Source organism: Camelus bactrianus, chromosome 10, assembly GCF_048773025.1.
Source record: "Camelus bactrianus isolate YW-2024 breed Bactrian camel chromosome 10, ASM4877302v1, whole genome shotgun sequence".
Taxonomy (NCBI): domain Eukaryota; kingdom Metazoa; phylum Chordata; class Mammalia; order Artiodactyla; family Camelidae; genus Camelus; species Camelus bactrianus.
The window spans coordinates 11,327,410-11,390,363 of record NC_133548.1 but is presented as its reverse complement, the minus strand read 5'-3'; the positions used below and the strand labels follow the sequence as shown (position 1 = coordinate 11,390,363).

At 35.8% G+C, this 62,954-nt stretch overlaps 4 protein-coding genes and 2 pseudogenes across 4 annotated transcripts; 1 reads left to right on the top strand and 5 right to left on the bottom strand.

The window, feature by feature from the left end:
• Window positions 1-6,851: 6,851 nt before the first annotated feature.
• Window positions 6,852-14,631, bottom strand: LOC105071020 (olfactory receptor 5B2-like; annotated as a pseudogene).
• Window positions 14,632-15,650: 1,019 nt separating this feature from the next.
• LOC105071009 (olfactory receptor 5B2-like) lies at window positions 15,651-16,598 on the top strand. The gene has a single exon (XM_010957600.2). The coding sequence runs from the start codon at window positions 15,651-15,653 to the stop codon at window positions 16,596-16,598; it is 948 nt and encodes a 315-aa protein (XP_010955902.2).
• Window positions 16,599-22,135: 5,537 nt separating this feature from the next.
• On the bottom strand, window positions 22,136-23,089 carry LOC105070999 (olfactory receptor 5B2-like; annotated as a pseudogene).
• A 12,206-nt stretch (window positions 23,090-35,295) lies between these two features.
• Window positions 35,296-36,243, bottom strand: LOC105070970 (olfactory receptor 5B12-like). The gene has a single exon (XM_010957541.2). It carries the CDS (start codon window positions 36,238-36,240, stop codon window positions 35,296-35,298), a length of 945 nt encoding a protein of 314 aa, XP_010955843.1. The 5' UTR covers window positions 36,241-36,243.
• A 12,374-nt stretch (window positions 36,244-48,617) lies between these two features.
• LOC105070990 (olfactory receptor 5B12-like) lies at window positions 48,618-51,724 on the bottom strand. Its single transcript, XM_010957579.3, is given in 3 exon segments — window positions 48,618-49,038; window positions 49,040-49,556; window positions 51,715-51,724. Coding segments are annotated over 3 exon segments (948 nt in total).
• A 9,832-nt stretch (window positions 51,725-61,556) lies between these two features.
• LOC141578939 (olfactory receptor 5B12-like) lies at window positions 61,557-62,510 on the bottom strand. The gene has a single exon (XM_074373013.1). It carries the CDS (start codon window positions 62,508-62,510, stop codon window positions 61,557-61,559), a length of 954 nt encoding a protein of 317 aa, XP_074229114.1.
• Between the last annotated feature and the right edge of the window lie 444 nt (window positions 62,511-62,954).

Genomic DNA, 62,954 nt, shown 5'->3' with positions numbered 1-62,954 from the left:
ATCATTTAATCAAACATACTATTTACAAATATTGACAACAAAAAACTGCAGGCTGAGATTTAGGGATAATAACAGGTACAAATTTTGAGATGCTATCTTTAGGGCAAGACTTCTGCAAGAAGAATCTATTAAAGGTTGTATTGATTATTTCACCCAACTGTATTTATGAAATAACCTACCGGATTTTCCAGATCCATCTGGAAATGGATAAATATCTGATCAAACCTGATAAAAGTCTTCAACATACAACCCCTTAATGTCAGAACTATTCAGCCCTAAGCTCTCTTTCCCTCACACTCCACATGTAGTCCATGAGCACATCCTGTTATCTCTACCTGCAAAATATATCTTAAAATCATGTATTTGTCACCGCCTTTGGTATAACCATTTCATGCCAACTCATCATTTAGGTCATACCTGGTAAGAACTGAGGCCCAGAATGAGACACTGGCAAAGTTAGGGAAAGGAAATCTGAGTTAAGATGCAGACATGGAAGCTGAGAGATGGTGAGGGCTAAGGAGTAGGATGCTAAAGGATGTTGAAGTTTTATCTTTTCAATTTGATAGTAAGTGTGTCCTAGAGGCCAGTCTTTTTTAACCACAACAACAATAATATCAGAAACATAATGGGTAGCCTCATTGCCCTCCATGCAAAGCACTACTGTTCTAGTCCATAGAGATTTGAACCTTTAAAGTCTGTGTAATATAAACAATATGTTATATTGCCTTGATTTTTTTCTGTATGACCCAATGTTCTCAGTAAGCAACTGAGCACATACTAGATAATAATTAAGAAGACTAAATGATTAAATAATTCCATAAGTCAATCTGAAGTAATAAAAAGTATTTGATTTTGGGGCCAGACACCATATTTGAATTTCAGCTTTTTCATTTAATAGTTCGAACATGATTTTAGAATTCTCTAATGGTTTCTTTTTTCAATATGGCAAAGTGAAGGTAATAACTACTTTACAATTATTGTGGAAGCTTTGCTGTGCTTGTGTGTTTACATATTCATTGCCTACTGGATTGGAACTTGGAAGAGCTCTCATTGACTTATCATTATATCCATGTGTCTAACACAGTGTGTGGCATGTACCACAGAGTCAATTACGTTCTGTTGGATGACTGAGCTAGTGAAGAAATGATTGCTATCACTTTATAAAAGTAGCTCTGTAGAGACTAATTCCCAATGAGAGATTGAGCAATATCTTCAATGACAGGCTTTGTGACTCCAAGTGGAGAATATAAGGGGGATGATTTTCATGCATTTCATTGATATTTTCATGAGACTATATGCTTCATTAATATATTCTTACCCAACATATTCTGTCTTTTATTCAATACAGTAAATGCCAATAGCTTTCTTAAAGTTCCCCTGAGAATATACAGTTGACCCTTGAACAACACAAGTTTGAACTGCACAGGTTCCATTATATACAGACATTTTTTTTTCACTAAATACATACTACAGTATTATGTCATCCATTGTTGATTGAATTTGTGGATGTGGAACCACAGATACAGAGAGCTGACTGTAAACCTATATGCAGATTTAACCTTCACATTGTTAAAAGGGCAACCTTACTCAGTGAAATATATTTAAATCACAAGATAAATACAGAGAACAGATGGGTAAGGTTGTTAGAGGTGGGGGAATGGAAGGTGGGTGAAGAGGGTCAGAAGGTACAAACTTCAGTTACAAAATAAGTCATGGGGGTGTAACTTACAGCATGGTGACAATAGATAATAATACTGTATTGCATATTTGAAAGTTGCTAAGAGAGTGATGTTAAAAGCCCTAAACACAAGAAAAAAATGTTTTATAACTATGTATGGTGACAGATGTTAACTAGTTATGTTCTGGTGATCATTTTACAATATATACAAATATCAAAACATTATGTTTTACACCTGAAACTAATATAATGTAATTTATCATTATACCTCAATGAAAGAAATCACAAAAGGGATATATGTGTATTTATTAGAATATTATCAAGAAGAATATTCCATGAAATGCCTTTTTGATAAATACTGATTTAAACTTGTTATATTCATCAAGCCTCCAACAAATAATCCCACCATGAATTTGTTTGGAATAAATAATGTTTTGGGGAATGAATTTACCACAAATTGTCCTAGAACAGTATTTTACAAAAGGTAGGTTATGACTATATAGATGGTGAAATCAAATTGTGAGTCAGGATCAACATTTAAAAAAAAAAAACGAAATGTAATGAAATACTTTGCACTGCTCTTATTAGTGATAATTGTTACTGCGTGTAGCATCTACAATGTAAGATGTTCTTCTAAGTGTTTTGCATATATTAGTTCATTGAAGATAGAAAAGCATAGAAAGTAAAGGTGCATTGCAAAAGAAAAAGAAGCAGGGCTCCGTGAAAGTTTTGTTTCTGCTATATGGGTGTGTGTGCGTGTGTAGACAGGTGGGTGGGTGTGCTGGGTGCCAGTATAAATCATATTTTTTTCTGTGGATCTCTTGCTCAAAAAAGTCTGAAATCTTTGATCTAGAGCCTCTGACAATCCTGTGCAAAGTTACACATAAGAATATGCTTTAGTAACACAGGATCATGCACTTCATATTATGTTCAACAACCAGCTCAACAAACAGTTCATCCAGTAATTTATTCATTCACTAATTTATTCATTTATTCACTCATTGCCTCAATAAACCTTTATTGAGTACCCACCATTTTCTAAGTACTCTCCTAAGCACAGAGATTTAATATAATAAGGAAAATAACATCCTCTATTATTTGAGAAAAATTATCATTTCCTAATTAATGAAGGTTGTTACAAGATCTGGACTCTGGCTAAACAGCATGAAAGCATGAAACTTGGAATATTAAACTCTGAAAAATCCGTGGGGAGATGTTGCCCTTGTAGCTGTACACAGCACATCTTGTCATACTGCTGAGCTAGAAATTCACCTTGCTCATCAAGGAATGTGATGCAACTTTACTTACGGTCTTTAAATTGCTAGTCCCACTCAGTAAAGAAAAGGTCCTATTGAAGTGTTTTCTTAATGTCTGCTCACAAAGACTGAAGCTCTCTAAAGGCAGGGAAATACAAGGAAAAGGTAATTATTAGGTGAAGATTATAAAATACTCTTGCATCTGTCACATGGAATGCTGCTGTGAGGACAATGAGAACATGTTTGCATACACCCTACTAAGTGCTGAGCGGAAACAAGAAAGGATCGTCATACTCACCATGGACATTTTAGCTTGGGGTTTTATTCCTGATCATTGTCTCAGGTCCAGAGTAATATGCCAGTGAAATAAAGTCACTTAGTAAAATAAGTAACCCTTTGCATTAAGAACAATAAAGGAATGCAAAAGGGCCACTGACACATAGACTAGTCCCTCTAAAATGATGTGAAACAGAATCATGTTGGGATGTCAGAGGCCAATCAATGGGAACCAGACAGATTCATAAATAGGGGAAGTTGTCAGCAGACTAGGTACCCAAGGGAATAACCAGTCTCTCATTCCAGTCACCTAGAGGAGAAGCAATTAAACTCTCTGCAGAGAACCTACCTTCATTTGTGAAGGCATAACACTGATGTACCTATATCACTTAGCATTATTTCTTCTCCATGGTGCAGACATCTTCAGAAGAGATTTGGCATTAACTTTCTTGATGGCAATCAGACAGAATCATGGAAAGGGCAATGGAAACTATGCGGGGACATTAAGTAAATTCTGTTGTCACACAGCAATATGATGTCCTAAAGTCATATTAAGAAGGTTACAGGTCATGTAACTCCTCTGTACTTTGGGTCCCTCATTTATAAACAGGAGATGATGATGGTTCCTATATCCTATGGATGTTATATGGAGCATATACATTAATATTTATAAAGTTCTTAAAACAGTGTCTGGTATATAGTAAACCCTTATCAAGCACTATAAATAATGACAGAATCTTAATTTTTGTGAAAGAGCCTCTATTCATTTCTGAAAGTTTCAAATCTCTCTAAAAGAAATTATTTATCCCGTAGGGGCCTTAGAAGTCACCGTGAGTTAATATCAAAGACCCGGCCGTGTAGTTGTGGGGTTGGGGTGTGCATTAATAATTAACAAACTGAGAAATAAGACAAAGGAGAATCAAAATATGAGCTGCTTAAGCTGACAAAGAAAATTGGAAAACAAAGATTAGTCTGTAGCATATTCAGTTTGCCCAGTGAGTTACAGCCAAAGCTGAACAACCCTGGGACTCACTATAAAATTTCTAGATGTATTTCTATGTGGAAACACTGACATGACCACCAGGAGCTTGCATCTGATATTTTTCTGGAAATATTTTACTCTGACTCTTCCTATTTTTGATAATTCCCCACTATGTGCATTTCGGTTCATAATGTACATTTTGTTTACAATGTTTACTCTTTGATCAAAAACATACTTTTGAACAGATGAAGACACTGCTTCAGGAAGTAAAGTATATTGACAAGGAAGTCACTGTGCCAAGAAGATCTAAGAGGGTTAAATTGGGTTATTGTGGATCCTAAATAATTAAAACACTAACCCTAGAGACATTATTGTCTTATCTGTGTCTGAGGAATTCCTGGAGAGTGACCAAAAGTATGGAAGATGACTGTCCCAGGGAAGATGGAGACTGCAGTGAGGTGGGAAGCACAGGTGGAAAAGATGTTCTGGACTCTCTTGCCTAAGCACATACTCAAAATGGCGATAATTATGAACAGGTAGAAAATCAAGGTCAAACAGGAAAACAAGAAAGATGTTGAAGCTCGCCACAAAGAAAGAAAGAGCTAAGTTACTGATAAGTTTATGTGAGCAAGAAAGAGCCATGATTGCTTGCTCCCTCAGAAAAAGTGATGGACCATATTGGACAGACGGAAGGAGAGGTAAGTTGAAATCAATATGGATGGAGGCATTCGGGAAATCCCACAGACCTAGCTGTCAGTGGTGGCCACGTGACCAAAAAATGTATTGTCATAATAGTGGTATAGCACAGAGGTTACACACTATTGCATAGCTGTCACAGGACAGTGAAGCCATATCAGGATCAAATTAAATGCATAATGATCATGCTTTACACTAAGATATGGAATGCACGTCACCTTTATTACTGACAGATATTTTCTAGTTTATATTCTATACGGACATTGTGAATCGTTTCAGCTAGATGTATAAGCAATATGCATGAAGTAATTTTCCAAATTAAATCAGAGAGTAAACTTTTATATAATCTCATATTAACGTATTTTATGACTTACCAAACAGAATTTGTTTGCTGTTTACTTGCCACTTTACAAGACATCATTTCTGAAGAAAATACATGAGCTGATTTGAGATTACCCAGTTGACAGAATGTCTAGGAAATCACTGTGCCAAATGTGGGGCATGCAAGCACTAAGAATATAAACTATTCCAGCAAAGCAGAAAATAAACTGTAACACTGGAAATGTTCTAGAAGCATATTTAGAAGGTTACTATAGGTAATAAACTATATTATGAGCCTCAATGGCTCAAAGATTTAACATATGCTACAAATGGACTCAAAATTTATTTGTACATTTAATAATTGTTTATTGAGAGTTGATTATGAAACACATACTCATTTAGATGCTGAGGATCATGAGATGAAAAATACAAAGTCACTGCTCTTATGGAGTTTACATTCTACTTAGGAAAAAGAGTTAACAAACTAGTGGACAGATAAATATACAAGGGTGAGTGTTGATAAAGACTATAAAGAATAATGAAGGGTGAGGAGCTGTTTTTTTGGGGAGGAGAGAGGGACTATTTTATAAAGACGGTCAGGGAAGGTCTCTGTGGTAGGGTAACATTTAAAGACATCCTGACTGTCGAAGTAGGGGAAGATTCCATTCAGAGGGAACAGGAAGTACAAGGGAACTGCGGTGGACATGTATGTGGAGTTGCCAAGAAATAGTGTCAATGGAGTGGGGGAGGAAATTAGGGGAGTAAAAAGAGATGACTTAACTCAACTAAAGTAGGAACAAACGAGAAGCATTAACCATTTCAAAGCATCTGCAGACTGGAAAACATCCAACATTATCGATATTCTCAGTGCATTTTGTAAACATCATGAAAGTTTGTGGTCATATACGAATAATTGAAAACGCTTTTATTTCTCCCCATTTTTCTCGTATTGCAGTTCTTTTGTCCTTTTGAAAAATTGTAATTTGGACATTCAGTTCTACAAAATGATTCAATCAAGACAGAAACATAACTCCACTTGAATGTGATATTTATGTGTCTTTCAATAAAATGTGCCCCAAAAGCACATACTTTCATTTAGCATTATTATATAACTTTTTCTCCAGTTAAGACTCCGAGAACAGAAATTCAACTAAAGAAATAAATAAGATTAGACATAAGTTTATATTCTATAACCTTAAAATTATTTTAAATTATTGTATTATAAACTACCTACAGTACGAATTTACCTCGACCATGTATAAGTGACCATGTATTCATATAGAGCACATGTATGTACTTCTGTTCGTGAGCTTGTTTTTTCCACAGAATACATGTCTCTTTGTACTGGCATGTGGTAGAGAAAATGCCTATGTAACAAGTAAATGAGTCAAAAGCCATTAGTAAGGTTTTTAAGAAGCAAAACCCAAAATGTCTTATGATTTACTTGAGCCATATTAGCTCAAGTATTACATTTCTGGACATAATTTAATTTTAATAGACAACATATTTTTGAGTGGTAAGGGTATAATTATAGGAATTAAATGTACTTTAGGGCTAAAAATATGAACTGAGAGAAATGAAACTAGATTATTGTGTATCGTGCAACATTAAAATCATTAAAATCCCAATCATAGATAGAATTTCACCTCTCCCAAGACCTTCTTAAATGCATTTTTGACCTCTTTCTTCCACAAGGTTCAACATGAGGATAACCATAGCATACATAGAATAAAGATGCCATTAAGTCTGTGTCTGTAGAATGACTGGAGCTAGGTTATAAGTACATAAAGATGACTGTCCCATAGAAGAGGGAGACTACAAGTGGACAGAGCTTTTTGGTACCCCCTTAGTTGAATGCATCTTCAAAATGATGATAAATATGAAAAGGTAGGAAATCAATATAACCAGAAGATGAACAAAGACATTAAAGCTTGAAATTAAAACAAGAACCATCTCACTAATGTGTTTATCAGAGCAAGAGAGAGCCAGGACACCTGGAATATCACAGAAAAAGTAATAGACCATGTTGGACTTACAGAAAGACAGACTGTGTCTCCAACATGGATGGAGGCATCCAAGAAACCACATACAAAGGAGCCTAGAGCCAGATGTGCACAGACACTTGTCATCATGGTGGTGGTGGACTATAACGGTTTACACACTGCTGCATGGTGGTCATAGGCCATTAAGGCCAAGAGATAGTTTTCCACAACAGCAAAGGCTGCAAAAAAGAACATCTGAGCAGTACATGCATTGTAAGAGATGACCTCATCTCCTCTAAGGAACCCAGACATCACTTTAGGTGTGACAGCTGCAGAGTAACCAAAGTCCACCAAAGACAGAGTAATGATGAAAAAATACACTGGAGTGTGGAGACAAGAATCCAACAGGATTAACGTGATCATCTCCAGGTTACCAAAAACACTGATGAGATAAATAAGGGCAAACACAATAAAGAGGGGAATCTGAAGGTGTGGGGTGTTGGTTAGACCCACTGGTAATGCATGAGAACCTCAGTGCCTTCATGTCATTGCCAACCCTTAGTATCATCTATACCAGAGCTGAGTGTTCCTGGCAGAATGAAGCATCTGAGTGAAGGTACTTAGGCTGTGAGAAAGATACATTGTTTAAGGAACTAAGAGAAGTCCATCGGGTCCACAAAACATTTGGTAAAACTATTGGAAAAGTCCAAGTCTCAGCTGCCTAAAGCTGTGACATTGAGGAAAGTTAGTAGAAAAATCAAAATTTTTGAAGGATATCTAGAGAATAATATGTGGGCTTTGAAAAATTCTGATACTTTCCTGGGTATTGAGAAGGCTAAGCACATGTTTAAAATTGCCCAGAAAAGAACAGAGCAGATGCCAATTACTCATTCTTGGATGGTCTTGAGGACCTACACAAACAGAGAACAAGAGCCAAAGCAGATTTTTCAACTGCCAGACTTTGAGTATCATCCCCAACCTACATGTAGAACCTCTCATCAAAATGGATCTAAGGAAAACTCTGACAAATGGTTGGCCAGTAATACAGTGACAACCCCTAAGAAGACAGGCTTATAAATAAAAACATCTATAAATAAACAAACAAACAAACAAATAAATAAAGTTTATTGAAAAAAATTAAATCGACTGGGCAGAGACTTCAGTGCCCATAAGAGCAAGTGAAACAGACTTTAAAATGAGTACTACAGTCAGCTCACTAAACAAACAAACAACAAATATTGAACAACTCCTGGCTAGCCAGAATTCAGTTTCTACACTATACTGTCTAAAGTGTCCATTTATTTAACAAAAAAAAAATTGTGAGGCATGGAAATTAAGAGGAAAATGTGTCCCCCAAAAGTGAAACAGCCATCAATAAAAACTCTCTGAGGGTGTCCATATATTTTCAAAGAACTGAAGGAAACAATATGTAAATGAAGGGAAATATAACAATAACTCATCTAATAGAGAATATAAACAAAGATATTAAAGTTATAAAAAAGAAATAATTAGAAATTCTGGACTCATCATTTAACTTTATCAAAATTCAAACATTTTCTATGTTAAAAGACACCATTAATAAAATAAAAAATCACACCACAAATTGAGACAAAATGTGTATAAACCAAATATCTGATGAAAATATTATTTTGAGAATATGGAAATTTTTACAACACAGTAATGAGAAGACAAACATCTCAATTAAAAAGTGGGGAAAGATGTGAAGAGAGTTTACCAATAAATTTATATGAGTGCCTAAAAACCATGTGTGAAGAGGTAGAAATGATCAAAAATCATAAAAATTGAAATGACAATGAGATACCATTTCAGACACACCTGGATGACTATAATTGAATAAATTGATAATAACAGATATTCATACCCATGCAGTGAAGTGAGAATCCTCATACATTATCGGTAATTTTTGAATTTTGGATTGCTTGAGGCAGAAGAATTGAGCTAAACTCTTTTAAAAGGTAGAATAAAATCCCCTGAACTCTCTTTATACAAAGGAAACAACTGCTGGAAGAGGGAACTCTGTTTCAAAACAAGGATAATCTCACTCACAAGACATAATTCTATTTTGAAGGTAATGGAGTGAAATGTTAGAGGGCTGGACTGGAGAATTCTGAATTTTGAGGAGACAAAGACTCAGTAGAGTTCCAATCTAAACTCCTGGGAGAAGACAACTTAAATTTCCAGCTAATCACTATACAGACTCAATTATCAGTGTGTCTAGGGGATAACTTTATCGTCTCCATCCCATCCAGATGTGGCTCCTTCTGATCCAACAGCTCATGAACTGAAAAGAAAACTTAGCTCATCCCCCATACATATCCAATGTATAATGTTGAAACAGAAAGATAGTAAGGGTAAAAAGCCTCTTTCTTAAAGTAGAATAATGGAAGATATGTGAGTCAATCCTGAAATTTTGCTGAGTTAGCATTACAAAGACACACACACACACACACACACACACACACACACACACACAAAACCTTGAGAATGATAGATAATTGCTCATTAGATCTTGATCTGTCTCTTAGTTAAGAACATTTTTCATTCTTTTTCTTAGCATCTGGTTCAATCTTCTGGATATTGCTTTCTTAATTCATTATTTTTTATAATGACTTCAGAAGTAGTGGTTAAGTGTCTCTTCTCCTTGAGGAATATCATTTTGTGGCTCACTTCCATCTGTGCAATTTGGAAGTCAAAGACTTCTAAATGAAGGCATAGCTTTTTAAGCAATGCAATCCTTTCAAAAATATGGAGGTTTCTTACCATTTTCTCTCATATTCTAGTAATCACATGCCAATTTTTTTTCCTAGCTATAACTCTCTAGCCTGCTTCATTTATTTTCTTCCATAATCCCAACCTTACTGTTTCAACCTGATAGTGGCTGTGCAAGTTATACACTGCTGGTAACACATTATTATATTATAGCTTTGAAAAACAACTAGTTTTATTTGTTTATGTGACATTCAAAATTGGAATCTGAAACAAAATAAAAGGACATTAGTGGAAAAAACTAATGAGCTTTGACTAAATCTCTGACTTTTTAGTTAACAGCAAAGTACCTATGTTGAGTTACATTTGGGAAAATGTACCACAATAATGTAAGATTAAAAAAAAAAAGAAAAACAACCTTAGCTATAAGCTTCTTGAGCAAACTGCGTGAGTGCTATATAGAAATTCCCAATCTTTGAAATTTTTGTGTCAATCTTAAATAACTCCAACATTGAAAGTTATTAAAAATAATTTTAGTGGTAAGGCCTTTACATAGTACCATAAAGAGTTCAACAGACTTTCTTTCCATTGAAACAATAATATAAATGATGAAAATTATATTTTAAAAAACAATCATTTGTAGGGGGAGGGTAAAGTTCAGTGGTAGAATGTATGTTTAGAATGCATGAGGTCCTGGATTCAATCTCCAGTACTTTCATTTGAAAAAAAAAATTAATTACCTCCCTACCACCCCAAAAAACATTTGAAGTTCCTTGAACTTGTCCTAATTTGCATCCCCATGTTCACTGCAGCACTATTTACAATAGCCAAGATATGAAAGACATCTAAGTGTCCATTAATAGATGAATGGATAAAGAAGAAGTATATTCCACACACAGTGGAATATTACTCAGCCACAAAAATGAAAATTTGCCATTTGTGATAACATGGATGGACTTAGAGGGGATTATACTAAGTGAAATAAGTCAGGTGGAGAAAGACAGATACTTTATGATTTTACATATACATGGAATCAGAAAAAAACAAAACAAATAAACAAAAACCAGAAACAAAGTCATAAATATAGAGAACAAACAAGTGGTTGCTGGAGACGAGGTGGTAGGGAGATTGGCAAAATAGGTGAAGGGAATTAAAAGGCACCACCTCCAATTATAAAATAAATAACCTATGGGGATGTAATAAACAGAATAACTAATATAGTCAGTAATATTATAATAACTTTAAATTGAGAGAGATGGTGACTAAACTTATTGTGGTGATCATCTTTAATGTACATAAATATCAAATCACTATATTATACATCTGAATCTAACATAACATTCTATGTCAGTTATACTCCAATTAAAAAAAAAAAGCTGAGGGAGTTCATCAACGGTAGACCTGCGTGGAGGGAGTTCATCAACGGTAGACCTGCGTGACAAGAAATGCAAAGGCAGTCCTTCAAGTAAAAATAAAAGGATGTTAGACAGCAGTGCAAAAGCATATGAAAATATAAAGCTCACTGGCAAAGGTAAATATATAGACAAATACAGAATCCTACAATACTGTAATTGAGGTGTGTAAATCACTTGGAATTCTAGTATAGCATATAAAAGACAAGCAGATAAAAATGATTATAACTATAATACTATATTACTGGATACAAAATTTTAAAAGATATACTTTATGATATCAATAGCATAAAGAGGGGGGAGGTATAAGGGAATAGAACTTTATATGTGACAGAAGTTGAAAATAGATTACTATAACTATAAGACGTTTTATGTAAGCCCCATGATAATCACAAAGAAAGTACCAGTAGGAGATACACAAAAGAAAATGAGAAAGGAATCAAAGCCTATCACTGCAAAAATCAACGAAGCACAAAAGAAGTCATCAAGAGAGTGAAAGAGGGAAAAAAAAGCGTACAAGACAGAAAACAACAAAATGAAAATAGCAAGACCCTCTGTGATGGTTAATTGCATGTGTCAGCTTGAGTAGGTCAGGGGATGCCCTGCTATGTAGTTAAACAGTATTTCTGAGAGTGTGAAGATGTTTGTAGAAAAGATTGGCATTTGAATTAGTGAACTAAGTAAAGCAGATAACCCTTCTCAAGGTGGGCAAGCATGAAACAAAAAGGTAAAGGAAAGTGGAATTCACTCTCTGCTTAACTGCTTGAGCTTAAAGACTTTCATCATCTCCTGCCCTTGGCACAAAAAAGCTTGGGGTTTTTGTTTCGATGATAGAACTCTACTATATTGTGATTGTAGTAGTGGTTATATGACCAGATCAATTTGACCAAATTCTTGGAATCAATCATACACTAAAAATTATGGCTTGTTAATTATTTGTAAATTATGCTTAATTAGAAAATTGGAAAAAAGAAGAAAAAACAAGCAATGCAAAAAGCACATGTACACCCTCAACATATCCAGCTAGATCCCATGGACAATTTAATTACTTCTCAACTAAAAACGTGGAATGAGAACTGTGAATGCCCTCCTGGGGAAAAACCTCAGAGAATTCCATGTTTCTCTAAATTCCCTCCTGGTTCCCATGAATTAGCCTCTGAAATCCCAATACGACTGAACTTGACATCATTTTAGGGGGACCAGACTTGGCCATCATTTATTCATGTGATTGTTAGTAGTTGTAAGTACCTGTAGGCTTTCCCCGCCACCCACCTATTCTGAGGACTTGCTATGAGCCTGCAATCATGGCCAGAGAAAACTTCTCAAGATAAAAATTATTTTGATTAACTTTAAATGTGAAAACCTCCCAGTAAGGTGTTTTACACAGCTTCCCTAATTTGCTAATCATAGGCACAATTTTGTGAAATACATGGAAGAGGTTATTGTATTACTTATTTCTCTAATAAGAAGACAAGTGACTCTTTCAAAGGCATAGTAAAAACCAGTAGTGGATTCAGGATTTGTACCTGGGTTTCTAACTTTATGTTGGACTCTTTCCTCCATCTTTACCTGTCTGAGAGGTCTGGCCATCTTTTGACCAGTACCTGATGAAGAATATCTCTAACAGTATTCATTATTCCACAACTAAATGTCTGAGTTCAGACTCGTTATTCAGGATTGACTTTGTTTCCAGCAGCAAGGTAAGCTTCTAAATTTCATATACATCTTTAGTGAGAAGCATAATTCATGCAAAATCTATGGGGCAGCTATGTCTACTATGATTATCTGAGCACAGAAATAAAGGTTTTGAACATTTTTTTTCTAAAATAGTAAGTTGAGACTGAGGTTTAAATGTTAAAACTTCCATCAGTAGGGAATTTAGTGCTACTTATGGAATATCATCATACTGCTTTCCTAGAAAATATTAGCAAAATAGAAAAAAAAAGGATAGGCGATTCTGTTATTAACTCTTAATTTCATCTTAATATTTCTTCACTGGGGGCAAAAAAAAAAAAAAAACCCGCAGAAAAGAAGTTTTAAAAAAACCAGAAGAGAGGAGAAAAACCCTTATTTATTTAAATCATAGAAATGTTGTAATCAAAGTAGCAAGATCCTATGTCCACTGTAATCTTTTCCCCATAATCTCATCCTTGCTATTACTAGCATTTTTACAAATGATAATAGTAAAGTGGCTAAAAGCACAGGCTTTTGGTTTGGTCACAGCTGGGTTTGAATCCTAAATCCTGAATCAACCTCATACTGAGTAACTTTACAGCTTTATATAGCTTCTCAAATCCTCAGTTCTCTTAATGGTAAAATGGGAATAATAATACTGTCTGCCTTAAAACATTACTGAAGTTTCAATGAAAACATACGTGTATTTATATACTTATATATACATATATAAACACATGAATAAATATATAAGCACACACATGCATAAATACAATTGTAGATGCATATAGCTCCTAATATGATTTGATAAACATACTGCATTCTACAGGTGGTTATGATTGCCAAAGCTTGGCAAACATAATGATTTTAGGGATGAGGCTTGTAAAATGAAGATGTGAAAGAACTGGAAGAATGATAGCAGAGAATAATGATTGTCAATTGATAGACATCCTTCTAAAGGCATAAAACTAAAATAAAGAAATTTAAAACACTCTTCATAGACAAGAACATTATTCAAGATAAACAGCAAGGTCCTTCTGTATAGCACAGGGAACTATATCCAATTGCTTGTAGTAACCTGTAATGAAAAAGAATATGAAAAAGAATATGCGTGTGTATATATATATACAGTTATATATATATATATATATATATAACTGAATCACTATGCTGTACTCCAGAAACTAACACAACATTGTAAAGCAACTATACTTTACTAAACATTTTTAAAATTAAAAAAAAATGTAACCGTGGAACTCACCACCAAAACAGACCTGCAAGCTAAAGGCAGTCAACAAACTAGGAACTGTCAACCCTTGATCTCTGTGGTCCAAGTATGAGATGATTGTAATGAGAAAAAAGTTGAGTTTAAGGAAGGAGACTCTCTCAACTCGTCCTAAAATTTGGATTTTAAGAAAGAAAATAAGCAAATGAATGACTGGCATAGAATGACTAAAACAGCCACTCATGCTGGAAAAGACTGACAGACTGAGAAACATCAGAGAACACAAAAAATTTCAGCAGACCGAGTGTGTGAAGAAAAGAAAGTCGAAGAGAGTGGCTACAAGAGTTCAAAACTCATTCATAATTGAATTTCTGAACTTCCTCACCCACCTTTCTCGATCATAGAGGCTATCGTTCCACCCTAATAATAGTATCATAATTAACACTTACCAGATGATGCTAAGCACCCAGCATTTTACTCATGGTTCTTAAAGCATTATTTCACTTAATTCTCACAATAACACCTTAAGGTTGATTTCATTACAATCTTCCTTTTGTACATGGAGAAAATCAGAATCAAGTACTTATGTTAGAACCAGTGACTCTTGGGTAGTAAATGGTAGGACTGATACGAACCTCATTCCAGAGTCTAGGCTTTATATCCAGTCTGTCATTTTCCCTCAGAATCACCTCTGCTGGTGGTACATGTCCCTCCTGCTTTAGTTACCACACTAGATCTTCTGTGCATCTACGTCTCAGCTACTTAACTGTGAAACCCCAAACACTGAGTTTAGATCAGTGGAGACAGTGAATAATCATAATTCAGTTAAATTCAATTTTATTTAAATTTAGTTAAGACCAGTAGACCAAAGAACTTCCTGGGTACAAACTTGGCTTTGACAGTAAAATTTTGTAAACTGAAATACATTATTTAACCTCTGTGTTTCATAAGTTAAATGGAGGTAGCACTAGTCAACCTTAAAAGGTTAACGAGAAAAACAAATCGATATACATGTAGAGTGAATAAGGCAGCTCCTGGCACAAAAGCAACATAGATGTGTAAGCATTTACTAAGCTCACGGAATGGAAATGGCACTTGTCATCTGGATCAAGAGATTACTTTGTCCACATTCTAGTTAACAAGTTTATAAAATTTAGACAGAAGATGAGCTATGAAGATCCTTTAATTTCAACAATATAACATATATCTCTATAATGTATGCATTAAATTTTGTTGTCAAACCCTTATTTGTCTGAATAATATTGAAGTTAGAATTATTACATAATGAAATAATGTACTTCTATCTATCTATCATCTAGGTATCTATCTGTGTCTATTTCTCCACATTTCATTTTTGTTTATCACTCTGTTCCTTTATTTCTTATTACTATAGAGTACCTTGTGATTTCCAAACAACATCCATGGAGAACAATACAGAGGTGACTCAGTTCATCCTCCTTGGACTAACCAACGCTCCAGAACTGCAGGTCCCCCTGTTTATCACGTTTACTGTCATTTACCTCATCAATGTGATTGGAAACCTGGGGATGATCATTTTGATTCTCATGGACTCTTATCTCCACATCCCCATGTACTTTTTCCTTAGTAACCTGTCTCTGGTGGACTTCTGTTACTCCTCAACGGTCACTCCAAAGGTGATGGCGGGGCTCCTCCTAAGAGACAAGGTCATCTCCTACAATGCGTGCGCTGCTCAAATGTTCTTTTTTGTAGCCCTGGCTACTGTGGAAAATTTCCTCTTGGCCTCAATGGCTTATGACCGCTTTGCAGCTGTGTGTAAACCCCTACATTACACCACCACCATGACAACAAGTATGTGTGCTTGTCTGGCCACAGGCTCCTACATCTGTGGTTTCCTAAATGCCTCGGTCCACATTAGGAACACATTCAGTCTCTCTTTCTGTATGTCCAACCTAGTCCATCACTTTTTCTGCGATGTTCCAGCAGTCATGGCTCTCTCTTGCTCTGATAGGTATATTAGTGAGCTGATTCTTCTTGTTGTGGCAAGTTTCAACATCTTCTTCGCTCTCCTGGTTATCTTGACTTCCTACCTGTTCATATTTATAGCCATCTTGAGGATGCGCTCATCTCAGGGACACCAAAAGGCTTTGTCCACCTGTTCTTCCCACCTCGTTACAGTCTCCGTCTTCTATGGGACAATCATCTTTATGTACTTACAGCCCAACTCCAGTCATTCCACGGACACAGACAAAATCGCATCTGTGTTCTATACAATGGTCATCCCCATGCTGAACCCCCTGGTGTATAGTTTAAGAAACAAGGAGGTGAAAAATGCATTCAGGAAGGTAGTTGAGAAGACAAAATTGTCACTTCACCATTTGAAGTTGTAGGATCCAAAATGACCTAGTTTCATTTCTCCCAGATTTTTAACATGATAAGGCCCACCCTGCACCAAAATTAATGAGATAATGCCATTTCTCTTTCAAAAGTCTATCTTTTTTCAAGAGAAAAAAAATATGATGTCCAAATGTGTGATATCTGAATGAGGATGTCCAAAGGGGACTTCAAGTTTTTTAGTGCCTTGCTTGTAATAAACCTTATTTATTATATTTAAGTTATTCATATGTTCATATTTACTCTACCATATGGAAATGCAAGGATATATGTAAAACATTGGAAACACAAGCCCAGGAGTAGAAGCATGTGTAAGAATCTCATTAAATACACACACACACTCACACACACACACACACACACAGCAGTTAGAAATCTGTCAAAGTAGTTGGAAAGAGTATGGCTAATTTTTAATAAAAAGTTAAAATAATTTATGTTCAGAATATAAATGTATGTCTGACATTGTTTCTCTAGTTGAAAAATTATTTCAAGAATCCAAACTGAAGAAAAACGTGATATGGATTTTTAAAATAAAGATATATGTTTTTGTTAGCAGATTTTATTCAGAGCTACACATGTACAACATTTGAAAGGAATGAATAGTTCTGTGTTCAGTAAATCATTTGGTAGAAATGGTATGGACATAGGATAATTTTGAAAAACAAGAAGGCCAGAGTACAAGAAAGGATGATTGATTAATAATAAGAAAACTTTCTGATTTTTCTGTATATGATGACCTTTCTCTTACATTTTGAAAAAGGTACACTGAGTAATAACAATTTTATATGTTTTTCCTCTCTGGAAACACCATGACATGGCTAATGCCACTTACTTGAGGATACTTCGGTTTTAGATGAGCTACATCATGACTTACCACTCCGCTACTTTTTCACTCCACTTTGTTCACACTGATTTCTTGCTATTCCTGGACAACTCCAAGTGTGTTTCTTCCACAAGGTCTTTGTACTTGTTGTTACCAATGTTCAGAAAGCTCCCTCGCTTCCATCAGGTCTTTGCCCAAATGTTATCGTATCATAGTCACACACACCCTCACGGACACCATTCCTTCCTTTTTTTTTTTTTTTGATGTATAGTTGATTGATGATATTATCTAAGCTTATAATTGTTGCTTATTTATTTTATACATAGTGGTTTGTGTTTCTTAATCCCATACCCGTGTTTCCCCCTCCTCTCTTTTCTCTCCCCACTAGTAACCATTAGTTTGTTCTCTTTATCTGTGAGTCTGTTCCTGTTTTGTTATATATCTTCACTTGCTTTTTTTATTTAGATTCCACATATAAATGATAATGTAGAGTATTTGTCTTCATCTGTCTGAGTTATTTCACTAAGCATAATACTCTATAGATCCATCCATGTTACCGAAAATGGCAGTATTTCATTCTTTTTATGGCTAATATTCCATTGTGTATGTGTGTGTGTGTGTGTGTGTGTATACACCACACCTTCTTAAGCCAACCTTCTGTTGATGGGCACTTGGGTTGCTTCCATGTCTTCGCTCTTGTAAATAGTGCTGCTGTGAACATGGAGCACATGTATATTTTCCAATTAGTGTTGCAGCAGTGTGTAAACCCATTTGTTTATTTCTGCTTTGATTTCTATTGCTGTGGTAGACTTCTCTAGAATATTGCTAAGATTTTTGTCAGAGAATGTTTTGCTTGTGTTTTCTTCTAGGAGGTTTATGGTGTCTTGTCTTATGTTTAAGTCTTTAAGCCATTTTGAGTTTATTTTTGTGTATGGTGTGAGGGAGTGTTCTAACTTCATGGAGCTGTCTAACTTTCCCAACACCTCTTGCTGAAGAGGCTGTCTTTTCCCCATTGTATATTCTTGCTTCCTTTGTCAAAGGTTAATTGGCTGTAAGTTTGTGGGTTTATTTTAGGGTTTTCTATTTTGTTCCATTGATCCATATGTCTGTTTTGTGCCAATACAGCACTGCTTTGATTATTGTAGCTTTGTAGCATTATCTGAAGTCTGGAAAGGTTATTCCTCCAGCTTTGTTCTTTTTCTTCAGTATTGCTTTGGTGATTCTGAGTCTTTTGTGATATCATATAAATTTTAGGATTATTTGTTCTAGCTCTGTGAAAAATGTCTTGGGTAATTTTATAGGGATTGCATTAAATCTGTAGATTGCTTTGGGTAGTATAGCCATTTTAACAATGTTAATTATATATATATATATATATATATATATATATATATTTATATTATTATATAAATTATATTTATATATATATAAATATAAAATTATATATGTTCCATTACATGTGTGTGTGTGTGTGTGTGTGTGTGTGTGTGTGTGTGTGTGTAATACTAGTCATCCCTAAAAAAGAATAAAATAATGTCATCTGCAGCCATGTGGATAAGTCTACAGATCGCCATACTAAGTGAAGTAAGCCAGAAAGAGAAAGACAAATACCATATGATATCACTTACATGTGGAATCTTTAAAAATGACACAAGTGAACTTATTTTCTAAACCTAAACAGACTTACAGACAGAAAACAAAATTGTGGTTATCAGTGGGGACAGGGGGAGGTGGAGGATATGCTGGGAGTCTGGGATTTGTAGGCACTAACTAGGTACTAATATATATAAAATACATAAGTGACAAAGTCCTACTGTATAGCACAAAGAACTATATTCACTACCTCATAATAGCTTATAATAAAAGAGAATATGAAAAAGAATATATATATATGTATAACTGAATCACTATGCAATACATCAGAAATTAACACAACATTGTAAACTGACTATACTTCAAGAAAATAATTTGAAGAAAAGAGTTCCCTTCTATGAAAGAGAAGAATGGAGATACACTGGTCAGCTTTGAAATCTTGCTGACTTAGCATTTTGAAGGCACCTCAGTCTTGGTGATGGAAGATAGTCCTTTATTCAGAGCCTGATTTTTCTCTCTGGGGAAAACTCCGTTTTCCATTATTTTCCTTAGTCCCTGGTCTACCTATGTGTTACCAATGTATAGGATACTGGAACAGAAAAAGGATATTAGAGGAAAAACTAGTGAAATCAGAATAAAGTATGGGATTCAGTTAGCAGCAACATGTGACTATGGGATTCTTTGTATTGACACAAGTACCAAGGCAATATAAGACAATAACACCAGGGTAAACCGGGAAAGGAGTATGTGGGAACTCATTATTTTTGCACCTTTTCTGTAAATCTAAAAATAATCTAAAAGCTTTTATTAAAAAAATATTAAATGGCTCTAGAAGAACATATATCACTATCATCATAGACTTATAGCCAGAAGGGAATGCTTGTATTACAGCACTCTGCCCACACTATGTCCACATGACCATCTTAGCACATCCATCCAAGAGCAGTCTAACAAATACTGAGAGTATGAACGCCTCTAAGTATATAGAGGCAGAAAAGGGAACATCAGTGCAAATTCTTATCGACAGCTTTATTATGGAATTGAGCTCCCTTGAGGATCAAAATAAAATATATAAACATTACTCTACCTGGATATTAAATTTAGATTGTTTATTATTGACAAGTATTATTATGTTTACATTATATATGGTATTTAGAATCACAGGAATTAACTGCATTACCAGTGTGTGTGAAGTAGTTTTCCAAACTGAGCAGAATTATGCTTTAAAATAGTTTCATACTTTATGAAATAAAATCTATTTGATGGGCTACTCATCAATGAGAAACCATTCCTAAGGAATGATTGCAAAATTTTCAGATAACTATTGTGTCTATAAATGGGGATTGAAAGCACTGAGTGAGAATGTATTCAAAAATATTTCAGCAAAACAAAACACCATTCATGCCTCTTGAAATGCTAATTCTACATACAAGGTTTATTTTATGAAAGATGAATTATAAATATCCATGATTCAAATATTTAGTGTATTTATATGATTGAACTAAAAGCTTTATTCATTTATTTAACAAATATTTATTTAAATCTCTTATGATCCAGAATTATGAACAAAGTGGATAAATCTACTGCTCACATGCAGTTTATGTTCTTATTTGAATATATATAATAAATAGGTAAACAAATATAAAAATTAAGAAGTATGAAGCAGGGTGAGAAGAAAATGTCAGTAAGGAACATATATTTTATAAAGGTGACCATGGAATACTTCTATGATGGGATAGGATAATAATTCTATGATAGAGAAACAAAAAGAGTAAGGAAACATTCCAGGCAGAGGGAACAGCAAGTGCAAAGGCCCTGAGACATGCTTGGACATGTCAAGGAAGAGCAAGAAAGTCAGTATAAACAAAGTGGGATGAATGAGTGAGAATGTGATAGGGATTTTGTAGCTCAACTAAATTATCAACGAATGAGTAGCATTAACCATTTAACACCATTACCAACTAAAAATCAGCACTTGTCATCTGCCTCTACAAGGATTAAATCAGGAACCACTGCAGCTGCTGACCGCCAACACACCCTGAAAGGAGCTCTGGGAAAACTGGTGGAACAGGCCTTCAGAGAGTTAGATATTTTCAGGAGAAGATTTTATGCACCCAAATTCTTGCATCTCCTCCTATCTGGACAAGCACTAAAATCACTGAGAGTGATATCTGCTCCTTGTGACTAGCAGCAAGCCTCTGCCTAAACTTGTTCTTGCTTGCATGTAACTGTCTTCACTAAAATCATGTAATACTGACGTTCCCTCCTACTTCTTTGGAGCAGTTGCTCAGAGCTGTTGAAAATGCTGTCTCCCAGGCAATAGTCCTCATTTTGTGCTAAATAAAACTTAACGCACACTCTCATATTGTGCTTTTTTTTTAAGTTGACAATATTTATAGAAAGAAAATTTTATCATATTTTTATTATCAGTGCATTTTTTTTATAAAATGTGAAGTACTGATAGTCATATTTTGATAAATCAGAAAACGCCTTTATTATCTCACTTCTTTTGTGTACTCTTACTCTGCTTTTTTTTCCTTTTTGAAAATTATCCTGTGAATGTGTTTATATCAAGTAACTCAGGAAAGACAGAAATATCAATTCATTTAAAAATTATATTTATGTAGCTGTGGAAAAATTGTGCCTAAAAAGTACTTAGATTTATTAAAAAAAAAAACTTGTATTACTTTTTTTTCTGAGTTTAGGACTAATAACAGATTTTTCATTAAAGAAATAAATAAGCTTAGACATAAAAAATACATATATATCCTTATAGCCAATTGATTATTTTACATTCATTTTTCCCCCCCAAACCAGCCATACTCCATTTATTTCTTTAACAAATTTCCTACTTCTGTTTGTATGTGCAAGCATGGGACACGAGCATGCACTTCTAACCCTAGGCTTGTGTATGCTCCTGTTTTGCATGTATATTGTCATTAACATGTGGTAGAAAGATGCATGCTAACTAACATTGTGTTCAGTTTCTATGAGACCTCTGAGATTGTATAATGGGGGGAGTATTACCTCAAGAAAGTAGGTGGGCCTTAACTTGTGAGTCACTGAGCAAAGAATGTCATACAGAGATGAAACTAACTTATTGTGGAAGCTACATTATTAAAAGGTTAATCTTAGAGACAATTTTGCCTTCTCAACAACCTTCTTGTATGCACTTTTGACCTCCTTGTTCCTCAGGCTGTAGACCATGGGGTTCACCATGGGAATGACCATGGTATAGAACACGGATGCCATTTTGTCTGTGTCCATGGAATGGCTTGAGCTGGGCTGTAAGTACATGAAGATGACTGTCCCATAGAAGATGGAGACGGCAGTGAGGTGGGAAGCACAGGTGGACAAAGCCTTGTGGAGTCCTCGACCTGAATCTATTTTCAGAATGGTGATAAATATGAACAGGTAGGAAATAAAGAGAACCATGAGAGCAAAAACCACATGGAAGGTACTGATATAAATAAGATCCAACTCACTGATATGTTTATCCTAGCAAGAAAGACTCATGACAGCTGGAGCGTCACAGAAAAAGTGATGGACCACATTGGACCTACAGAAAGAGAGCCTGAAGGTATCTCCAACATTTACAGAGGCGTTCAGAACACCACAAGTGTAGGAGCCTACGGCAAGACAAGCACACATATTTTTCGTCATGGTGGTGGTGTAATGTAGGGGTTTACACACTGCTGCGTAGCGGTCATATGCCATTGATGCCAAGAGGTAACTTTCTGCAGTGGCAAAGACTGCAAAAAAGAATATCTGAGCAGCACATGCATTGTAGGAGATGACCCTATTTCCTGTAAGGAATCCCATCATCACATTGGGTGTGATTGCTGAGGAGTAACCAAAGTCCACCAGAGAGAAATTACTAAGGAAAAAGTACATAGGAGTGTGAAGATGAGAGTCCAACAGTATCAACATGATCATCCCCAGATTTCCAGCTAGAGTGATGAGGTAGATGAGGGTAAATATTATAAAGAGTGGGATCTGCAGTTCTGGAGCATCAGTAAGTCCTAGAAGGATGAACTCAGTCACCTCTGTATTGTTCTCCATGGACGTCATTTAGGAATCACAAGATGCCCTGTGGCAATCAGAAGGAAGGAACAGAGTATTAAGTGGAAAGAGGGTACAGTAAAATTGGAATGTATAAATCCTCTGTGGATTATTTCAATTACAACGATAATTTGTTCTCCAGACCTAAAGCACACACATAACAAAAAATTGATAAATAAATTATCTGTAGTGTTATATATAGTGGAAATTGAGGGATTTCCTGGATTACTCACTTAATTTTGTATGTGAGAAACTGAGGTGCAGAAAGAGGTAATGACTTGTCCACAGTCACACATCTGGTGTGACTCCATCTTCCAAATCATATCTACTGAGCCTAGAAATAGTTTACCCCTGTATAGAGCTCATATTCCAGGATCTGTGTATCTCAGATTCAATCCTGTTATCTGTAGTAGTTAGGTTCTGTAAAGTCACAGCAAACAGTGAATTCCTGATGCTTACTTTCTAGCAAAAATACACAAACAGGTTCCTACAAGCCTCCGGTCACATCGTCATCAACCAATCAATCCAAAATCTTGTTTATGAGTATTTCTCTTTAAAGACACCCTTTTTAATACATATTGTTGATTCATTGAACTCATGGCCAACAGCACTATAACTCATGCCTGAATGAAGCTAATGTAACACATATTTTCTCCTTAAGGCATATCACAGCTTTCCTGAGCTCAGGAACATTGGATGGCACTTCAGAACTTACACTCAAGGGCTGTTTAAATAGGAAAATCACTGGCAAAAAGCAAAAAATATGAAAAACTGACACTATATAGACTGCATAAAAGACACAATTACAGTTTGAGAACTGAAGCAAGAAGGCAGATCAATTGCCTTGTTCAACCTCAGCTGGAAATGTACGCATCAGGCAATGCATACTTTTCACCACTCTTCACCTATCCCTAAATGATCATAAGAGCACTGTGAATATTTACTTTAGGACTACAAATAAATTTTAGATATATGAAAATTTGCAAATATGAAATCTGTGAATATGAGAATTGACTCTCTATATATTCATTTAATTCTCTCAACAGTGCCATGAGATTAATTAGTCATTGCCCTCATTTATTTTATGAGATAACAGACTCAAAATGGTTGAGCAATTAGTTCTAATTTACACAAGTACTAACTGGCAAAATCAAGCTTTGTTCCTGGGCAGCCTACTTCCCAATTCCAGTGATGTTAACTAAAATTTGAATTGAATTGAATTAATTCAATTCACATTTAAAAATTAAGTTCACTGGGGCAAGCTTAATATTAACTATTAGGAGTAGTGAGATGACTAGTATATATCCTTAGATTTGGGACTTACAAGGGAGTAACAGAGGCATCTATGTGAAGTAGATGCAGTGAGCTAACCAGCAAAGGCAATTCTGAAGAGAAAGTAATGCATTGAGTGTTAGAACTCAAGCTCTGGGAAGAGATAAATATGTACTCTGAAAGTACCCTACCATTTACTATCTGGGAGACACTATCCAAACCAAAGGTTTCTGAGCCTCCTATTTTTCATCTCTAAAGACAGAGGTGTTCCATGAAGGGGCAATTGTAAGAGTTAATAAAATAACACGTGAAAAAATGGTAAGTACAAGCCTGCTGAATATTAGCTCTAAATATTAGGGTGAAATGATGGATTCTACCTTGGTTTGGTAAAGGTGGGAAGCAATATCCAGGTCCTTAGGTTATGGATTAGTTTGAAGTGTGATAGTCTCACTCCTTGATTCATCTTTCCTCACACACTATGTCCATTCTGATCTTCTGATCCCTCCAGTGGGTCTCACTCTGTCTTTCCTTTGACTGTATCATTGGATGTACCAGCCATGTGCTCAATTTCTTCCTTGAGATCCATATTTTACCTCAGGTTGAAACAATTTTCTTTTGCTTTAAACTTTTCTCATGACTGTCACCCATAAGCTGGATCACAAAAATCTAGGGTTGAAATTTTATGCCCCTGGGTTTTACTTTAGCTTTCAGATCTACTTCTTTGGTGCGCTCCATGTTGTAATTTTGTTTGTTTGTTTGAACTTGAAGCTGATGTCACAGCTTCCATTAATTGGTAACCACTCTTCTTCCCCTTCACAACTTCACCTCTCATGCCTAGTAACTAAAGACGTTTGTATTTGCTCACCCTTGACAAACATAACTTTTCTTAGCATATACTATTGTCTATAATCTCTACTAAAGAGCATTTCATATATATAAGTATGTGTATATATTTCATTTTATCTTCCTGACTGTAAGTTAGGTAGTATAATATTTACACTAGGCTTATGAAGATAAGCATTTATAAAAATAACTTATGAGTTGACAAGAATAACTTTATAAGTTATATTGTCCTATATCTTTATCCTGCAATGTTATAAGGTACAGAGTATTATTATCCACATTTTTTTTTGTAAGGAAACTAAGGATTTGAGAGGTTAGGTGACTTCATAAAAGTCCACATCTAGCAAGAAATATACTCAAGATTCAAATCCAGGTCAGACAGATTTTAAAGCCTATGTCCTTAGCCACCACTCTTTTAGCTTTTCTAGGTGTGTTAGTGATATATGAATGATATTACCAAACCAGAGCATAATCTGTCCTATGATTTGAGGAGTTTATTTTATTTTATTTTGTTGTTGCTGTTGTTTGTTCTCATCCTCTTTAGGAAAGCAACATGATGTTTAAGTATCACAAAACTCCCCATCAATGCACATTTTTAGCATTTAGTGACCAGTTCCACACTGACAAAAATATTGAAAACATCCATTACTTTGTGAAAATATCTTGTAGTAGACATAGCATTCCTACTGTTTTGACATGAATTACACATCTCGCTATAAATGTCTAGGGAAATATAGACGCTTACCTTGCTCCTTGACAAAAAGGGAGAGGCAACCATGAGTTGTGAGTCTGGTACCAGAAAATCAAAATCCTACAGGATAAGCTCTCCCAAGGACTGGTAAGAGGATTTTAAGGTCTCTGAGGCACGAAAATATGGAGGAAAGATCATCAACACGATGCTAGGAAGCCTCGGTTCCAGTCCTGCATCTCCCATGTATTCTTTATGACCCCTTGGAAGAGTCGTTTTCCTCTGTCAAGCTCAGTTTAGTTGTGAAACTAAAATTTAAAAATTACCTCTCCTATACACCTCACAGAATTTTGTCTGTGAATAGCAAACTGAAAGAAGATCTATAAAACAATTTGGTAAAGTGGTTATCATTTTATCTGAATCAGTATAATTCTTATCTTGGAGTATTTTCCTTGGCTGTGGCTGCAGGCTCTAAGCAAATCCTGTTTGGAGGAAAATCGGCATGTGACCTAGGAAATATTAGCAGTCAGATGAATAAACAAATGAACAAAAGGGGTTCTGCACACAGACTGGTCCCTCTAAGATGATGTTAAATGGAGTAATCTGAAGACTTCAAAGTCTAATGAACAGGAGCCAGGAGGAAGTTATAGGGACACACAGTTGTCAGAGGAATAGGCCCACTATGAGAACATCCACGACTCTTCATCTCATTTATTTAGTGAAGAAGTAATTAAACTGTCTGTGGGGAGTTGAAATGCCTGTTAACTGCACAGCCCATTTGCGTTACTTGACTTTTTTTTTCATTTTCTAATTAAGATGTAATTTACATATAGTTATATCCACACTTTTTAATGTATAGTTCTAACAGTTTACACAAATGTATGTGGCCATATAACCACCACCACATCATGATATAAATCAGTGCTATCAACCCGTCAAATTTCCTCTTCTCTTTTGTAATTGACCCCTCCTTCCACCTCCTCACAACCACTGATCTGTCTGCAGTTCTTATAGTTTGGGCTTCCTTAGAATGTCATAAAAAATAATTATACAGTAGGTTGTCTTTTGAGTCTGGCTTCTTTCCCTTAGCATAATGCACTTGAAATTTATGGAGTTGTGTAGTTGTTCTGTAATTGGTTCCTGTTTACTGCTGAGAGGTATTCTGTGTATCCAGTGTAGAATGTTTATCAAGTCTACAATTGAGAGAAAATTGGATTGTTTCCAGTTTTTAGCTAATACAAATGAAGCTTCTGTAGACATTCACATTCAGAATTTTATGAGAGCATATGTTTATATTTCGCTTGGGTAAATTGTTAGGAATGAGATTTCTGGGTCATATGATACTGTCAACCTGTTTTCCAAAATGGTGCACTATTTTGCATTCTTGCCAACAATGTATGAATGTTCTGATTGCTGATTGCTTCACATCCTTGGCAGTATTTGGTATTTACAGTGTTTTTTTTTGTATTAGTTATCTAATAGGTTTGGAGTGTATCTATTTGTTTTATTTTTCATTTCTCTAATGACTAATGATGTTGAGCATTTTTCCATGTGCTATTTACTAGTCCTATTATCTTCTTTTGTGAAATGTCTGTTTAAATCTTTTGCCCATTTTTATTGTATTTGTTTTGCTATTATTGCAATTTGAGAATACTTTATGTATTCCAAAATACAAGCTCTTTACTAATAAGGACTGATATGTGATTTGCAAATACTTTCTTCTAGTCCGTGACTTGTCTTTTTGTGTTTTTGACAAGTATTCCAACTATATCAGTTGAAAATACTTTCTCTTAAAAATTGGCTTTGCAAAATTGTCAAGTATCAACTGATCATATCAGTATTGTTGGTAAATTTCTGGAATCTCTATTTGGTTCCAGTAATGTTTAATCTAATACAACTATCCTTGGTCCACTACCACACTACTTGACTATTGTAGTTTAATGGTGAATTTGGAATAGTGGGATGTGAGTGCTCCAAATTTGTTGTTCTTCAAAATTATTTTGGTTATTCTAGTTTGTTTGACTTCCTATGTAAATTTTACAATAAGCTTGACAATTTGTACAAAAATTCTTTCTGTGATTAGATTAAACTTCTGTTGATCAGATTTGGGAAAACAGATATTAACGTTATTTAGTCTTCCAATCCATTAACATGGTAAATTTCTCCATTTAACATATTTGAGTTTTTAATCAATGTTTTATAGTTTTCAGCACATCTTGCACATATATTGTAAGATTTATACCTAAGTACTTCATGTTGTTGTCACTATTGCAAATGGTACGGTTTTAAAATTTCAGTTTCTGGAAGGGAGGGCATAGTTCAAGTGGTAGAGCGTGTGCTTAGCATGAGCAAGGTCCTGGGTTCAATCCCCAGTACCTCCTCTAAAAATAAATAAATAAGTAAACCTAACGACCTCCCCACTCAAAAAAAATACAATAAAATAAATTTTAAAAATAAAAATATTTAAAAATTTCAATTTCTAATTGTTTATTGATATTATATGGAATTATGAGTATTTTTGTCTATTGACTTTTGTTTCTTGAGAACTTGCTAAACTCATTAGTTTGTCACCTTCTTTGAGATTTTATAAGTAGAAAGTCATATTTTCTCTGAATTGTGAGAATTTTACTTATTCCTTTCCAACCGATATGTTTTTTATTTCTTTTGATCTCCTTACTATATGGACATCTATCATGATGTTGCATAGAAGTGGTTGGAGGAGACATCCTTGCTTATTTCTAATTTTAGGGAAAAAGCATTCAGTCTTTCATCATAAAGTGTGAAGCTAGCTGTAAGTGTCCCTTGGGTGTCTTTTATCATGTTTGGGATGTTTCACTATTAATACTTTGCTGAGATTTTTTTTTATCATGAATAACTGTTGAATTTTGTCAAAGGCTTTTTCTGCATTTATTGAGATGAGTATATGGTTTTAGCTTAGTAATACCATATTATTTCACTTATATGTAGAACATAAAAAACAAACAAACAAAACAAGTGAACAAACCAAAGCAAACCAAACCAAAACACATAGTTACAGAGAACAGAATAGTGGTTACCAGAGGGGAAGCAGCAGGAGGGGGAGGGCAAAGCTGATAAAGTGAATCAACTATATGGTAAATGGAAGGAAAATAAATTTTGATGGTAAGCCTGCTGTAGTGTATATGGATGCAGTAATATAATATTATATACATGAAACTTATACAATGTTATGAACCAGTGTTACCTCTAAAATAAATTTAAAAAATTAAACAAAATATACAAACCAAAAAACACAATATCCTAATGTAGTCTATCAATTCTCAACCCCACTTGCAATTAATTTGCAATCCCACTTGGTCATGACTTATTAATCATTCTATATATTGTTGGATTTGATCATACACAATGATGCAAAGATAGTTCTACATAAACAAATCTATTAATGTGATATATCACACTAAGAGAATGAAGGATAAAAACCACATGATCATCTGAATAGATGTAAAAAAATAATTTGACAAAATTCAACATCTTCTCATGATAAAAACTTTCAACAAATTAGGTATAAAATGAATGTACTTCAACATAATAAAGACTATATACAACACACACACAACTATATCATGCTCAGCAGTGAAAAATTGAAAGTTTCCTTTAAGATCAGGATCAAGGCAAGAATGCCCACTCTCATCACTTTATTCAATATAGTAACAGAAATCCTAGCCAGAGCAATTAGACAAGGGGAAAAAAAAAAGATATCCAACTTAGAAAGAAAGAAATAAAAATAAAACTGTCTCTGTTTCCATATGACATGATTTTATGTTTAGAAAACACTATACTTCAAAAAACATTTAGCACTAATTAACAAATTCAGTAAAGTTGCAGAATACTAAATCAACATACAAAAATCAGTTGTGTTTCTAAGCATGAACAATGAATCATGTGAAAATAAAATTAATAAAGCAATCTCATTTATAATAGCATCAAAATGAATAAATAATTAGAAACAAATGACTTAAGGAAGTTAAAAATCTATACAAATAATAAAACTAAAAAAATTAAAATAATTGAATAACACACAACTAAATAAAAGGATATTCTATGTTTGTGGATTGGAAGAATAAAAATTGTTAAAATGGCCATACTACTCAAAGTGATCTACAGAGTCACTATAATTCCCACCAGAATTCCAATGGTAATTTTCAAAGAAATAGAAAAAAATTCTAAAATTCATATAGCATCACAAGAACCCTGAATAGCCAAGGCAATGTTAACCAAGAATAATAAAGCTGATGGCATCACACTTCCTGATTTTAAAACCTATTGAAAAGCTGTAATAATCAAAATAGTGTGATATTGCCACAAAAATAGGTAGGTAGGTAGATAGATAGAAAGATAGATAGATAGATAGATAGATAGATAGATAGATAGATAGATAGATAGATAGATATAGACAGACAGACATCTCTCAATGCAACAGAATAGAGAGCCTAGAGATAAGTTCACAAATTTATTGTCAACTGACCTTCATTCAACAAAGATGCTAAGAACACACAATGAAGAAAGGATAGCCTCTTAAACAAAATTGTGGGAAAACTTGATATCCACACACGTGAGAATAAAACTGGATCCTTATCACATACAAAAATGAACTCAAAATGGATTGAAGACTTAAATGTAAGACCTGAAATTGTAAAACTACTAGGAGAAAACAGAAAAAAAAACTTCTTGACACTGATCTGGGCAATGAGTTTTTGGATATGATCCCCAAAGCACAGGCAGCAAAAGCAAAAATAGCTAAGTGGGACTATATCAAATGAAAAAGCTCTTTCATAGCAAAAGGAAAAGCAACAGAGTGATAATCTACAGAATGGTAAAAAATATTTACAAAGCCAACATCTGATGAAGGGTTAATCTTGAAAATAGATTTTAAAAACTCCTACAACTCAATAGCAAGAAAACAAATAACTTGATTTAAAAATGGGCAGAGGGAAGTAAATAGATATTTTCCAAAAGGAGGCCTACAAAGAATAACAGCTTCATTTTGCCTGCATTAACCCATCCCCCAAGCCAGCATTGCTTGGGGTGCTAAGAGGGAGCTGCCCAGCTAGAAAGAGTTACCTACTGTGAAAAGGAGAGTAGGGCAAGCAACTAGCTTCCCACAGCATACTTCCGGCTACCACCACTGCTTGCCCAAGTTCCTAGCCATTGGACCTAGAGGTTGTGCTGAGGATTCGAACAACTGAGTAATTTCTGCAGGTCTCCTGCAGTACTCATCATGGATCATGCATTTGTGGATGTTGTGGATCCTAGCAGCCAGAGCTGAGCTGTCACCACATCCCCAAGACCCAGAGCCACCACACGCCCCCACATTTGCTGCTGTGTACCACTAGACCCGGGGGTCACAGCATGGTCTCGCATTCACCTGCAGGAATTGGAGTAAGATGTTTCCTTACTGAAGAAAGCTGGTAAAGTTTGGGGTAAGTAACTGGTACTTCAAATGCATAGACATCTATGCAAGGGAATTCCTTTAAAGCTGTATCAATGGCTTTCTCAGCAGAAACTTTGCAAGCCAGGAGAATAGGATAATATACTCAAGAAAAATACTGACAGCCAATAATATTTTACCCAGAAAGATTGACCTTTAGAAGTAAAGGTGAGACAAGACTTTCAAAATCTAAAGGAGTTAATCACCACTAGGTCTGCATTACAAGAAGAAAAAATTGAAATAGTGAATTTAAAAATAGAAAAGATCAATAAAACTAAGAATTGCTTTTTTGAAAAGATAAAATTGACAAGCCTTCAGCTAGACTTACTAAGAAAAATAGAGGACTCAAGTAAAATTGTAAGTTAAAGGGAAGACATTACACCTGATATCACAGAAATACAAAGGATCGTTAAGAGACTACTATGAACAGCTACACACCAACAAATTGGAACCTAGGAGAAATGATAAAATCCCTAGAAACATACAACTTACTAACTCTGAATCATTAACAAATAGAAAATCTGAAAAGACCTAAAAGAGGAAATTGAATCAAAATCAAAGGCCTCCCCATACAGAAAAGCCCAGGCTCAGATGGCTTCATGGGTGAATTCTGCAAAACATTTTTAAAAGAACTAATACCAATTCTTCTCAAATTTTAACAGAAATTTGAAGAGGAGGGAACACTCCCAAACTCATATCATGAGGCCAGCATTACCCTGATACAAAAGCCAGATAGGGAAAGGACAATAAAATAAAAGTACAGGCCAATATCCCTGATGAACATAGATGCAAATATTCTCAACAAAATACTAACAAGCCAAATTCAAGAGCACATTAAAAGCACTGGAAACCATAATCAAGTGGGATTTAGCCCTGGCATGCAAAATAATTCAACATATGTAGAGCAATAAATGTGATACACCACATTAGTAGAATGAAAGACAAAAAAAATCATCTTTAATAAACACAGAAAAATCATTTGACATATTCAACTTTTTATGCTAAAAATGATCAGCAAATCAGATCTAGAAGGAACATGCTTCAACATAATAAAGGCCATATATGACAAGCCAACAGCTAGCATCATACCCAACAGTGAAAAGTTCGATAGGTTTCCCTCTAAAAACAAGAGGTGCCACTCTCACCACTTCTATTCAACATACTACTAGATACACCAGCCAGAGCAATTAGACAAGAAAAATAAATAATATGCATCCAATCAGAAAAGAAGTAAATGTGTCATTATTTTCAGATGGTATGAACTTATACACAGAAAATCCAACTCTGTTTTGCGGCTCAATAGACACTCTCAGCCCCAGTTTCCTCCAGAAGTTCCTGGTTGTGGCCCAGCCTAATCCTACATAGCCCAGACCCAGTGATCAGTCCCAGGGAGCCTGGATGCTGGTTGAGTGGCAAACATATATATGCATTCAATGAAATATTATTCAGTCATAATAAATAAGGAAATCCTGCCATTTCTGACAATATGAATGGACCTGGAAGGCCTTAAGCTAAGTGAAATAAATCAGACAGAGAAAGACAAATGCTGCATGGTCTCACTTAGATGTGGAATCTAAAAACACTGAATTCATGGAAATAGAGTAGAATGGTGGTTGCCAGGATCTGAGTGGTGAGGGAAATGGGGAGATGTTGGTCAAAGGATAAGAACTTTCAATTATAAGATGAATAAATTCCAAAGAGGTAGTGTACAGGATGGTGACTGCAGTGAACAATATTGTGATGTATACTTGAAAGTTGCTATGACAGGAGAGTTTTAACATTCTCAACATAACAACAAAATGGTAATGATGTGAGTTGAAAAACAAACTAAACTAACGTTGTTGTACTAAATATTTCAGAATATACGTACGTATCAAATCATCACATTGTACACCTTAAACTCACACAATTTTATATGTAAATTATATCCCCATAATGCTGTGGGGAAAGGGGAAGGAAATGAAAACTGAAATTGAAAACATTCTTCCTCTGCTGTTTTGTTTTTCAGTTCTAGTATTTCCACTTGTTTCTTATAAGTGTTCATTCCTTTGTTAAAACCACCAGTCTGACTCTCATGTTTTCCAACTTTTCCACTAAAATCTTTAACATATTAATCAGATTTATTTTGTATCCTTTCTCTGATAGTTTCAATGTCTCTGTCATATCGTATTTGATTCTGTTGATTGTTTTGTCTCTCAGCAATGTAGTATCTCTTTGTATTCCTTGTAATAGTTTCTGAAAGTCAATGTTGTATATAAAACAATAACGCTTGTGGTAAACAGATTTTTATGCCTCAAAATAGGCCTCCAATTTTGTTGCTGTTGTTCAGCTAGAACATTACTGTGGACGGCTGAGTCAATCTAGTTACAAGTCAAACTAGATTTGGATCTTGTTTCTATAGTTACTGTGAGTGAACCACATATGAAGAGGCTTCATATACTTCTGGCATGACCATGTTTTAGGATGGAAGCTGGTTTACAGCAAGATATTTCTCAATCTCTGCTCCCCTTCCCTCAGTTTTAAATCTTTCCTTTACACTTGAACCTTAGAAAGGGTCTCCATAGTCTTGGCCCTCTCCTAGCAGTAGGCTGTTTACTTACCACTCAGTGTTTGTCAGCATGGTTTTGAACAGGACAGCATCTTTTCTGCTGTTCTGATACAGCCTTCATCCTACACAGAAGCTCCATCCTGGTCTCAGAGATGGGCCCCTTTTCAGGGATCCTGCTTACTAGCAGAACTTTAACAGTCTTATCCCAGGACATAAGTGAATAAAATAAATAAAATCTAAAATTCACTAAAGTGGGTCAGTAGCAGATTTAAGCTTGCAGAAGAAAAAAATAAATGAACCTTAAGATAGATCAGTTGAGAATATCCAGCCTGAGGAACAGAAATAAAAAAGAATGAAGAAAACTAAAATGTCTGAGAACAGCAGGATACTCCAAAAGTACTAACATAATGGGAGTCCCAAAAACACAGAAAGAAAGGGGCAGAAAGAATTTTGAAGAAATAATGGCCCCAAACTTTGCAAATCTGAGGAAAAGAATGGACATATATTTAGATTCAAACATTTTAACATAGTGAGAATCAAAATGTTAGTGCTTTTGGACATTAATGAATTCATAGCATTTGTATGCAGATAAGATATGAATACTATTATAATTCTTGGGGCTTAAATTTTTAAATTTAAATGTTAAATTTTTATTTTATATATTTAATTCATTAACTATAACTTTATCATCCTTTTCCCCATATTGCTGTGTGTTGTCTCTATTTAAAATGTTACATAAAGATTATTTTTAGATATGAAAATTTGTCTAGAAAAATAAATGCGCATATAAAGGCATGCATTTTTTAAAAACAAGAATAAATAAAGAATCAATAAATCTACACTCAAGGAACTTTGGACATATTTTCATAAAACCTATTGTTTTAAAATATAAAATCTATTGCTTTTTCCTATGGAAAAAGAGCAAGTGAAACATAATTTTTAAAACCAACTATATATATATATATGTTTCCAGACACTAAAATAATTATTTTTAATTCTACTATAACAAGAGACCTATCTCATATATGTCTTAACTAACTTCCCCTTCTGTAGGTTTGTTGGTTTCATGAGTTTCTCCTGAATGATGGATATGTGTGTGTGTGTGTGTGTGTGTGTGTGTATGCTAATACACACATGTGAATGCACATGTTCATGTGGGAGTGTGGGTGAACATGTTTATTAAGATGAATTTAAAAAATAAGAGTCCCATGTTTATGGGTGATTCTTCTTAACCTACTATTCCTAGCTGTCATGTTGTGTTTAGATTTTGCTTTGTAGACTTAGTCAATGGCTGGGAAACTGCTATGAAAATTAGAAATATGTGAGCTAGACAGGGAAATATTTTCCCCAGATAGATCTGAGGTGGATAAACCTGCCTTCTTGTAGATTTAATATAATTAAAATATGAATCCCATAGAAGACTTTGCCTTCCCCACTGCCTTCTTAAAGGCACTCTTGACCTCTTTGTTCCTCAGGCTGTAGACCAGTGGATTCAGCATGGGGATGACCATGGCATAGAACACAGATGCCACCTTGTCTGTGTCCATGGAATGGCTGGAGCTGGGCAGTAAGTACATGAAGGTGACTGTCCCGTAGAAGATGGAGACGGCAGTGAGGTGGGAAACACAGGTGGAAAAGGCCTTCTGGCGGCCTTCAGATGAGCGCATCCTCAGAATGGTGATAAATATAAACAGATAGGAGATCAAGATGACCAGGACAGCAAAGAGGGCATTGGAACCCACCACAAAAAAAATAACCATCTCACTGATGTAGTTGTCTGAGCATGACACAGCCAGGAGAGATGGAGCATCACAGAAAAAGTGATCAACCACATTGGACCTACAGAAGGAGAGCCTGAAAATGTTCCCGGTGTGGATGGAGGCATTCAGGAAACCACAGATGTAGGGGCCTATGACCAGACGTGCACACACATTAGTCGTCATGGTGGTGCTGTAATGCAGGGGTTGGCACACTGCTGCATAGCGATCATAAGCCATGGAGACCAAGAGGAAACTTTCTGCAGTGATAAAAGCTACAAAGAAGAAGAACTGAGTGACACAAGCATCATAGGAGATGCTTTTGTCTCCTGTGAGGAATCCTGCCATCACCTTGGGAGTGACGGCTGAGGAGTAACCAAAGTCCATCAGAGAGAGGTGACTGAGGAAAAAGTACATGGGAGTGTGGAGACGAGAGTCCAGCAGAATCAACTGGATCATCCCCAGGTTCCCAACCAGAGTGATGAGGTAGATGAGACAGAAGATGATGAAGAGGGGAATCTGCAGTTTGGGATCATCCGATAACCCCACAAGAATGAACTCGGTCACCTTTGTACGGTTTCCCATAGAGATCAATTGGAATCGTGTGGCTGCCCTGTACCAATGAGAAAAATAGTATCAGATGATAAATGGAGGGAAGACTCTACTGAAATCCACCAGTATCTTTACTCTGTGCCTTATTTCAGTATCATAATAACATGTTTCCAAGAGTCTTTAGATCTAAAACATGGCTATGACAATAAAATGCTATTTTAAATGACTGATCAATCATAGACTATTCCAGGTAAAAGGATTTAGGGATAATGCATTCAATCTCCTAACTCAATAGAAAACTGAATTAAGATAAAGAGAAGAACAGAAAGGATTTAAGAAATATCATCAGATTAGTTGCTAACCCAAGAAACTTAGATACCCAAGTCAAAGTTTACCAAAGAATGACAAGTTATTCTTTATACTACGCTAGAATAGCTTAATAAAATAATGTGAAATTATATTAATTTTACTTCAACTGACCTTTTTTGTCTTTTTCATTGTGTCAAGAATAGCTGTATATGATAGCAAAAGAAAGTTAAATAAAACATCTTAAAACAACAATGAGGTGTCACCTCACACCTGTCAGAATGGCTATCATCAAAAAGTCTATGAATAACAAATGTTGGACTGGATGTGGAGAAAAGGGAACCCTTGTACACTCTTGGTGGGAATGTAAATTGGTGCAGTCACTATAGAAAACAGTATGGAAATTCCTTAAAAAGCTAAAAATAGAATTACAATATGATTCAGCAATTCTACTCCTGGGTATATATCTGAACAAAAACACTAATTGGAAAAGATACATGCATCTTAATGTTCAGAGCAGCACTGTTTACGATAGCCAGACATGGAAGCAGCCCAAGTGCTCATCAACAGATGGACAGATGAAGATGTAGTGTACACACACATAAACATATGTACACACATAAACATACGTACACACACATACACACACACACACAGTGGAATATTACTCAGTCATACAAAATGAAATACAGTCATTTGCAGCAACATGGATAGACCTAGAGAATACTGCACTTAGTGAAATAAGTCAGATGGAGAAATGCAAATAGATATCACTTATATATGGAATCTAAAAAATAATACAAACAAATATATATAGGAAAACAGAAACAGACTCACAGATACAGAAAAGAAACTAGTGGTTACCAAAGGGGAGAGGAAAGAGAAGAGGAGTAAATTAAGGATATGGGAATAAGAGATACAAACTTCTATGTATAAAATAGATTAGAAACAAGGATATATTGTATAGCACAGGGAATTATAGCCATTATCTTGTAATAACTTTTAATGGAATATAATCTGTAAAAATACTGAATCACTATGTGCTACACCGGAAACTAACATAATATTGTAAATCAGCTATACTTCAATTAAAAAATTCTTGTAAAAAACCATGTCCTTAGCCTAAAATGGTCTCAGTATAGTACAGAACACAGAAAGTGTAATTTACCAAATAGTGGTTAAACTGAAATTAATGTACAAAGTATAAAACATCTATAAAATGATAGCTTTTAATTTTTATTACATTAATACAGTTATTAACTTTTACATTCAGATGTCCTTGATCTGGATTCGTGTTGAAGCTATGTCAAAAGATGCAAATCCCACATCTATCATGTATATAATCAGTGAACATTACTCAGCCATCATGTTTCTGATCAAATTGGGTTGATAATCCAAACTGGAACTATATAAGTTCTTAGATATGATTTGGACAGAAAGTTTGATCTATCAGGTATTAGAGAGGTGGTTAATATAAGATGGAGCTTCCAGATAAGGGTGAAATTAAAGGTTTGATAACATCACACATACCACTTCCTTTCCCCCCAAATTTCTTCAACTCTCCTATCTTTCATATACCCTCCTTCAATTTTTCACATAAGATTTCTCCCTGTGTATACGATGGTCATTCCATCTGTGCCAACTTAGAATACAGAGTCACCTTGGGCTTTAACTAATGTGTTAATATTGGGCCTGTTTCCCCACATATAAAATGAGGATAATAACATTTTCTGGCACTTGACTAGCATTCAATAAATGCATCAGTTCTTGGAAAATTCAAGGTGCTGGTGAGATTTCCTTTTGTCCCATTAGCCTTCAGTTTTCAGAACCTGAAAGACCTTGGATTCAGCCATCACATATAAAAACAATACAAATTTTGACACATTGTCACTGACTTTATGAACTATAAAAGGACATTTTTTGAAGCCTACATAAAATCCTATTATGTAATGTCCATTTTTTTTTTACAAATCAAGAAAATTTCCAAATTGGGGTCTTAAAAATTTATCTATTTAAAAATTTTAGCTAAATAATTTAGAGATCAAAAATTCTTAAGAGTAATTCCTACTGTAGCAATTAGATATTTGATCCAGTGATGTATTTCATTCAATAATTTTTGTTGTGTCTATTATAAGTAAAACATTGCTGTAACTATTGGAAATAAAAGGAAAAACAAGAATTTCTATTTTGGAAATGGAAGCAGATAATGAATAGAAAAAACATAGAGTATGTGTGGAAATTTTTTAAAAAGCTAAATTGGAGATAGGAAGGTTATAGCTAGGTGGGCATAATTTTAAATATAGTGATCTGGGGAGACACTCATTCATAAAATTAGATTTCTGAGCAAATATCAGAAGGAAGCAGGTATGTTTAGGGGAAGGGCATTCCAGGCAGAAGGAACAGCAAACACATAGTACTGGGGTTCAGACATTCCAAGATTGTCCTGGAGACAGTAAGAAAATGAAGAGGGATGCAGTGGGAAGAAAAATTTAGGTCAGAGAGGTACAGCAAGGTGAAGCTGTAATGACCTCATACACTACTGTAAATTATAAGGCTTTATTCTTAAGATTGGAAAGCATTATAGGATTTGGACAAAAAGTGACATAACCTGATTCCTTTTTTAAAAGGTTCACTCTAGTAGATCTGTTGATTGAGTTTACTAGGATAAAAATGAAAGGTGGTAGAAAAATTAGTAGGCCATTGTAATAAAAAGACGACAATTGCTTGGACCAAGAAGGCAGGGAGAGAGATAAAGAGAAATTATCTACTTTTGAATTTACCTCAAAAGTAGAGCTGACTAAATTTCCTGATGTATTGAAAAAGGGGGCAGGAGAGAAAAAGGGGGGTCAATGCTGACTCCTATTTTTGCATAGTGATACACAGAATAGTGTAAAAGAAACAGGTGTCTGGAAACAGGGGGAAAAGATCATTTCATTGAGCTTAAAATCTCTTTTGGCCAGTTAAGTAGAAGTGTTACAGAAATCATTAGATATACAATGTGGAGTTGAGCGGCGAGGACTGGCTGCAACAGATTATATTGATTTAAATCATGTTGGCAATTTCTAATGGTTCAACCTACGTATGTTATATTAAATCCACAAGAGTAAATAACACCACCGAGTGTTTAGACAGACAAAAAGAGTTTAGACAGACAAAAATTAGAGTATTCTAATGTCAAGAAGATAAGGAGATTCTGTGGCAAGGGGGATATGGGAGACAAAATTGCTAAAACTTGAGATGGTTACAAAGGAAGCACTACCCCAAGACACAGATTCCAATTAGACCAAGAAAAGGGGACTGTCAGAAGAAGCATTAAATACATATTAGGTTATGTTTATGATTGACTATAAATTTCACAGCAGAATGATTTCAAGCGTCTGGCAAGAGTGGAAGCCAAGGTCAGTAAAGAGGATATACCAAGATGTATGGACATTATTTTGTAGGAGTTGAGGGCAGATATGACAACCCTCAGCTTCATGCTGAGTGCCATAGCAATAAATATAATAATGACGTTAGTCTTATGGGTCTCAGGATGAGGATAGGGGTTGGAAAGATGATTATACAGCTAAAGGTCATGACAGAAGCAAGATTTCTACGTAGAATTATATCCCTGCTATTAGTGGTATGAGGACCACTTATGCAGAGCAAGGTGACAAGGATATTCTCTTGGTTCCGCAAAAACTTCTCATTTGGATGAATAGCACGGATACAGATTTCTTAAATTCGGGGGAAAAAAAATGTTCTTGGAATTATTTCAGGACTTTTTTTTTACCAACTTTCTTCTCCATACATGAAATCTTAGGTTTCAATTCAACATCTTCTTAGAGGGAAAAGACAGTTAAAACTTATTCTAGTGAATGGAAAAGACATTAAGGACTACCATGGTTCTCTGAGGCATTTATTGATCTCATCATTCTTTGCTCTACAGATGGAAATTTCTTAGAGAATGGCCCACCGTATAGTTGCTGCAAAACACAAACTGAAAAATGCAATTGTCCTGATAACATGTTCTCTGCTCCCAATGCAAATGTCATATATTTTTCAAAAAATAAAAAACAAAAAACCCCCCAAAACCCTACAAGTTCATTTTCAGATACAATTATGTCATTATAATAAGTAGACTTGATCACTTTGTTACTCAAATTTTTAAAGTGTTATCATAATTTGTCATTTTGTATAGTGGAAGTAAGGATTGATGATGGCTTAAGTTGTAATGGATATGATTCACTGAGCATTTGCCATGATCCCATCACCAAGCTAGAGACCATGTGACTTTTCCTTGGTTAATCCTTACAGATCATGTGAGATATTATCTCCAATTCACAAATACGGAAATGGAAGATTTACTGGTTACTTGCTTAAGGCTGAAGAAAGCAGCAAAGATGGGATTTGAAGCCAAATTATTTTGAATCAAATCCTTAGCTCTTTACCATGAAAAAAATCTTCCTTTAAACATTTTACACATTTAACCTACACTGGGCACAACAAAGTAACTCATTTAGTTGACTGGTTGAGTGAGTGAGTGATTAAATCTGTCATCAGAAGTCAATGTGGATAATTGAAAAGGACAAATTTTGGAATCAAATATACTAACCAGTTTGTGTGACTTAGTGCAAATAACCTACTTTTCTGGATCTCAGTTGAATAACAGGAGCTGGATCCACAAATGTTTACAACCCACTTCAACCTCTCAAAAAATCCTCACGCAGTTCAAAAGCATCATAACTCTTTAGTAGCACCAACCGATAAGGCATATAAAGTTTGCAGAGCTGTCCATTTCTTCCATCCCTCTGTAAGCACGAAGTCCCCGTGGGGCACCAGATTGTGCGGTAACCTCTAGGTCTACAATGTTGAACAAGGTACACTTCTTGACCTCAGAATACCTAATGCACTGAGGCAGATATATAAACTGATAGAATATTATGTGCTATTATTCTCCATTCCCAAGAGAGAGCACTGTTTTCTCATTTGTTCAGAACTGTGTGATGGTGGTTGATCTTATTTACAAGATAACCTATCAGTCAATCTATGTAATAGTTAATAAACTGGGTGTCCAATACCAGATAAGTCTCTAGTGGCAGAACTAGAGTTTGAGATTAGATCTATTTACGCACATGATTAGTTGTATCTTGTGTAATTTTACACATCTCCATTTCAGTGCATTTTATCGTTGATTTCTAAGCCGATTTCCCCCTCATTATTATTTTTCATTTCTTCTCTCCCTCTTTTTAAATATTATATTAGCTCCCAGATTACAATAAAATTTTATATTGACACTCAATTTGGTCCTCTCACCAACTCTTGGTTTAGTCAAAATAAGTAATATTATCACATTCTCTGAAAGAGAAACAGATTAAAATAGTTTAAATAATTTGTTCAAAGTCGAACAAGTTTATACTTAGAAGAGATTCAGGGTCTTCTGATGCTTTTCCTCTATGTCAAACGATAAATATCTGTTCTAATGGGACCTCTACATTGTTTAGACATGAAATTTTCAGTTGCACCAAATAGGTACAAGAAATATTCAAGACATTCAACCTCAAGCCCTGAATAAGTAAAAGGAGATGCATCGTTCCTTGATGCATCGTTCTTATTACCTCCATCCATGCAAATTTATGCAGACAGTAGATTTCATCTAGTAGATTTACAGGTTTACGTTATTCTGTGAACAATAGAACATGCAAATGCAGCACCTTCATACGTGAGTGGTTCTCAAATCAGAAATTCAGTCTGTGAAAGAAAGTAAACACCCTATTGCGATGTTCTTCTTTAGTGTTTTGCCAAAAAAATTTAAATTTCTCTAGAGACAGGAAGAAACTGAATTTAAAAAATGCTATTGGTCTTGGAATCAGCCGACAAGAGTTCTACTCCTGAATCTGCTGCTCACTTTTCTTAGATAGGTCATTCCTTGAGCCTCAATGTCTTCATCTATAAAATGGAAATAATAGAAGGCAGCCTTAACAGACACCCTCCCTGAAGACTGCTGCTATGATCAGAAAGTAAGAAACTCTCTAAAATACCTCATACTTTGTAAGGAGTGGTCACCATAATCACAATCAGCATCACTATTACTTCGGGTTCTTTTCCCTGAACATCGTTGCATGCTCTTAGCAATATCACAGTTTAAGGGAAGGTCATTGCTGCTACTAGACAACCATTAACAAATCAGATGAATAAATAAATGGATGAAGTAATTCTGGTTCTTGGGCTGCACTTTCTAATGTGAGGCCAAATTGAGTCACGTGGGGACTGGAAAGTTTCAAAAATGGGAACCAGGAGAGAGTTATGCAGTCATGAATCTCTCGGGGGACAAATACCCTGTGGGGGCTGCAAAGCGCCTTGTCTCACCTAACTAGAAAACAGGTGATTAAAGTGTCTATGGAGATCCAGCTCCGCTTGTTGAGGGAGTTCATGGGTGTATTGACTCTATTTTCAGTAATCCTCTTTCATGATGCACAAACCGAACCACAGCATGACTTCCAGGGTGCAATCTGACATAAATATAGGGGGATAGAGCAAGGGTTCTGTCATTAAATAAGACAAGTGGACCCCAAGAATGAGTGCTTCACTTAACTCATCTTAAATGTTTGTACCAATGAGAAGAAATATCAATTCATTTAACCATTTATTGATCCCAAATATGTTTCAGCCATAGCGATGAACCCTGAGAATACAGATTCATGCAAAATAAGCATCATTCTTGCATTCATAGCACTTAAGTTTAGTGGAAAAGAAATACACTAAACAAATAAACTAAGATGCCTATATTTACATGTCTTGTGTGTGTTTATGGATACAGAGAAAATAAAAGGAAAGAATAAATCTACCTTACACTGGCTGGTCAGAATGTTTTCTCAGGAGAGTTAACATTTCAACCAGACCTAAAATAATAACAAGTCAGTCGGGGAACGATCATTCCAGGCAAAATGAAAATTGTGTAGTAGAGGCCCCATATTTTGAGGCAGTCAGCAGAATCTAAAAGACGATGTGACTGCAGCAGAGGTAGTAGGACCTCTTCCTCAGCAGTTTCCATGTTAGCATCCTCCCAGAACAAAACCTGAATAAAACAAAATGAAACAGAGACGCCCAACCCCCAAACCAAAACTATCAACAGAATTATTGGTCTGGATCACAGGACCAGAAAAGATGGGCTTTAAGCATAGCTCAGATATTGTCCTGCCAGAAGCAAGGACCATTCGGCTTCACAATTAGCTTCAGACTGGAAACTTCTTTCCCACTAATTTCAGAGAAGAGATCAAGGTGGCAGAATAGAAGGGCATGGAATTCACCTCCCTCTGTGAACACACCAAAAGTACATCTACGTGTGGAGCAGTTCTCACTGAAAACGAAGTGAAAACTGGCAGAGCTGCTGCAAATGAGGGGAATGATCAGTTGTGAGGGACTGTGCCAGCCTGGCCCTGGAACAGCAGCTGAACAGGGCGGGTGCAACCATCATGGCACTTATGGAGGGAGAACATCGGAAGTAGTCCAGGGCTCTGACTGTTGCTGGGACACCACAGCCCATGCCCACAGCCAAGCCAAGTCCCTGCACCTGCTCCACTTGCTCCAGGACTGCTCCCCCTGGAATGAGGCTGCCTGTGCTGGGAAGGGGGAGAGCGTCCATGTGTAGGGAACACAGCCAGATCAGACTCACGTCTCTGGGCTTCTGCTCCAGCAACTTGGGGCCCAACCCAACCCCAATAGGATGGTGGTGAATACTGAGCAGGGGGAAGCTCCAGCTCACACCTGGTTATGGCTGTAGCCCCCCAGTCTCCAGCCCCACCTCCTACCAAGGAGACAGCTGCCAGCACACTCTGGGGAAGGATGTGACTCCTGCTCACGCCAGATCCAGCTCTTCCACCAAAGCCAGTGGGCGCACACAGGCTGTATAGGGAACCTCCTACACAAGGACATCCCTTCAAGACAAAAATCGTTAATTATTTCAATTAATTTCATAGAGACAAAAAATGTTAGGCAAAATGAGAAGGCGGAGGAATTCGTTTCAATTGAACAAGAGAAAAATCACTGGAAAAAAACAATGACCAGAAATAAATACCAGATAAAGAGTTCAAAGCATTAGTAAAAAGAATGCTAACTCAAGTAGAGAAAAGAATAGACAAACACAGTGAGAACTTTAACAAGGAATTATAAATTATAAAAATATTAAAAAAAGAACCAGTCAGAACTGAAAAACACAACAACTGAAGTCAGAAACAAACTAGAAGGAATTAACAGCAGACTAGATACAAAAGAATGAATAAGTATTCTGGAGGACAGAATGGCTGCAATTCCCTGTGCTGTACAATATAGCCTTGTTGCTTATCTATTTTATACACAGTAGTTTGTATCTTTTAATTCCATACCCTTAATTTACCCATCTCCTCTTCCCTCTCCTCTTTGGTAATGACTAGTTTATTTCTATATCTGGGAGTCTGTTTCTGTTTTGCATATACATTCATTTGTATTATTTTTTAGATTCCACATATAAGTAATAACATACAGTATTTGTCTTTCTCTGCCTGTATTATTTCACTAACTATAATGTTATCTAAGTCCATCCCTGTTAATGCAAACGGCAGAATTTCATTCTTTTTTATGAGTGAGTAATATTTATTTATTTATTTATTTATTTATTTATTTATTTATTTATCTCTCCATCCATTCATCTGTTGATGGGCAAGGTTGCTTCCATCCATAGACTATTGTATACAGTGTTTCTATGAACACTGGAGTGAATGTATCTTTTCAAATTACTTTTTTGGCTTTTTTCTAGATATATAGCTAAAAGTGGAATTGCTGGATTATATGGTAGTTCTGTTTTTAATCTTCTGAGGAACTTCCATGTTGGAAGTTTTCCATAGTGGTTGCACCAGTTTATGTTCCTACCAAGAGTGTACAAGGGTTCCCTTTTCTCCACATCCTCTTCAACATTTATTATTTGTAGACTTTTTGATGATAGCCATTCTGACAGGTATAAGGTGATATCTCATTGATGTTTTGATTTGCATTTCTCTAATAATTAGCTGTGTTGAGCATCTTCTTATGTGCCTGTTAGATATTTATATATATCTTCTTTGGAAAAATATCTATTGAACTCTTTTCCCCCTTTCTTTTTTTCAATTAGGTTGTTTTTTCTTTTGATATTGAGTAGTATGAGCTGTTTGTATATTTTGGATATAACTCTTTGTCAGTCTCATCGTTGGCAAATACTTTCTTCCTTTCTGTAGGTTGTCTTTTTGTTTTGTCTAGGGTTTCCTTTGCTGTGCAAAAGCTTTTAAGTTTAATTAGGTCCTATTTGTTTAGTTTTGTTTTTATTTCTTTTGCCTTAGGAGACTGATCCAAGAAAATATTGTTATAATTTATGTTAAAGAATGTTCTGCCTATGTTCTCTTCTAGGAGTTTTATGGTTTCAGGTCTCACATTCTGGTCTTTAATTTATGTTAAGTTTCTTTCTTTTTCTGCATATGGCGTGAGGGAATGTTCTAATCTCATTATATATTAGTTGTGGTTATCCAGTTTTCCTAGCATCACTTGCTGAAGACACTGTCTTTTTTTCATTGTATATTCTTACCCTCTCTATCATAGATTAATTGACCATAGATGTGTAGGTTTATTTCCAGGCTCTCTATTCTATTTCATTGATCTATGTGTCTGTTTTTGTGCCAGGAGGATGCTGTTTTGATTACTGTAGTTTTGTAGTATAGTCTGAAGTCTGGGGAGTGATAACTCCACTTTTGCTCTTTTTAACTAAGATGTTTTTAAAATTTAGGGTCTTTAGTGGTTCTGTATACATTTTAGGATGATTTATTCCAGTCTTGTGAAAAATGTCATGGGTATTTTGATGGTGATTGAATTAAATATGTAGATTTCTTTGGGTAGTCTGTCAATTTAAAAAACTTAGTTCTTCTAATTCAAAGGTATAGGATGTCTTTCCATTTCTGTGAATCACATTCAGTTTTCTTCATCAATGTTTTGTATTTTTCAGAATATAGGTTTTTCACCTCCTTGAGTAAGTTTATTCTTAGGTATTTCTTTTGATGCAATTTTAAATGTGGGACTGTTTGTTACTTTATCTTTCTGATATTTCATTATTTGCATATAGAAATGCAACAAATATCTGTATCTTAATCTTGTATTCTGCAATGTTGCTGAATTTATTTATTAGTTATAACAGTTTTTCGGGGGGGTGATACTTTAGGGTTCTCTATATAGATCATCATGTCATCTGCAGAAGTGACAGTTTTAATCTTCCCTAACAATTTGGACACCTTTTATTTCTTTTTCTTGTCTGATTTCTGTGGTTAAGATTTCCAACAATATGTTAAATAGAAGGGGCAAGAGTGGGCTTCCTTGTTTTGTTCCTGAATCTAGCACGAAGGCCTTCAGCTTTTCACTGTTAAGTACTATGTTGGCTGTGGGTTTGTCATAAATGGCCTTCATCAAGTTGAGATATGTTCCCTGTATAACCACTTTGATGGAAGTTTTTATTATGATTGAGATGATCATGTGATTTCAATCTTTCGTTTTGTTAATGTGGTGTATCACATTGCCTTCTCTCTGTTGAACCATCTGTGTGATACTGGAATAAATCCAAATTGATCATGGTTTTAAGTCTATAGATTGATTTAAAGATATCATTACAATTGTTATCATACTTCTATATGATTTATAGTAGTCTAACATACAAAAATTAAAAATCAAGACTAGGTTGTTCTTAGAAATTGGTAAGGACCCATCAGGTCATCTAATCTGAGCCTGAATGCCAATATTGGGGGCCTGACTGCAGATCTACAGGAAAGAGCATAAAATGTATCCTGGGCTGAGTGTCTAAAGACAAAGAGTCAAACCTTACTTTAAAATTGAATGTTGTTATTTTCAATTCAGTGAATTAAAATATGCTTTTATTATTGTTTCCCTTGTCTTACACTCTGGTCTTCCTTTTATAAATTAATATTGTCATATGAAGATGTAACTTATGGATGATGAGTTGTAAAGATGAAAATCGAGCTAAGTAGTGATGCCCATATAATGATGTTTATCATCATTGAACAAAAGAACAACAACAGAAAAACATTCAATAATAAACCCATACCCAGGATATTTGACTCCAAGGTTATATCTAAGGATATACTATCAGAAATGAATCTCATTGTTTTAAATTGTACTGTAAAAATAGACTAATTTCATTTATCTCTTTAACTTAGCTTTATGTTCATTTGTGTGTATGAGTTACACAAGGTTTGAATAAATGATGGCTGTGTGAGCATGTATTTAAATATACATGTGAGCCTAAATGTGCACACAAGAGTGTGGTTGATCACATAAAATAATTAAATGTAAGTAATAAGAAATTTTATAATAAGAATTTTACAATCATGATTGATACTTCCTAAGCTATTATTCTTCAGATATATTTGTAAGCCATTTATGTCATGGACTTAACAGAGAACTTGAGAAAGTACCTCAAGAATTTACAAAACTGTTGGCTTACAAGACATAGAAACAACCTAAATGTCCATAGACAGAAGACAGGATAAAGCAGTTGTGGTATATTTATATAATGGAATATTAATCAGCCATAAAAAAGCAATAAAATAATGCCATTTGCAGCAACATAGATGGCCCTGGAAAATGTCATTCTAAGTGAAGTAAGCCAGAAACAGAAAGAAAATTACCATATGATATCACTCATATATGGAATCTGAAATAAAAAGACAAATGAATGTATATATAAAGCAGAAACAGACACAAAGACATAGAAAACAAACTTATGGTTACCAGTGGCGAAGGGGATGGGAAGAGGTAAATTGGAAGTTCGAGATTTGCAAATATTCACTGGTATATATAAAATAGGTAAACAAGTTTATACTGTATAGCACAGGGAACTATATTCAATATCTTGTAGTAGCTTATGGTGAAAAAGAATATGAAAATGTATATATGTATATTCATGTATGACTGAAGCACTGTGCCAGACTCTAGAAATTGACACAACATTGTAAACTGACTATACCTCAATAAAAAAAACTGTTGGCTTAGCAAGGCAATATTTTCCCAATCTTGACTGAACTGTATGAAAATGTCTTGATGTTGATTTTATATAATTAAAACCTAAATCTTATCAAAGACTTTGCCTTCCTCACAGCCTTTTTAAAGGCACTCTTGATGTCTTTGTTCCTCAGGCTGTAGACCAGTGGGTTCAGCATGGGAACAATGATGGCATAGAACACAGATGCCAATTTGTCTGTGTCCATGGAATGGTTGGAGCTGGGCAGTAAGTACATGAAGGCACCTGTCCCATAGAAGACAGAGACAGCAGTGAGGTGAGAAGCACAGGTGGAAAATGCCTTCTGATGTCCTTCAGATGAGCGCATCCTCAGAATGGTGATAAATATAAACAGATAAGAGATCAAGATGGCCAGGACAGAAAAGATGATATTGAAGCCCACCAAAACAAATAAAATCATCTCATTTATGTTGTTGTCTGAGCAAGAAAGAGCAAGGAGAGGGGTAGCATCACAGAAAGTCATCAATCACATTTGATCTACAGAAAGAGAGATTGAATATGTTCCATGTGTTCAGAGAGGCCTCCAGAAAACCAAGGACATAGGAACCTATGACCAGACACAAACACAAGCTTGTTGTCATGATGCTGGTGTAATATAGTGGTTTACACACTGCTGCATAACGATCATAGGCCATGGAGGTCAAGAGAAAAATTTCCACAATAAAGACTGCATAAAAGAACAACTGAGCGGCACACGCATTGTAGGAGATGACCTTGTCTCCTATAAGGAATCCAGCCATCGCCTTGGGAGTGACAGCTGTGGAGTAACCAAAGTCTGCCAGAGACAGGTTACTGAGGAAGAAGTACATGGGAGTGTGGAGACGAGAGTCCAGCAGGATCAATGTGATCACTCCCAAGTTCCCAAGCAGAGTGATGAGGTAGACGAGAGTGAACACCAGAGAGAGTGGGATCTGCAGTCTTGGGTCATCAGTTATCCCAACAAGAATGAATTCAGTCAGCTCTGTACTATTCTCCACTGGGATCATTGGTGCAGTATATGAATGAATTTAACATGAGCGAAAAACAAAATGTAATTATTAAGTATTGGAAGATATGTAGCAAAAAGGATTTTGGAGGTAACATATCCAAATCTTCTATCCTCATCAATGGTTGAAATTAAAGTTCAGAGATGAATATAGACTTCTGTACAATCAAAGGATTTGCGACTGAATGAGATATGCTGGCCTCTCAATTCAGATTTTCAAACACTGGACACAGAATAATTATGCAATAAAATAGGTTAGTGTAATTTAATTCTTCTTATTTCAATTACCACTATTGTATCAAGAGCAGTATTATAGTCTAGCAAAACATAGTTTAATATATCATGTTCTACCCTTCAGCAGTCTCAGAGGCTAATAGGGAACACAGAATGTGGTGTTACTATACAGTGGGTACAAGAGAAATGCCTGTGCAAGAAATGCAGCCATCCAGAGAATAAAAGTTAAAAGCATGAGTCAAGACTAAGGACATCTGGATGCAAATTCCAGTTCCACCATATACTAGATGGCTGACCCACCAGGGATAGCTTGATATCACTTTTCCATCACTTTTCCCTTGAACTCATTGTCAAACTGGAGTGATTGTGCAAACTGGCACTGCAAGTTTTTCCACACTGTGACCAGGGCAGAGCTATTGGTCTATATACTGATTAGAGAAGTAGACATTGTAATAGAGGAATTCCAGATAACTCTGAAAACCAACATCCTGTATTCTCACTCATTCCATTTGCTTCTGCCCTAAATTCCTTTCACTCTGATATTCTGTCTATACCTTCCTCCGATTTTTCACCCAGTATTATTCTTCTACTCAGGTAGTGCCCAGTACAGCTATGCCAAGTAAGGATCGATCTGTTTCCTGAGTCAGCTTTTGTATTAAGTAGAGAGTCTGAGCCTTAGTTTTCCACCTATAAAATGGATAAAACAATATGGCTTAGCACTTAACAGAAGTTCAATAAATGTAGATATTTTTACTATTAGAAAATAGTGAAAGGCTCTATCTAAGGACCAAAGAGTAGGTGAGATTAGGAAAAGCTTCTAAGGGGGAATGAAATCTAGGATGTCATGATCCATTCATTTTTCTTTGCATTAATCTCATTAATATGTGCAACAGATAATGATGGTTTGGACCCGGGTGGTAGTGAGACAGATAATGAGAAATTATCCAATTCTGGATATATCTCAAAAGTAGAGCTGGTTGGATTTTCTGATTTACTGAACATAGGGCACTGAAGAAAGAGGGAACAATAATTCCACTTTTTGTATAGTGGTACAGGGAATAGGGTAGATGAACCAGATATTTGAAAAAGAGCAAGACAGATGATTCCAGGTAAGTCCTGCTGAGTTTGAGATCATTTTGGCCGTCTGACTCAGAAGGGCTGCATAAACAATTTAGAACTGCTTGCATCAGATTTTATTATTTTGAACTATATTGGAAATTTCCGAATGGTGTAACCTTCAGCTATCATATAAAATCCACAAAACTAAATGACACCACTAAAGGAAACAGCTTGGAGAAAACAAAAATCAGAGTATTATAATGTACGAATCAAGAACATGAGGCACTATAGTGTTAAGAGGAGTATGGGAGAGAAAATTATCACAACTGAGATGGCTAAAAGTGAAACGTTGTCCCAGAACACAGATTTCAGTTGGACCAGTTGGTAAAAGGAACTTTCCGAGAAGAGGTTAAGGGTATATTGGGTTATGTTGATGACTGTCCATAAATTCCAGAGGGCCTGGTGGAATGATTTCAGGAGTTGGGCAGGAGTCAAAGCTGGGAATAGAAAAAGGATATGAAGGAATATGGTCATTATTTAACAGGGGTTGATGCCTGATCTGAGATTCCTCAGCTTCACGGTGAGTGACACAGTGATGCAGAGAATTATGAGAATAGTCCTAAATGTCTCAAGACAGGTGATGACAACCAGGCTATTAGGCTGTGGAGTGGGAAGAGGGGGTGAAGGTCTTGATAGAAGCCTGACGTTTTCCACTCTCTTGTTGCTCTTGCTATTCATGTTAGGAAGGCCACTGGAGAATGTTCCAGAGAAGGCACTATCTTGGTTCCTCAGAAAAGTACTTACCTTCATCCATAAACATATATAGATACCCCTAAATCTGGAGAAAACAATGTACTGAAAGGCATTTCATTATTTAAAAACTTTCTTTTTTATGTGGTATATTTATACAATGGAATACTACTCAGCCATAAAAACCGACAACATAACGCCATTTACAGCAACATGGATGCTCCCGGAGAATGTCATTCTAAGTGAAGTAAGCCAGAAAGAGAAAGAAAAATACCATATGAGATCGCTCATATGTGGAATCTAAAACAAACAAACAAACAAACAAAGCATAAATACAAAACAGAAATAGACTCACAGACATAGAATATAAACTTGTGGTTGCCAAGGGGGCAGGGGGTGGGAAGAGATGGACTGGCTTTTCAAAATTTTAGAATAGATAAACAATATTATACTATATAGCACAGGGAAATATATACAAGATTTTATGGTAGCTCATAGAGGAAAAAAATGTGACAATGAATATATATATGTTCATGTATAACTGAAAAATTGTGCTCTACACTGGAATTTGACACACATTGTAAAATGATTATAAATCAATAAAAAATGTTAAACAAAACTTTCTTCTCAACAGAGTGAAGGAGTGAGACTTAATCCAGCAATTTCCAGTGAGAGGAAATAAACTAGTTTCAGGCACATTCTTGTAACCAAATTAATCTACTGGTGAGAAGAAGAATTATTGAAGGGTTTTGAGTCATATTGACCTCTCAGCAATGTTTCTTCAAAGATTTTTATGAATTGGTCCACCACATAGTTGGTGTTCAGGACATAATTAAAAATTGTAATCTTCCTGAGAACATGCTCTGTGCCCTCAGAAAAATTCAAATTTATTCTTCAAAGAATAACACAAGTTTCAAAGCTTCCATGAAGTCTTCAGTAACTCCTTCTCCCTAGACACTGCCCTTTTGTTATAACCTGTAGAGCACCATTAACCACTTTCCTACTTGGAATTGGTTTATCTTAATTTAAGCTTCATTTCCCATATACATCATCTATACTATATAAGAAGACATACAAACTTAAATGATGAATTAACTATGATATCTAGAATGTATTGAGCACTTTCTATTTTTAGAACACCACATGCAGCCTCTACCTCCACTAATTTGTCACCCAGCCATGGGAGACATTATTCCCATTTCACATATGGGGAAACTGAAGCTTGCTGACAAGTACTTACACACTGAAGTCCAAAAAACTAGCAAGTAGCAGAGCTGGTACTTGAAGTCATATCGTTTTAAATCAAAGCCTCAGTTCGTGATCAGTAAGAAGTATTCCCCTAATATTTTATAAATAATCTACACTCTCTATCCCAACGCTGGACACAATAAAGTTACTCATGATAATGCCTTATTTGTGGGTGACTGATTTATTGAATCCATCATTCAGAAGCAATACAGAGAATTAAAAAGCATGGTTTGGGAATCAAATATAATATTAGCTACTGTGAATTTGGCAAATAAACTATCTATCAGAATCCCCACCAAATGATAAGAACTATGTCAACAAATGCTTACAAGCAAACTCCTCTTCTCACTCTCCAAAAAGTAAAAGAAAAAAAACATTTCTACATTTAAAAGTGATAGAACTTTTTGATAACAGCAATGAATAAGCCACATAAAGTGCTGGAATTTGTTCAGTAATTCATCCAGCATTCATTCTCTCCTCAAGTACTAAGTATGTACTTACATTACACCAAAGTGTGTCATAATTCTATGATTTACAGCTATACATAAAACACATTACCTGACCTCACGGTGTGTAGTGGATCAAGACCAATGTATAAAATGATCATTATAATTTGTGATTTTTATCCTTTGTGCCCAAGCAGAGAGCATTATTTTTGTCCCTCAGGCCAGTATGGTAGGATGCTCTCATTTACACTATAGTTCACCAACCAGGAGGATATGTAATAGTTAATCAGTGTGGGTGCCTAATGCCAGTAATGCTTCTGAATGATAACTGGAGTCCAGGTCTCCTCATTTCCATACATTGTTCCTTCTGCTGTGATGTTTATAACTCTTCTTTCAAGCATTTAATAATTGGTTTCTTAGCCCCTCTTTTATTCCTCTTCATTCCTTCCCTTTTTCCTTAGTATAGTTATGTGCTCTCCAAATCATAATGAACTTTCAAACTGAGATCCAATTTCATACTCTCAAAGTCCATGGGATAGACAAAGTTCCCGGTATCACCATTCTCCGAAAGAAGAAACTAACAGTGAGGTAGCTTTAAGAACTTGTCCAAGTCACACAAGCTCTTATGTGGCAAAGCAAAAACTCAAGACCCTCCTGTTCCTTTCACTTTTTCACAAGATAAATACATTTGTTCCTTAAGAATTTCCATACTGTTTGTAACATATTTTTCTGTTTAAGAGAGACTCAAAACATTCAGTATAGAGTGACACATAAATCAAGGGGGAAACGGATGTCTTGATGTATTTTCCAAGAAAAATCAGTCCCTGTAAATTTATTCAGTTGTAGATTGATCAGAAGCTTACCTTGCTCCCTGAACTACGCAAGAGGCAAATTCAGCACATTCACGTATGAGTCTCAAATCAGAAATTCAATCCATGAAAGAAAGGAAACATTCTACTGAGATGTTCTTCTGAGTCTCTGATGAAAATGGAAAGTTCTCCAAAGCAAGGAGATACTTAAAAAAATTAATTGCCGGGGAAGTGGGTAACATGAATTCCATGGTAAAGTCTGCTCATCTCCCTTTTCAGGTAAGTCACTTATCTGCTTTGAGTCCCTATATCTTTATCTATAAAATGGAGCTATTCGGAAGGTTGCCCTGAACTACACTCTCCCTGAAAGACTGCCGCTGTCATGAGATAATAAGAGAATCTCTGGAATATCCTGAAAAAGGACAATTATCATAATCATAATCAAGGTCGCGGTTATCACAGCCCTGGTCGTTACTGCAGGCTCTCAGCAAACCTCAGTTTGGGGAAAGGCCACCGTAGGTACTAGACAACTATTGACAGTCAGGTGAATGGATGAATGGTCAATGGGCTCTGGCACTTTGTCTGTTACCTATAATATAAGTCCCCATGGAGTCACATAGGAACATGAAGAGAGTTATAGAACCTTGGACCTCCCAGGGCACAAAGCTCCCATGAGACCAACAATAGCTCCTGACCCCGCACAGCTAGAGACCAAATGGTTAGTGTGTCTGTAAAAACCGAGCTTTGCCTATTGATGGAGAGTATGAGTGTATTATAATTACTACTTGGGTTCTCGTTGATCATGCTAAAATCAAGTTACATCATTACCTCTAGGGCTCCAATTTGATGTAAACATGGGGGGATAAGGACAGAAGTTTGAGATGTCAATGGCATGTAACATTATGTTAGTTTCAGGTGCACAACACAATGATATGATATTTGTATATATTGCTAAATGATCACACAGTAAGTCTAGTTAACATCCACTTCCATCCTTAGTTGCAAATTTTTTTTCTTACATTGAGGACTTTTATGATTTACTCTCTTAGCAACTTTCAAATATGCAATAAAGGATTATTAATTATAGTCACCATGCTGTACAAATATACTACCATGGCATTTATTTTGTAATTTTTTCTGTATCTTGAAATGACCTCAACTCATTCCTTTGATTATGCCTTTTGGCCCATAAGAAGATTCCGGGCACTACACATCAAACCTCAAAAGTCCTAAATGCTAGATTTGTTGTTTCACTTCACATAGCCTCACTTTCTGTATCTTTTTAATGAAATTAGTAATACCTATCTTTGAAGTTTTACAGACTGCTTTGAGGATGAAATAAGACAAGGGACGTGAAATGAAGGTAAATCACTCAACCTGTGTAAAGGATTCCACCTGTTGTCAGAAAGTTCTATCCCAGGTCATTCTGACTGATGTATCACAGCAATGTCACTTTGAAGGAAAAGGCTTCCAGCCATGAGACTCTGAAGACCCCCTGAAATAAAATAAAATCACATCAACAAGGTTGCCCTGGGCACCAGGTAGTTCCCACTATAGTGAGTCTGAATAAAGCCAGATTGGGATTTAAGGGTCTAATGACTAATGTCTTGAAGGGAATTACACTGACATGGAGCTCTAAGGGAACAAGTTCTCCTGTGACCCATCCACAGCTCCATGCCTCATGGACTGAATATTTTAATTAAAATCTCACCTGTAGGGACCAAGTCCTTAGGGAACTTGCTAATAAAAGTCATGGGTATGTGAGTTGTTATTTCTTCTCCATTAAACCCATCTGTTCTCAAAAATCAAGAAAGAGAGGCTATTAACATTATTCTTGGAAGAAGTTGATGTGGACATCAGAGCTGGAAAAAAAAACACATGCTGGTACATCCAACCAATCACAAAAGTCTTAGACAACCAAGCAAGTGACATCCTGGGCCCCTCAGTTAGCCACGCTATGATCCAGCTCCACACACCAGTGAACCACCACTAGCCCCTTGACCTCCTGGGGCTTTGTAGCCAACTAGCAACACAGTCCCACCCACCATTGGACCAGGACCAGGATGAGGACACCTCTGGTCATGTAGCTGGCCATACCAGGACCCAGCTCTGCTCACCAGCAAGTGACCACCTCTGCATAAGGCATAACCTGGCTACCAACCAGACCAGGGTCTAGGTATGCCTATCAGCACATCTACAGTCATCATCCTGTAACAACAAAAAGACACACAGCCCATACAGGGAGCACCCCTAGAGCATATCACTCTAGTGAGCAGAGGGCAGTGCACTGCTGGGACACAGGATGTTTCCTACATAAAACCACTTTTCCAAGATAGGGTAACATAACCAACCTACCAAATACCAATAAATAATAACAATGAATTAGTCAAAATGAGGCAACAGAAGAATATGATCCAAATGGAATATCAAGATAAAACCCCAGAAGAGGAGATCAGTGAAGTGGAGATAAGGAATCTACCCAACAGAATTCATTGAAACAATTATGAAGATGCTCAAAGAAATCAGAAGAAGAATGGATGGACACAGAAATTTAAAAGACAGCTAGAAAATACAAAGAAGAGCCTAACAGAATTGAAGAATACAATAACTGAAATAAAAAATGCACTAGAAGGAATCAAAAAAAGATTAGATGATACAGAGCAATGGAGCAGTGAACTGGAAGACAGAGTAGTGGAAATTCACACAAGCACATCAGAGAAAGGAAATTTAAAATGAGGACAATTTGAGTCCTCTGAGATAGAATCAAGAAACTCAAATCCTCATGACAGTGTCCCAGAAGGAGAGAGGAGGTGGGGTACAGAACATATTTGAAGGTATAGTAGCTGAAAACATCCCTTACCTGGAAAAGTATCAGACAACTAGGGCCAGGGAGCAGAGAGAATCCCAAACAGTATTAACTCAAAAAGGTCCATACCAAGAGGTATTATAATTAAAATGACAAAAAATAAAAAGAGATTATTAAGAGATGCAAGGGAAAAGCAACAACTTATGTACAATGGACCTACCATAAGGGTATTATTGGACTTCCCAGCAGAAACTCTGTGGGCCAGAACAGGGTGGGTGATATATTTCAGTTGATGAAAGGGAAAAACAAGAAGACTCTGCCTGGAAAGGCTATCCTTCAGATGTGAAGAAATAATCAAGACTTTTACAGATGAGCAAAAGCTAAAAGAGTTCAGGACCACAAAACCAGCTGTACAAGAAATGTTAAAGAGCCTTCTCTAAGTAGAAAAGAATAGGCTACAACTAGAAACATGATAATTATGAAAGGAAATATCTCATTGGTAAAGGCAAGAGTATAGTGTTGAGCATTTGTTTTGCAGCAAGTCCTAATGGAGGCCGCGTGCACCTCGAGCAGCCAGGTTGGCACCTCCAGGCTCCTTCCCCAGTAACCACACTGAGCACCTCAGCATCAAGCGGACGTAGCTTTAACTGTGTCTGTGAGCATCTGTGCTTTATCTCAGTGTATTTTGTTCATCCATCAACAAAATGTGTCCTAAGGTGTTTGCTTCTTTGCTTTACACCATTTTGGCTTACAAAAGTTTCATAGCCATGCTCTACTTTCAGACAGTGGGGAAAATGTAGGGGTGTGTGTGTGTGTGTGTGTGTGTGTGTGTGTGTTTGTATATATACATATATATTTATATGGTTTTATAAAGATATTAAGGAAAAATTGAGGAATTCAGCAACTGAGGATTCAGTACTAGAATGAAGAGAAATGTATTGAGGTAAACTTCATTTTCTTACCTGCAATAAAAATTTGACAAGTATCTTAAAATAGTAGACACAGATCGATCCATTGCTGCTGCAAATCCTGGAGGGTATTATTAGTGAAATAGGTTAGATATAGAAATACAAATACTGTATGTTTTCACTTACATGTGGAATTAAAATGTTTTGCATCTCTCTGATAATCAGTGATATTGAACATTTTTCGTTCTACTATTGGCCATTTGTATATTTTCACTGGAGAATTGCTTGTTTCAGTCTTCTGCCCATTTTTGCATTTAGTTGTAGGGGTTTTTTGTTGTTGCTATTGTTGTTAAGTTGTATGAGCTGTTTTTATATTTTGGAAACTAAGCCCATGTAAGTTGCCAATATTTCTTCCATTTTGTAAGTTGTCTTTTTTTTTTTTAAACATTTGTTTATTGAGTTATAGTCATTTTACAATCTTGTGTCAAATTCCAGTATAGAGCACAATTTTTCGGTTATACATGAACATACATATATTCATTGTCACATTTTTTTTTTCGCTGTGAGCTACCACAAGGTCTTCTATATATAAGTTATCTTTTTGTTTTGCTTATGGTTTCCTTTGACGGGCAAAAGCTTATATGTTTAGTTAGGCCCCATTTATTTATTTTGCTGTTAAATCCTATTGCCTCGGTAGAATGCTTTAGGAGAACATTGCTAAGATTTATGTCAGAGAATGTTTTGCTATGTTTTCTTCTAGGAGGTTTATACTGTCCTATGTTTAATTCTTTAAGCCATCTTGAATTTATTTTTGTGTATGGTGTGAGGGAGTATTCAAACGTCATTGATTTACGTGCAGCTGTCCAGTTTTCCCAACATCACTTGCTGAAGAGACTGCATTTTTTCCATTGTATATTCTTGCCTCCTTTATCAAAGATTAATTGACCTTAAGTGTGTGGCTTTATTTCTGGGCTCTCTATTCTGTTCCATTGATCCATATGTCTGTTTTTGTGCCAATACCATGCTGTTTTGATTCCTGTAGCTCTGTGGTATTGTTTGAAGTCAGGGGTGAGGGTAATTTCTCTAGCTTTGTTCTTTTTCTTCAGTATGGCTTTGGCAATTCTGGGTCTTCTGTGATTCCGTATAAAATTTCATATTATTTGGTTTAGTTCTGTGGAAAATGTCCCAGGTCATTTGATAGGGATCACAGTAAATCTGTAGATTGCTTTGAGTAGCATAACCATTTTAACAATATTAATTCTTCCAATCTAAGAGCGTGGGATATCTTTCCATTTCTTTAAATCATCTTTAATTTCCTTAATTAATGTTTTTGTAGTTCTTTGCTTATAAGCCTTCCACCTCCTTGGTCAGGTTTATTTCTAAGTTTTTATTCTTTCGGATGCAGTTTAAAAAGGCATTGTTTCTTTACTTTCTTTTTCTAATATTTCATTGTTACTAAAAAGAAATGCCACTGATTTCTGTATGTTGATCTTGTATCCTGCTACCTTGGCAAATTCTTTGATCAGCTTTAGTAGTTTTTTTTTTTTTTTTGTGGAACCTTTAGTGTTTTCTATATATAGTATCATGTCATCCACATAGAATGACAATTTTATTTCTTCTTTTTTCGTGTAGATATATTTTATTTCATTTTCTTACCTGACTGTCATGGCTAGGACTTCCAATATTATATTGAAAACACATAGTGAGAGTGTGCATCCTTGTCTTGTTCCAGACTGTAGTAGGAAGGCTTAGAACTTTTCACCATTCAGTATTATGTTGGCTGTGGCTTTGTCCTAAATAGCTTTTATATGTTGGGGAATGTTCCCTCTACACCTACTTTGGTAAGAGTTTTCATCATAAATGTGTGTAGAATTTTATCAAATGCTTTTTCTGCATCTATTGAGATGATCATGTGATTTTTGTCCTTTCTTTTGTTGACACAGTGTATCATGTTGATTGATTTGTGTAAGTTGAACCATCTCTGAGTCCCTGAGTTGAACCCACTTGATCACAGTGCATGACCTTTCTTATGTGTTGTTGGCTTCTGTTTGCTAATATTTTTGCATCTTTGTTCATCAATGATATTGGCCTGTAAGTTTTTCTTTTGGCAGTGTCTTTGTCTGGCTTTGGTGTCAGGCTGATGGTGGCTTTCTAGAATGACTTTGGGAGTATTTCCTCCTCTTCAATATTTTGGAAAAGTTTGAGAAGGATCGATACAAGTTCTTTGTTTGGAGGAACTCTCCTGTGAGGCCATCTGATTCTGTACTTTTGCTTGCATGGCTCATTTACTTTTAACACTGAATAATATTCCCCTGTCTGAATGTGCCACAGTTTATAAATCCTTTCACTTACTGAAAGACATATTGATTGCTTCCAAGATTTGGCAACTATGAACAAAGCTGCTATAAACATTGTGGGGTTAAGTTTTCAATTCCTTTGGGTAAATACCAAGTAGAAAAACTGCTGGATTGTATAGTAAGAGTATGCTTAGTTTTGTTAGAAACTGCCAAGCTGTCTTCCAAAGAGGCTGCAATATTTTGCAGTCCTACTGGAAAGGAATGAGAGTTCCATTTGCTCCACATCCTTAGCAGCACTGGATGTTGTCAGTGTTCTGGATTTTGGCCTTTCTAATATATGTGTAGTATTATTTCATTGTTGTTTTAATTTGCATTTCCTGATAACATAAAATGTGGAGAATGACTCAATTTAAAACATTAACATTTTTGGTAATTTTCAAAGGACTATACCTAAGAAGAGGAGGACTCTCCAGGGCTGGTTTCATGACCATAAAGCCTGTACAGTTCTTAGATGGTCCTGCACTGGGTTAACACTCTGCTTTTCCCAACTTGGAATTATTATAAGTTTTTTAAATGGGACTCCACATTTTTGTTTTCACATAGGATCTGCACATTCTATAGCCATTCTGGTTTAAGTGTGAAGACTGTGTGAACTGATTCATCACATTTAAAGTATTCAAGGGAGATTTTAGGATTTCACAAGGTTGACGTGTGGAAAATGAAAATACCAGTTCCTTTTCTACAAAAGGAAAAACCTTCCCTATCAGGAGGGACAATAGCGGTGATCTTTCACTTGGTTCTGAGGGATATGCCCCATACATTTAAATACCTCTGGCATTCCATAACAAGTCATTTGGCACTTCACATCAAATCACAGGGGCCCTAATACTAGATTCCAGACATCATGTAAAAAAAGTACACTTCACGCTTCCTATGTATGAGTCCATGGTTTTGAAAGAAATATATATTTTATTTGTATTCTGAATGTATTCTAACTCATTTAGCTGAAAAAGAAATGTTCAAAGAAAAACCAATATCTCTAATATTTATAATTCAAAGAAATTGTCTTTAGACTCAGTAAAACTGGACACTGTTTTCCTTTTTAAAAGATGTCTTTATTATTTTTATCATCCTTCTGAATGATTTTTAGTATTCTAATACACGAAAATGAAAAAGCTAGGCTAGGCTATTCCTACCGAGTGGTGAGGACCAGTCAGCTCAACCTGTAATTTAAGCCTGAATGATAATCTATCAGTTGGTGTCCTGACTGTATACACAAAGGAAGGATCACAAACAGACACATTTGCTTCATAGACTTAAAAGAGCATGGGGGGAAGTACTCCAGTAGTTCATAAGACTCTTGATGTAGCAAGTCAATATTTTCCCCATGTCGACTGAAATGTATGAGACTGTCTTATTGTTGATTCTACATAATTAAAATATGAATCTTACAGAGAACTTTGCCTTCCCTACAGCCTTTTTAAAGGCACTCTTGACCTCTTTGTTCCTCAGGCTGTAGATCATAGGGTTCAGCATGGGAACAATGATGGCATAGAACACAGATGCCACCTTGTCAGTGTCCATGGAATGGCTGGAGCTGGGCAGTAAGTACATGAAGGTGCCAGTCCCGTAGAAGATGGAGATGGCAGTGAGGTGGGAAGCACAAGTGGAAAAAGCCTTCTGGCGTCCTTCAGATGAGCGCATCCTCAGAATGGTGATAAATATAAACAAATAGGAAATCGAGATGATCAGGACAGAAAAGAGGGCATTGAAACCCACCACAAAAAATATAACCATCTCATTGATGTAGCTGTCTGAGCATGAGAGAGCCAGGAGAGGAGGGGCATCACAGAAAAAATCATCAATCACATTGAATCTACAGAAAGAGAGATTGAATATGTTCCATGTGTTCAGAGAGGCCTCCAGAAAACCAAGGACATAGGAACCTATGACCAGACACAAACACAAGCTTGTTGTCATGATGCTGGTGTAATGTAGTGGTTTACACACTGCTGCATAACGGTCATAGGCCATGCAGTTCAAGAGAACAATTTCCACAACAACAAAGACCGCAAAAAAGAACAACTGAGCAGCACATGCATTGTAGGAAATGACCTTGTCTCCTATAAGGAATCCAGCCATCGCCTTGGGAGTGACAGCTGTGGAGTAACCAAAGTCTGCCAGAGACAGGTTACTGAGGAAGAAGTACATGGGAGTGTGGAGACGAGAGTCCAGCAGGATCAATGTGATCACTCCCAAGTTCCCAAGCAGAGTGATGAGGTAGACGAGAGTGAACACCAGAGAGAGTGGGATCTGCAGTCCTGGGTCATCAGTTATCCCAACAAGAATGAATTCAATCAGCTCTGTACGATTCTCCACTGGGGCCATTGGTGCAGTATGTGAATATCCTATAGTAATGGGGAAAGAGAATCTGGGTGGTAACTGAGCTTAGATCCATCATTATGCCCAAGGTGTATCTCTCATCAGAATTCTCAAATTTAACAGGAGCAAAAACCAAATGTAATTATTAAATATGGAGGGAAACATAGATTGTTCTAGCTAAAAGAATTTTGGAGATAATATATCCCATTCTCCTATCCTCATAAAGGATTGAAATTAAAGTTCAGAGATGAAAAGAGACTTCTGTACAACTAATGATTTGCTACTGAGTAAAATATGTTGATCTTTCAATTCAGATTTTCAAACTCTGGACACAGAATAATTATGCAATAAAATAGGTTAGTGTAATTTAATTCTTTTCATTCAATTACCACTATTGTATCAAGTGCAGTATTATATTGTGGCAAAACATAGTTTCATATATCATGTTCT

Excerpts from the sequence above, each read along its gene's own strand:
- LOC141578939 (XM_074373013.1), bottom strand. The coding sequence starts at position 62,510 with ATGGCCCCAGTGGAGAATCGTACAGAGCTGATTGAATTCATTCTTGTT.
- LOC105071009 (XM_010957600.2), top strand. The coding sequence starts at position 15,651 with ATGGAGAACAATACAGAGGTGACTCAGTTCATCCTCCTTGGACTAACC.
- LOC105070970 (XM_010957541.2), bottom strand. The coding sequence starts at position 36,240 with ATGGGAAACCGTACAAAGGTGACCGAGTTCATTCTTGTGGGGTTATCG.